General features: G+C 41.7%; 1 protein-coding gene across 6 annotated transcripts; it reads left to right on the top strand.

Annotated features, from left to right (window-relative positions):
* Positions 1-1,082: 1,082 nt before the first annotated feature.
* Positions 1,083-49,188, top strand: LOC139613398 (zinc finger protein 516-like). 6 transcript variants are annotated; one of them, XR_011686739.1, is made up of 6 exons: positions 3,442-4,249; positions 29,661-31,999; positions 35,416-36,747; positions 40,130-40,234; positions 45,216-47,338; positions 47,369-49,188. XR_011686739.1 is itself a non-coding variant. In XM_071470014.1 (6 exons), the coding sequence occupies exons 3-6, from the start codon at positions 30,238-30,240 to the stop codon at positions 45,407-45,409; spliced, it is 3,393 nt and encodes a 1,130-aa protein (XP_071326115.1). In that variant the 5' UTR covers positions 3,442-4,249; positions 11,874-12,849; positions 29,661-30,237; the 3' UTR covers positions 45,410-49,188. The 6 variants fall into 6 exon arrangements, 5 of the variants coding, with proteins under 5 accessions (XP_071326116.1, XP_071326115.1, XP_071326113.1 ...); XM_071470014.1 differs by adding an exon at positions 11,874-12,849 and having other exon boundaries at positions 45,216-49,188; XM_071470016.1 differs by adding an exon at positions 42,577-42,647 and having other exon boundaries at positions 3,496-4,249; positions 45,216-49,188.
* Positions 49,189-60,948: the final 11,760 nt, after the last annotated feature.

Here is a 60,948-nt window from a genome sequence, read left to right as displayed (position 1 = left end):
CATTCTTTTGACTGACACTTTCTTGGGTGTGTCAAAAATGAACTAATTAATCAACTAACGTTAGCATCTCTAAGCTTATTTTTTCAAAAGCAGAGGACAAGTGAAGTAATTACAGCTAAAACTAGCAGCTACATGTAGGCTATGCCTTAACAGCTCTGCAGTTTGTATTGATCGTACAATAGACTAGACTGACCTTAGATTGTTGCTGTGTTATTCTGTTTCTAGAATACGTGTTTAACAGAACTGAGAACCTGCTTGACTGAAAATAGTCCAACTAGAGTTATGCATTCCAGCAGCATTAAAGTGACAAAACAAAAAGTGAATAATAAACGAAAGTGTACATTTCAAGTGGTTTTATATTGTTAAAAATCACAAAAATAAACGAGTGAATAAAAAAGAAATTCAGGGAAATATACAATATACAATAATGCAACAATATATCTTTGTGAAAAAAGAGGAAGTAGGTTTTCCCAGCCTGTGAACCAGTGAATCAAGTTATTTTCTAAGAAAGTGGCCATTCCAGTAAGATGAGGTTTGACTGCACATCCACAGAAAACTCTTATTTCCTCGCAAACAGCTGTCTGGGTGTTGCAACTGGGTGGATCAAGGGGGACTCTTCAGCTGTCAGTATTTGACACTCGATTGGCAAAGAGTTCAGTTACATCACCATCCATGGTTTTGTCTCCTTGCTGAGCCATGACGTCATTTAAACTCTCAACATTAGTCTGAATAAGTCGGTAAGATGGACATTGTCTTTGCGCACTTTTTCTTGAATCCTTAGCACCATCAACAACTTTTCGCTGATGAGACAATAGCAGATAGTTCCATTTAATTCGGGAGGAACCATTCGGCCGCGGAATAGGGGTGTCAGGAAATTGTTTGAAAAAGCACCGAGGCACCAAGCTGACCTTTCCAAAGCAGTTATTGCGCAGCCTGATGCTGCCAGACATGTGTTTTCATAATTAAATGAAAAACAAAGCATACAGTTAATATGCGAATAATCGCGGAGAGGAATCCCCCGTTAACCCCCCCCCACGGGGCAGAATGGACTCGACCTACTCAATCATGCACTTCAGCATACACTGCAAAGAGCATGCTTTCACCTTTAGGATTGTCTGTGCTTCTTGAAGTCACCCTGGATTATTCTTTTGGATAAAGCAGGTACGGTTTCCTTCTCTTTTACGCGCATACACACAGTCTCCTGGGCCACTCCATGTGTTCAGACTGGGCTGTAGGTGGAAGGCGATTGTCTGATCTTGATTTATAAATAGGTTACATGCAGGCAAGGGTGTAGTGGATGATTTAAACAAAACATATCCTGTTCGACCTCCTGTCGGTGATCATCTCGTAGCAACAGAACCACAAGTGAGTGAAAAATTATTGAATTTTTCCATTTGTCACAGACACTAACTTCTTTGATAATACGTGTGATGATATATGAGTCCTCACACTTAAAGTCAGGATTTAAGAAACTGCCTGAAGTCAAATATTCATATGTATAATAATATATATATATTATAATATATATATACATATATATATATATATATATATATATATATATAAAAGATGTAGAAATAAAGTGAGCATGGCCGGTCTCATATCCTCCAACAACATCCTTGGGGTTAAGCAAACTTTCCACCAGCTCACCATACACACTCATCTCCTCCTCTCTTCCTTGAGTAATTTTTGGACAACACACTTCATCACCGCAGCCTCAGACAGACAGATTTGTGGCAGCAGAGAGTTAGAAGTACAGTGAACAGAGAGCACGGTGCAGAAAACAGCCAGGAGAGGAAAGAAGAGCAGTTTCCCCTTCTCTCTCTCTCTCTCTCTCTCTCTCTCTCTCTTTATTTTATAAAAGATTGTTTTATTCACACGGAGACGGACACACAGGGTGGAGGTGGACGTTGGGGGAAAGGGAGGGAGGGAGACGGGGGGGGGGGGGGGGGGGGGGGTTAGCCATATTAGGAAGTCGTGTCCTAAATAATAGACGCGGCACAACTGCCACTGAGCAAGGCACAGGTGCCAGGGGCCGGAACGGAGGCTCTTTCTTGTCATCACTATGAGGATCTGAAACCGCTGGAAGCTCTCTGCTCTGTCGTATTTCTTCTTCTTTCAGTCTCTGCGCCAGCTCCAGCTCTCCGAACTCATCTGCATGCAGTGTGTGTGTGTGTGTGTGCGCGCGCGTGTGTGCGCGCGCGTGTGTGCGCGCGCGCGTGTGCGTGCGTGTGTGTGTGTGTTTTCAGGAGGTGGGGGGGCGGAAACATGTGGCGAGGGAGGAGTAAAAGGGGTGGGGGGGGGTCGGTGTTTCGTGTGTGTGATGGGTGGGTGGGTGGGTGGGTACGGGGGGGGGGGGGCAATCTGGATTAATGACGATTTATGTTTTAACTTCCTTTTCTGACGTGTGCATACAGGTGACTGTGCCAACATGAGTGTGTGTGTGTGTGTGTGTACGTGCAAAAGTAGCCCAAGTAGCCCACAGTCAGGGCTGCCGGCCTGTGGCACCAACACGTCTTTTTACGCACGAAAGCGACTGCGCATGCATGGTGGTGGGACTGCTTGTGATCTGGGAGCAATTGTTCAGTGTCGCCTCGTCTCTTCTGCGGGCGCCTCAGACTAAACACACACAAGGACACAGCAGCTGATCCACCTGGTGGGAAGCGCTGGAGACAGGAATGAAGCAGGGACAGCGAGATGTGCGACCCCCGTGTGTGGACTGAGGTTCAGTGACAGGGACAAACACCGTGGGGACAAACTTTTTCTGCTTCTCCTTTTTTTCTCGCCCTCGATCTTGTCCTCGGTGTTTCGCGCACACACACACACACACACACACACACACACACACACACACTCACACACACACACACACACACACACACACACACACACACAGGGCTTCTTTCCATCCGTGGTGCGTTCAGGTGCTGCCATAAACTCCGACATTTCCATTACTGAATCTTACAAGTTTGATCAGAAATACCCTTATTATGTTAGATGGACAAAGCTTTGCTTGATTCTCTATTGTGACATGGGGAATGTTGGGTGATTGCATGTGTTTATCACAAGACCATCTATGTGGGACTACTCAGCACACTTCCTTTAATGGTGAGGGAACTGTAGGACATGGATGGGTCATAGGTCCGATCAGTGTCATATAAAAACAGACTTCATTATTAGGCTAAAACATGAAGTAAATTTATGCAAACCAAAGATTAGATTCAATTAGAGGTTAGATTAAACTTGATTTAGGCTACCTCTACACTTTGTTATTCACATTAATAAAACATATTGATTGGGCTTCAAACTAGCAGTTTTAATAGCCTGGATGAATTGATTTGGTCTCTAAAATGTCAGAAAATAGGGAAAATCTTCCAGGTATCAAAGTCCTCTTTAGACATCTTCAGATGTCTTGTTATATCCAACCAGCAATCCAAAAACTAAAGGATATGGACTATAATATGACAAAGAAAAGCAGCATGCCCTCACATTTGAGAGACTGGCTCCAGCAAATGTTTGGAATTTTTGCCAAATAATCAATCGATAATCAAAATAGTTGCCAATTAATGTGTTGATTAATCAACTGATCAACACTGTTACAACTCTATCAACAACATAGGCTACTGTAGTCCCACCACTACTTGAAATAACTTTCTTAAACAGCCTAAGACACTCAATATCACATAATTCATTGCCAACTCTTGGACATATTTTTCAGGACATACAGGCTAGCAATAGACTACATAATATGGATAGCCTATATATGAGTTACATGGACAGTAACAGTTATAGTACAGAACTCCCCCTTTTCTGCGGAAAGTGTATGAATGGACCTCTGGATGTCCCCGGAAGTCCCCACCATTAACTTCAAATTTACCCGGAATTCCTAAGTTGAAATCAAAAATTTTCCGACAGCATCTGAAGGCAGCACCAGTGAAACGACAAGAGACGAGAGAGAGAGAGAGGGAGGGAGAGAGAGAGAGAGAGAAACAGCGAGGGGGAGAGAGAGAGGAACCTGTACTGTTCAACAACACAAGGAGAGAGGAATTCGCCAGAGATAATAATAATTTTACGCGATTTTAGCAAAGTTGAGCCGCGGGTCGCTGTTGTCAGTCGCTGCACTGGAAGGTGGAGTGAAGGCAAGCTGCTCTTTATCTCTGCTGGATCTGGACTCTTTAGATTTGCCTTTGGAGAGCTGCACCGGTCCTTTTTTGTGTGAGAGTGTTAGAGCTGAGCGGTGTTTTAACTGGTAAGGAAGTGACTGTATATAATTATTATTGTTTGTAATTTTGAGGGTGTGTTCGTCGGGGCTGCTGCTGCAACTGCAATCTATGGCTATTACAGACTCTTTGCTCTAACCTAGTCATTTCCTTTAAGAATGTAGAGACAGGACTGATTAAGAAACGGACAGTAAAAGTACATGTGCTACAATGGAGATAAGGGTCGTTTTGAGGAATGTTTGACTGATAAGAGACTGGAACCAATGCGAAAAAAAGAGCTACAGTAATCCCTGTGATACATTCAGGATATACACTATAGAAACGACAGGCAAAATGGACATCATAAAGGTATTTTATAGTTATATTACAGACCTTATAACAATGTTATAAAGTAGCAAGACAACTATAAACTTCTGTCTGGCAGCAGGAGTCAATGAGAGAAAATTATGGCTATAACATAAGTGATAGTGGAAAAAAATCCATAAATCCAAGGACATGGTCATATGTTTAGATATTAAACAGAAAGGATACTGTTATAGGTATGTTATAGGAATATTATAGGACTGTCATAATGATTCTCCCACAGGGGCAGGCAGGAGTAGTTATCAGGGGAGATAGTTATGTAAAAGCATAGTTTGCAGTAGAGAGAGAGAGAGAGACAAAGAGAGAAAGAGAGAAGACAGCATATTCACGTGTGTCGAAACATGTTCACCTTCATGTTGTTTGTAGTTTGATGGATACAAATGATAAACGAAAAAAACAAAAACCAAAACTACACATTGTCTTATCTGGTGTTGTTTGAATTCTGACTTGGAATGGCAGCCTAAATAGGGCTCACTTTGTATTGGTAGAGTTTACACACACACACACACACACACACACACACACACACACACACACGTGCATGTACGTGCATGTGCACACCCACACAAATCTGAATAATATTCCTGTTGTCACTTGTATGTAGTAGAGTGAGTTTTTACGCTGTTGTTTTTCAACTTGTATACAATTCTCTAGTCTCCCTTATTGAAACGCATCATATTCTCTATGCTATTCCTTCAGTATTCCTGTAATAATCCCATAGTGTGCATTGGATCCTCAACTTCTTATTTTTCTCTGAACTTGACAGCATTTTTTTCCCCATCTCCTTTGATATCGACTTTCTGTGCTGTGCTATTTTCCTCTGTACTTGTTGAAAGATACAGCATTTTCTTCTCTGTGAGGTCACACACACATACACATACAGAAAGAGAAAGAGATAGCAAGAGAGGAGCGAGGGAGGGAGGGAGGGAGGGAGGAAGAGAGGCAGAGCGTTGTTTTGCAGACAGGATTACATTGTCTCCCCCATGTCAGATTTCAGACATTATGTTAAACACTTCTTCTACAGCCTGTAGCTCTCACTCTGTGGTTGCACAAGTGAAAACAACACCAGCCAACAACGCAATAACAATAAATGATCTGACTTCCCCAAACCCTACTGTTGGATAATAAATAGTCTTTAGGAGCGCCACCTGTTCTCCAACGCATGAATAACACCAGGAATAGATTTGAAAGGTAAACCCATTTAGTCAGTAAAGCTTTAGGGAAGGTGGAAAAACATACTTTTTATTTAATTCATTTCTGTGTAATGGCGGTCCTGGCAGACTTTAGGTCATTCTTGTTTTTTTAAATGTCAGTTTCAAGGGAAGCCGCAAACAAGCTTAATCCTTCCCGAGGAGTTCAGTGTGGAAATGTACTCCTTATGTCATGCAAGTGTCTAAACTCTGTCACGTCTGAGATCACTTGTTGAGCATTAGAAAGACAGGCGAAAGAGGAATGGGACCTATGTTTCAATGTGACTTGCATGTCAGTTGACAAACACAAATGTGATTCACGTTGATGGAAGCTCTTATCACGGCTGTAAAACGAAAGCCTGTACAGAAAAATGAGATTTTTTTAAAAAGCCCGTCGCAGATGCCTCATATTTCGAAGTGATCCCTCGAGAGCTCACACATGACTCGAGTGAAGCTTTTTGTATTTGATTGCCTTCCACCATTGTGTCTCCTCTCATACACTGAATAAATGCTGCATACATTTGGCTTTTGTCAATAGGATGGTTTGTCTTTTGTAAGCAGCTTGTGTGCTTGCTTTTGCACCCCCCCCCCCCCCCCCCCCATGCTTTATCATGATCAAACTTTCAACTCTACCACGACTCTTTATCTCTCCCAAAGACCTCACTTTTTTTTTTTTTTTTTTTGCAAAGTTCACCCCACCCATTGCCCCCCCCCTCCCCCCCTTTCCTGTATCTGTAGGAGTAAAATTAGCAATTTCATTTTTTTGTCTTCTCCCTTCAGAATGTGGAAGTGTTTTATTGGTGTGGCGAGAAACAATGAGGACAAGGCAGGGCTTTGTGGTGGCAGAAATGCATTTTTAACCCATGTGAATGAATGGCGCCTCACATTCCACAGCAGCAGGCCCTTTACTGAATGGCAGCACTAACTCGGCTGTTTTCATTACTCATTACTGCCTTGTGCCTTTTCACCATGGACATAGTCATTTACCTTCACCAACTGAGAGGGGGGTTCCGCACTACAAAGACTCTGTCATAGTAGATTTTTTAAGGCAAACCTTTATTATTGCTATTATTATTATATTTTGCTAATTGATAATTTACTGGTTGTGCTGCCTTTGTCTTACTCAACAGTCAATATTAAAGCTGCTATGATGAAAAAATGATATTATTAATGATCATGTGTAAAGCCAATGCCTCTAGTGATGAACCCACAGAGCGGAGCATTTATCCACTTAGAGTGAGATGTGTCCATTTGGAGTTAGCTGAGAGGACAACAGAGCTAGAGGAGACTGAGCATTGGACTTCACATGTTGTGCTGTATCTGCTAAAAAAAAGGCAATTGTTTGCTAAATGCTAGCCATGTCAACTTCACGGTGTGATAATATGTCAGTGTTTTATTTACCCCTTGTTTTCTCCACTTTGTGGCTAAAAATACTTCATAAAGTTGTACTGGGTTTATGATCTTGGTTGGCAAAATCATCTTTTATCTTGCCTTAGTGCATGAGGGCGTTTTTTACAACAAAGTTTATTCATTGTAAACATGTGCATCTCACTGGTTGTATCGCTGTCCTGTTCTGGAAAACGGCTGTAGCTTTACTGCCTAGATCTCCTCATAGAGACCTTTTCCATGATGAAATACATTTTTTATTGTAATACTGACAAATTTTAGCATGGGCTAAGGTCTCTGTGGGTGGTTTCCAGCGCCTTGTTGAATTCATGTCTGAAGAGTTCCAGTGCTAGCTAGTTGAGGTCCACATGTGCATACTTTTGTCATAAACTGAATCCATTTAGTTGTTTTTAGAGTGTAATGCCTACCCTGCTTCGACTCTGCTTCTTCATCTCTGTCCAAACTGCTCATGTTAACATTGTGCAGCTTTGAACTAGAGTGGATATGAAAAAAGTAAAGGCATCAAATCACAAGTGAGATATGTTTTCCTGCTGAGTCAGTTAGGCAGAAGTCTTATGTATCCTCTGTTTTATTTTCCTCTCAACTCTTCCTTGTGCTTTAGATTGTATCAATCCTTTCTACATGAGAGCAAAGATGTATCTGCCTTCACGGGCTTAAATAACTTTCTGTGGCATATTGAGGTTGGATTATGACGAGAGGCAGCAAACAACAAGTGCAAACCCCATTTTAACAGCTGTTCCTTTTTATTTTTTGTTGGGAAACAAAAAAGAAAGAATTGCACGTGTCTTTGCTGGTGGTCCAGACAGTCGCATCATATTAATTCAGGATCTAGTGTCTATTCTGTGTTGATGGCATTGATTCCCTGCTGCATGGTGGGGGTTTCCACTCTGAAAGGGCAATCTCTCTGTGTTAGCTTAGAAACACCAAGCTCCTGGATTAAATTATAAATGAGCCCTCCATGGGAAACGTATTGCTTACTGCCTACGATAATCAGAAGGAATTTAGATTTCCTGCAAGTGTCATCCCACACATCTGTAGTAAATGCACATGGCAATTCCTTACGTCTAAAAAATTCTTAGATACCAGTCCGTTGGTAACAGGTGTGTAGTTAATACCTTTATTTGGGTCACACCTGCATCCTCACCAAACATATGGATCAGTAGAGTCTATGCCAAACCAAGCAGCACTGTCCAGGTAGTAAACTGTGAAGCCTGATAGCTGTCCAAATTAGACCCAAAGAAAATGATGTAGTAATTGAAGGATTAAGATAGGAGAGGGGTTAGAGTTGGTGGGGGGTAGAGGAGGTGCTGGCAGGGGGATTTAGGCACAGGGCCATTTTAGCCTTCACCCATGACCGGGGGGGGCTGGGGGGGGGGGGGGGGGGGGTTGCACAGGGCTCAACTGTTGCATACACTGGTACTTAATCATTGAAGCAGCCCATAGTTGGTATTTTTTGCTTCATTTTGTTATTTTTATCTTCAAACTACTGCAATGAGAAAGATTTCAGCTTTTTCTCCAGAAATTCATCGTTGCTGTGGTGGAAAACCCCTCTGACACAGTATGGTATCATGGGAGTTGGTCACTAGAGGTCTATGTACATTTGCAAAAAAAAGTTGACATTTTTGTCACAAAGGAAATTATTTACATATAGCACAGTATCCACATTTATTTCTTCATTTACTCCAGTCTTGGTGGGGAGCATTAAGTCTAAAAAAGCAAGTAAATTGCAGTGACCAAATCTTAAAGTGACATTGACTCTAATGAAAAAAAAAAAAAGCCACACATTACATTATTATACTGCACATAATTTTTTATTTTCCTTTTATTTTATCAGGAAGTCCCATTGAGGAAAAAAAACAATATTAATATTAGCATATTAAAATATGGTATAAAACATAAAATACCAAAACATAAAATTTCAACTCAATGGCAACCACATGGCTCACTCACCACATTCTTTGTGATGACCTTGAAATTTTCAATTAAGGTGATTTAAATTGCAGAATTCAAACTTTTAGTCATTCTGACAGTTGTGTTTACTGTAATTATTTAATATAGCTATATAATGATGTTTTCACTCTGTTCCTTCACCAGACTAACTAACTGATAAGGAGATGACAGTGTTATTTATATGTGTCACAGTGACAATAGCTGAATGTGGGTGTGGAAAAAACCCACACTAATTAGTTGTTGCTACATTAATTAGTTTTAAATGTTCAATAGGTGTTACAAAAGGCTACATTTCTATCCACAGCTGTTTGACACTGACACCTTATTGCAAAACAATTCATGACAACATCAATTAAAATTTGAATCCAAGTTATTAAATAGAGTCAACATTGAATTAAATTGAATGTTGAAGTAAACAAGATGAACAGACCTGCTCTTCAGTCGCAAACTTTTTTTCTAATTGGATTTTTTTTCTCAACTGTATGCTTGAGTAGTAAAACTACTTATCCCATAAGTTACAGCCAATAAAACATAGTATTTGCAGCCATTACTGAAATGACTGTGTGGCCATTCTAAATGAGCCAGTAAAAGGAAAGCAGTTCACGACTTTTTGCATTTGTGTTTGGTCATGGTCATCTTCATCTCACACGTGTGTGTGTGTGTGTGTGTGTGTGTGTGTGCGTGCAATAATTGCTGTTTGAATCCTGCAAATAATCCAAATGAGAATAGCCTGGTCAGGCTACCAGTGGTTCTACTAAATAAATAATAATTTCAGTAGTTGTGCAAAGACAAGAACCAAATCTGAGGCGGACCACACTGAGTGGCTGTTAATCTGATAATCATGGTTGGATATCGACCCCATTTATCAGAGCAACCCTGTTTGTGTTAACTGAGGGCAGTCACAGCAGTATGGTCCTGCAGCCTTTGAGCTCCTCGCCAGTGCATAGATTTCATCAGTTGAATTGAATAGGATGTGTTGGAGTTTTACAGAAAACAGAATCTCACTTCAGTTCAAATGAAAGCACATTAACCACATTACAAGCTGCATTATCCATCACCGTCACTCACGTCGGTTTCCCATCTTGCACAATATTGATGATCCAATGAAATAACAATCACTAGCACACAGTGCTGAGCTGAATGTGCTGGATTCATTAGCAGTGCTTATCAGGTTTGAGCTGACATAGTGATCATAGTTAATAGATTTCTGCCTGTGTCTATGAACCGACGCTTGGCATTGTTGCTGTGATTGCTGCGGGATTAAAGAAGAGAAATAAGCTTAGCTGGGAGAAATAGCCCAGAGAACCACGTGGCTGTGATCAGGGATTGAGAGAGAGAGAGAGAGAGAGAGAGAGAGAGAGAGGGAAGGGGAGAACTGGCGGGGGAAGGAACAGCACTCTTTGTCCAGCCCAGATGTCACTGTAGTAGACTACCATTATTGATCCACTGCTTTGCGCACGTGCACACACACACACACACACACACACACACACCACACCACACACCACATATCCTGCACACCACAAAAACACACATGCACTCATACCTTAATTAGATCGCATTAAAATGGGAATTTAAGAGAGGGTGCTGCCAATCCTGTTACATAAACACTCCTTTACTTTTAGAAAATGAATGTCTCGGTACATATTATCCTTTTAACCAACATCATACACAGCACTCTGAATGATTGAAAGCATGTAAAATAGATCAGTTGAAGCATATTCCTTTATATCTTACACAGTGCATCTTATACTTATATCCTATACATAATCATTTGTAAAACCAGCTTTTCTTGTATCTGCATTCTTCTTGCCTCATATATCTGGTCTATTCATCTCTCTCTGTCTCTTCCTCAAATGTGATAGGTCACTAGATTATATGCAAACTTAGCATGTAGGTGTCTGTGTGTGTGTGTGTGTCTGTGTGTGTGTGTATGTGTATGTGTGTGTTTTGCAGGGGTGACAGTCGGCCATGGTAGGGAGGGGACATGGCAACCAAACTTAATCCAAACTCACAGCAGCCCAGAGGGCTGTAAGGGTGGGGTGGGGGTTGGGTGAGCTGTTTCCTAAGCAGGAGAGGCTCCTTTTTAGCATTCACCATCCTGCTCCAGATAATAAACACACTCTAAATGGGAATAAACAGAAAACATTACATTAAGTCTGTGAATAAATAAATAAATAAATAAAGAGGCCTTAATTTATACTAATAAAGATTATTCTTATGGTTCTTTCTTATGAGAAAATCCTCTAATGCACAGGAAGTCATGCTTTGTTTGCAGCTGTTTTAGAATAAAGTTAAAAATAAAGTTCATCAGATGTGCAGACACAAACCATTGGAGCATTATCTTCATAAACAGAATAATCAAAGATTTGACTTACAAGTGAATTCTGGGAAGTAGGGAGCAGAAATGACATGACATGAGGACTTCAGTTGGAAACACACAAAAAAAATTTCACTCTCATTCTCACTCTAGTTTCACTTTGATGCAAATAGACCACTACCTACTCCTCCCTTTTACACACCACACACACACACACACACACACACACATACACACAAAGTATTGTCTTATTTCCCTCAAGGAACTAGTGTTGTTGCTCCATTTGAGTATTAAAACAACTCAAAATACGACAAACTTGAATGCTCCTCTTCTGTTTTCGCTTCATTTCAACTGCCCCACATTCACTACATTGTTAGCATCGTTTATCAGTCTGTAAAAGTCTTTTTTCTCTTTTTTGTTCAGAGTCAGAGAGAATGGAGGAGAGTGGATGTAGTTAGTGCAGACTGAAAGGCAGTGATGTTGCATGTCTGACTAACTTAGGGAAACAAGCTGGAAATGTCTCCAGGCTACTGTAGCTAATCATTCAGCCCACAGAGGAACTGATCGTTAGCCGCTGATGTCAGCCTAACCTTGCCCCGATGCCTTTCAGTGAGTGGGAGAGAGGAGGTACAGGATGGATGGAAGTTTGGATGTTATCCTGTCAAAATGTTTGCTTTCACAATCGTAATAGGCCAGAAAGACGAAGACAAAGACTTGTCAATTAAGAGATTTTGATTTATAAAATCAACACCAATTAGTAGAGATTACACTGCTTTCTAAATGAGCAGCACTGACCAAACACTGCCTACATGTCACTATTGTTACATCCCTTTTCTGTGGGAAAATAACAAAGAAAGGTCAGACTCACTCATATGGAAATATAGGGGCAGTTTGACTTCTCCTTTTCTGCCAGAAACTGTTGGCTGTCTCAAAATGAGTCGCAAGAATTAAAAATAGTAACGGTGCAGTGTAAAAGCTTTATTATCAGCCAAATGGAGGAAGTGGAAAATCCAAATTTGGGCATTCCTTGTGACAGTCTGAGATCCCTGTGAATTAAAGTGCAGTGAAATTTAACCCCGCTTTGGGAACCATCACTATCCCAGTCTTACTCTCTTCATTTTTTTGTAAGGAAGGGAATAAACAGACATGAGGAAACAGGGTTTAGGAGATAGTAATGGCAGCAGCTCTGGCAGGGTCAAGCAGGCTTTAGGGTCACTGAGGACAGAGGTGAGGAGGAGGGGGAGGAGGGTCGCCCAGGGGCCAATGAGCTCACCCCAAATCCAGAGATACAGATGAACACCAAGCGCGCATGCAAGATGAATGCATGCTGGATGCAGGAGCAGGTTGCAGGCCATGTGCACTCGTCATCTATTCTGAGGGTTTCTATTCAGCAAGGAAGGTAAGAGGAATAATAAGTAAAAGCCTTCTCTTTTTTATCTCAACCTTCTCCTGTTATTCTATCTCTATTTTATGAATATGTGGGGAAAAAAAATCACAGACAGTATTAGACAAAAATAGCAGAAATCCTCATCTCTCAGCCGCTTCAGTGTTGTTATGACTGCGAGTTATGCACGTTACATTATAGGAGTATTTCAGTATAGTTGTTCAGTAGTTGCCTGCGCTTTGCTCAGGTTGGCAAAACAGATTGTAGAGATGAATTTCACTTTTCATCTAAATGGCTTTGTGTTTGACAAGATGGATGCAGTGAATAATATTAAAGGGAAAGTGCACTGATTTTACGCGTTAAGGACTGCTCATAGGTCCAGGGGAATGGCCTAGTACAGCCACGTAGAACATGTTTGTTGTGTGAAGTCTTTTGTGGCTCCAGAAGGATCTGCACAAAGTCTGATGAACTGCCTCAAGTGATGTCATCTGAGTCAGCGTCAGGTGGTGCTGAAGTGTGCCGTTTGAAGGTAGTGAGCTTTTAGCATAACACACCCAACTCTCATACCAAAGTCGAAGTCTGTGGTCTCATTGCATTGTGGGTAATATAGACAGCAAGGAGGAAGAATGTGTGGAATAAACTAGCCAGTATCTCTGGTTTTGCTGCGTCAGTGATGAAACATTTTTTTAACTGGCCATCATGAAACTGACAACGTTATAGAAGTGCAATGCTAATTACTCTTTTAAATCTCCTCTGTTTGTGCACAGTGGCTGTTTGTAAGCACATTCCTTTAACTCCCCTGTTTCCAATCAAGAGTGGAGCTCAATAACTGCATTTAAAAGTGTGCATGGCAGTCTAAACCTGCAGTGATAATAATGTTGTATCGCGTCTGTTTACCCCGTTAAAGAGTAGAAACACCAGATTTTTACCTTGTCCAGATTTGTGCTCTCTCACTGTGTTTCCTGGGCTGCTGTTTGCTACTTACCTCAGTTCCCAGCTGCTTCTCTGTCTGTCTGTTGCTTGAGGGCCTTGCAGTCAAGTACACAGGGAAGAAGAGACCAAAGACAGGGAGCTTTTTAGTACCCCTCCACCTCCCCTCTTTCCCACCACCACCACAACACACACAACCCCACTGCACCATATCCACCAGCAGCAACAGCAGCACCACCATCTATTTCCATTGGCTCTTGATGTTTTGTAAAGAATCCCCCAGCACACTAACACCCTCCCTTCAGCTATCCCTCTGGCCTCAGTGCCCTGTTCCCACATTGTATCCAGATGTGAGGAGGATAGTTGAGGGGAGGAAGGTAGGGGCCCCTGGTGGTGCCCCCTCCTCCCTCACCACCCATCTCCACCCCCAACTCCCCAACCCCAGCCTCACACGCACCACCCCAGCCAAACACCATCCTAAGACTGGAGTTTTCCAGTATAATCAGCTGAGATCCAGGAACAAATGAGTGAGACCTAAAGAGTAGATATCCCACTTCATTCACACACTTTACACTTCCATCTAAATATTCCATGATGTTTTGAGTTGTGCGCACAGACACAAACATCTATATACAGCATTGTTGCCTACTGAATCATCCCAGTAACTGCTTTTAGGTTTTTTCCCTTAAGCTAAAACCATAGAGATGAAAATCTGTCGCTCTTGAGGCTGACTGGCTGTGATCATCTAATCCCAGGCTGCAGAACTCTATTTAAAGAGCACAGCCGTTAATCCCATCAGATTATACCTGACCAACTCCACAAAATCACCTAATTAATGGTCTTAAGGATGGCCACAAAAGCCTGTCTTCCCTAAAAAACAAACCCCAATAAATCACAAAAAATCTGACCCATTTATGGTGTCTTAATCTCTTACTTCTCCAGCAGGAGGCCAGGCAGGGTTCATTTTAGCCATGGCCATAGCTTCTCATCTAGAATAAGAGCTGGGAACACCATATCTGCATTTTCATGTAAATAAAAGCAAATTTAATCTTAACTTGACTGAGAAATCCTTATTTGAAATGTACATTAAACCCAAATTGAACATGCCATAGGGGCACCATCTCTTAACGTGGTTATTTAAGGATATAGCTGGGCTCTGAGCATACTCTGATGTGACTCCTTGTTAATACTGATATCAAACCTAGGTTTGTGCCAGGAGCCCCACAAGCAGTTGGTATGCTTAGGTTTAAATACCTAGACAGCAGGCTCCACAGGCACCATTGTCCCAGATAGATCTGAGGTGGAATTTTGTGTGCTATACTAGTATGTATTAAGATTTATGAAGGCTGGTACAGCCAACACTTTAATTCCAGCATCAACTCATTTTCTGCTAAATTTCAGTATTTTTACAACTGACATTATTTTATATAAAAATCTTGAGGCGAATTCAAAATATTCGGTGTTAAATGCTTAGATAAGCATTTATATCATACAATATTAAAACAAGTTTTTGTCCACATTGTGTGGAAACAATTCAAAATACCTTGTTCAACAAGTGCAGCTCCTAATTGCTGCTGTTGATACAGTAATTACAGTGGAACTACTTTCATAATACTGTCTGGTCATCTCAAACCATCTCTTTTTAAGATGAGTTCATACCCACAGCACAATTCAATTTGCTGATCATAGATTCATGCAAATGGACACAACTTTACCAGCAGGCTGTCTCTCTCTTTTTGTGTGCGTGTATGTGTCTTTAGAAGTGAGTCGTATCCATTTTTAGTAACCCCATCCATCAGTCTTTGAGTCTGTGTTTGGCATAGTGTGTTGTGTAAAGCTGCCCACTGGTGCGATGTGGAGAGAATGACAGTGTGCGTAATCCTCTGTCGCTTATTTCTTGTGTAACAGGCCTGTTGGTTTTTAGTGGTGGCTGACTGGCTGGTTTAAATGGCTGTTTTGCTGTCTGACTGATGCAGGCAACTCCCGTTGGAAGCACCTGCTCTCTCTAAGGAAAGCTGCACAAACATGACTGCTTGATGCAACCTTTGCTTTCTCTTTTGTTACCCTCCCTTGCTCCTCTGAGGTAATAGTTGTACATTATGTGTGGTGCAGAGTGGAGCTGATACTTTGTGCTGTTTTGCACAGTTTTGAAAATGAATGTGCCAAATCACAACAGAAGTTATCTCAAGGACATTTTCATAAAGAGCAGGTATAGACCATAATTTTTATAATATTGGCTACTGAGATCCAACAGTTCCCACTATGATCACGCACTTGGCAACAGTGGCAACAACAAACTTCCTCTTAAGAGGCAGAAACCTTAAGCAGAGCTGGTATGACTTCTCCATAGACATGACATTCCTGTCTAACAAAGGTGTCTTTGATATACCACTGCTAGTATTACTACCACAGTGACAACTGCTACCAATACTTGATCTTAGTATCCCTGTTGACCTTATTTATTAGTAAGTAGTATATATAAATCCCTGGCTTAATGATAGTCTAACTCTTCAACTTCACAAAAGCTTTTTATTAGATAGAGTATATTGCTTTGAACTAAAAGCTAACATATGCATTCTAAGATGCCCTCAATGCCCACAATAACAAGATGGTGTTTAGCTGGTATCATTTTCATCGTATTCACCGTGTTAGTTCTTTGCATGCTAACATTTACTAACTAGTAGCAAACCAAAGTATTGAACAATTGAAATTTTGAGGTAATGATGATTACAACAAGAAAAATGTCATTAAAACTCTTTCTCATGTCTATATCAAATATCGTGGCAATTCATTCAAATAGATGTCAAGTGTTTCACCCAAAACCACAAATGGCAACCGAATAATGGCACTGGCTACAGTAAAAACACCTGGAAAACTGAGGTGTATTTAGCTAAAATAGCATTCTTGCTAGTTTAAAGATACTCACTTTCAAATTTGATAAGACTATGGACAGATTTCATAACTTCACTAAATATCAATCACAATATGAAATAAAATAGTTACAAACTCTGTTCTTCTATCAGTGTGGTGCTAGACAAACCACGCAGTATATTTTTTGCAATACATTTTCAAAATAAGAGCTACAATAACACCACTATATGGACAAATAGTTACACAGCCTTAAGGAAATGGCTATGAAATAAATAATAAAAAAAAATAATAAATTCTTTGAGTTCAAAGTGATTTATTCAGTATAATATGTTATTGTGTGATTGCTTTTTACCCCATGTGAAAGCCTATGGGAGACAGTTTCCTCCATTGGGAATAAAAGCTGGAATTTTTAATTGACAGCAATTTGTTACCATTAATATCCCACTGACATTATGTAGCCCATTACCAGACAGGTTGTCAGCCTGACATTCATGGCAGTGTAGGTGCTGCATGCTGCCAGATGCCAATCTGGTAAACCCACTACTGTCTAAACACAGCAACTGGTGCAGATCAGGTTGTGCCCGTGAGCTTTATTGCAAGCAGACGGGTTGAGGAATGCTGCTTGTTTATCGACAGGATGCTGTGATCTGGTTTTCTTAAGCCCACCTGCATCAGAAGGGAAAATGAACCAGAGGTATGGCTGAATCTGGTACATAGTGGAGTTTTTTTTCCCCCCTTATTTTGCTGCATTTATATCTTTCAGCACGTGATTTTCAATCATATCTTTTGGATGTAATTCACTTAGTCATCCTGCAATTCTTTTTGTATTTTGAACTTTATATGTCATCTATGTAGGTGTTGTTTTTCTTCGTTCTTTGTCATATTTTGTAAAGAAACCTGTCACACCGCAGCCGACGTCATTTTTAGTAGCTGCTTTCATGACATTGTCTTTTCTAGTCAAACCTCGGGAGACAGATGTTTTCCGTCATTACAGACATTGGAATTAGGCAGGTTTTTTTACAGGTTGCGTAGGCACACTGATTGGAAATATCTTAAGTGGAATATATTTTTGATTTGTTGCGTTTTTAAACTAAAACATCTGTCAAAACAGAGGAAAAAGTAACTCAAATTTTCTTGAGAGCTCACCATTTCCCACACACAGCCACCCACCCTCACACAAGCACACACATACATACTGTTGCACACACACCTACATTTGCACTGCACAGTGTAGCTTGATTGGAGGGTGGGGGGTTAAGATTGTAACTATACTAGCAGATTGTCTCTGTAGGACTATTGGATGAATGTTGAGAGAGTGGATCCTGGCCAGTTTCCTGTGCTGCGGTTACTCTGCAAAGAATATATGTCATAACAAGCTGTGTAGTCTGGTACTAAGTGTTTCATCATCCCTTTTTAATGAAAGTTTGAGTGACAAAACACCAGACAGAGCTAATAACCAGAGAGACACATTTGTTTTTGTAATAATCTTCTCATTAGACAGTGGTGATCATTAGTCCAAATTCCAAAGAAGTCAGAGTACTCCTGTATGATGGACATTTTCTGCAGCGTGCAGCCACAGCCTGCATTTCTCTCTCTTTCTTGCTCTATGTCTGCCTCGATCTCTCAAATCTCCCTCTCTCTCCCTCTCAGTCAGCTCTTATTATCCCAATCCATCTCCTGCCGTGACTTTACATCACTATTTACCACTTATCTTCCCTCTGCTGCCCTCCCTCTCATTATTTGCTCTGCCTTTTCTACTCTCCTTGACATGCATCTCTCTTCAGATGCTGCCTTGTTTTCCTCAGTATTAGTTTAGAGTTTTTCCACTGGGCAGGTTAACAAGCCGGCATGATTTCATCAATGTGAATCAGTCAGCCTGATAAGACGTGACCCAGATGGGATCTCCGGCTCTTTTTATACAGCCATCCATCACGACCACATAGCCTCATAAGCTCTCTCTCACGGTAATGCCTGTCAGCCTGCGTATGAAAGAAATGTGTCATGTAGCTTCAGTGCACTCTCTAGAAAAACTCTGTGTCCTGTATAAAAGACGTTTGTTATTCTCATCTAGCAGCCCCAGTTCCTGTGTGGTGTTTCTTTTTTTTATTTTATTTTTTTTATTATTTTTGGCTATGAAATCCTGGGCAGATGTTTCAGGACACACACACTGGCTCGCACACACACAAACAAAAACACTCCTAGAATATTCCTTTAGGGACTTATGATAGTCAATAATGAGTTTATGGTGACCTTAGTGAACTTTCAAATGCCCATAATAAGCCCACAGGGACTGAAAGTATGTCTGTAGAACAAAATATTACATTTATTGGGACCTCATTACAATGATCTTTTTTTATTTTATCTCTTTTGAAAGAATAGTTCGACAATTTAGGAAATACTCTATTTGATTTATTGCCAAGAATTAAATGAAAACATCAATACCATTGTCATGTTTGTACAGAAGCTAAGACCAGCACCTTATCTCCTGTTGGAACAGCTAGGCTAGCTCTGTTCAAAGGTGACAAAATCCACCGACTAAATGAGGTAAAACTCATTAATTACATGTTATATCTTGTTTGTTTCCTGGTCATGTGCCAGACTATTTCTGGCAAGCTACAATAAATTGTGAGTTCTTTTCCACATTGTTTTTATAAGAGGTAGTTTAGGCAGATTTTTTATTATTTGAAAGAGCCAGGCTAGCTGTTACCCCCTATTTCCCTTACAGTATGTCTTTGCTCTTTTTTATTATTTTAATGTAGTTTTATGGTATCATCTACCAACATTATACATTGTCTTAAAGGAGCTCTTTATAACACTCCTATTGCTATTGCTACATAGCCAGTGTTAGCATTAAGAGCTGTTTACTTACTGTTGTCTTTATAATACAAGAGGTTATAATACTCCCTCTGAGGAGCACTACTTATTCAGGGCAAACCGGACGCTACAGTGACTCAGTATCGGAAAAAGACGGGACAGTCCACCTGGTCAGGGGCTAGCTGCTTAACATGCTAACTTCAGTGCATGAAGTGATAGAAATAGAAGCAAAACAAGAGGGTTGCGTTCCACCGCTGGAGACAGCTCATGACAAGTAAAAGAACTCACAACATTTCTCCTAGGCTGGAGAGTAAACAGCTGTTAATGCTAACACTGGCTATGTGGCAATACCAAAACTTACAAATGGCTTCTTTAAGGTTTGTCCAGACAGAAACCATCATTCACCCAAATTCGACTGATGGACCATTAACCGTAAGGTTGGAAGCACCGTTTGTGTCTATGTGCCGGTTGTTTGTGTTCAGCTGACTGAACTTTGAGCTCACCATGAACTCAACTTCTTCTTGGTATTTTCTTCCTTTTCTCTGTACATTTATGACTCATGAAGCCTGAGATAGGTGCAAATTATTTGCTTCCCTACTTGTGTCTTTCCATTGATTCTTCAATTACTTCCTATTTACACATAGCCTTGTCTTGTGGTTCTCAGTAGTAAGCTGGAGTGCTTATAGCCTATGTACTATTCAAAGCAAATTGTAATGAAAAACCAACAGAAGTAGTTGATGTTCTTGTTTTGCGTGCATGTAGAGTTGTAATCCAGCATATTGTGATATAAATCAATATTGAAACAAAATATAGTTTTATTAATATTGTGATTGTGATTTCCACCACATTGCCTATATCTATGACTATGATATTACCACAATCTGTGAATGTATGTTAACAGTATGACTTTGGTGGTTTTGTTCAGTGACACACTGATGACTTATAGTGGTCATAACATCGTATATGGTAGTTTTATCTCTTATATCATCAAAATACATTTCCTGTAATGTGTCTCTCATGATCCTATAGGGATTTATTGTGTCTCTGTGGTGTCCATAAAGTAATTCATCGTGAATCTGTATAGCATTGCTTTTTATTTTCTGTGAAATCACATACAGAGAGGTTTCAATACCCAATCCAATGTATTGTACACAATAGCACTTTTTCCAGGGGCTGAAATTGGATTTTACCCACAGGTTACTTTGTTTGGAGTTGTTTTTCTTTATAGCTTAATGTGTATGTGTATTTTTTGGTGTGTGTGTGTGTTTGTACTTTAGAGCAGTGTGTGAAGCACCTCGCAACAACAACAACTGCCTGTTTGAGCCCACACAATCTTTCTGTAGTAGAGCCATCAGGAGATTTCTGTGGAAACCCTCCCATCCTGCCTGCTAGTGTGTGTGTGTGTGTGTGTGTGTGTGTGTGTGTGTGTGTGTGTTTGTGTGCAGGCAGCAAGGAAGAGTCAAAAGCAGATCTGTTGCCCTGTTATGTTCTCATATCTCCTCTTGATAACTTACAGGATGTGTTCTTCAGATTTCGCCTCAAGGCGACAGGTTTGAAAGAAAGGCACAGAGCAAGTAACAAAAGCAAGTAACCAACTAAATGAGTAGGCAATGAAAACTCAAACAGACACACTGTATTCATACACAGAGAGCCAATGCAATACTCCAATGCATGTTCCTTAATAAAGCGTGCACTGACAGTCACTTTACCTATTAGGGAAAAGACACCAAAATCCTTTTTGGTTCTCCAGTAGAAGGTTGACCTGACAGCTCCATGCTTTTACATTTTAGATAAACTGAAACTGTTGTGCTGAGTAGCAAATAAGCTGCATTCTTAAAATGATGTGGAGGTGAGTCTGGTGTCATCATTCTAGGTGGTCACTGACAAGTCAGATTCCTATAAAATGATGCCCTATAATGAGCAGCAAAGATTGAAATGCTGTTTTTTCCTTCTGGTAGCCAGCTGGTGTGCTGATGGGATACAGCCTTCTCACATAAATCCTGCTGTGTGAAATGACAACTTTCTGTGATAGATTTTATCAGCAATTAATGTTAATTCTGTGAGTCATTAATGTAATGCTGCTGTCTGGGCCACTTATACTGGACCAAAGATGTATGTATGATTAGTTTGAAATGTATGCTCTGTGTTGCTAAAAGAACATTTTAGCCACTTATACTGCACCACTGGATCAAACCCCTTCCCTGATGTAATTTGTGTGTGTGTGTGTGAGCGTGAGTGCGAGTGTGAGTAACCACTGAGCCATCTCCCCGCAACGAGCAGCAAAATAAAACGGTTATATCAGAAGGTGCGACAGTGTGAAAGACTGGTGGCCAGCTTTGAGGTCGCCGGTCTAATTACACTTCAGAGAGACTGATTTAGGTTCAGTTGCAGAGGTTGTTCGGGGCTGCAGATGGATGGAGGAGAGCACAGAGGAAGGGGGGGGGGGGGGGGGGGGGGGGGGGGGGGGGGCAGCCGGGAGAGTTGTGAGAAGAGTGGACAGTTGGGGCATGGAGTGAAAAGAGATGACGGAGAAGAGTGCCTCTTCTGCTTTTGCCGCTATTACACCAACAAGTTGCAGTTTTACCTTTGCTCCTGGTCTGTTTTTGGTCCAACCTGCTCTGGCCTACACTTCCCCTGAATGCCTTTCATTTCAGAGCAAGGGGAAGCATAGAGGGGAACTGGTTAAGTAGCTATTTGCATGGATTGGAACAGAAAACGATGAAACTTGAATTAAGTATGATTATAACTTTCTGAATGACTTGTTCATATTTGTATAGAACATGAATGTCTGAGTGTCCTTAAATGTCTCTCCTTCTCAGCAAAATGAGCAAGATCCTGTTACATAAGCACATTTTGATCATCTTTAAATCTAGTCCAAGAGTTTAGGATTAAGATTTGGATTTAGGTTTATGGCGAAATGAAGGTCTGGGCCAGGGTTTAAGTTGGGTTTAAGTGTTTGGAGATGAACGATTAAAAACGACAATCCTGTAAAAGAAGAGTTTATGCAGTGACTGTAGCTGTTGTTTGTGAACTCTAAGGCAATTAAGATCCGTGTAATGATAGTTGAGTCTGAGCTGCACAGTGACAGTAGATCTCAGTGTGTGTGCGTGTGTGTGTGTGTAAGAGGAATGCTGCTGTGCTTCAGGGGGAAGGGGGGCTCCATGGGCAGGAGCACCCAGGGGTTAACGAGCGGTGTGAGAAAAACAGGCAGAGTTTGAGAGGGAGGGGGGAGGGAAGCATGCGTGCACACACACACACACACACACACACACACACACACACACACACACACACACACACACACACACACATGCAAACACATAGAGTCCCAGAGGAACCTGAAGATGGTCGGGCCCAAGAGAGCAGACAGAGCAGGCTGAGATAAATCATAGCAGCAGGTATCATTCCATGTTGATCACTCTAGTCCTTGTTGATCAGTTTTGTGCTATTATTAAGAATAAACAATCGACAACAAACAAAAATTGATAATATATATAATTTTCTAAAATTCTAATTTGATCCTAACTCAGAGACTCAAGCTGTTGTGAAACTGGAATTTTTTTTTTTAAGTGACATAGTGCTACAGTCAAAGGGCAACTTACAGGTGCAAACCAATCATACTGAAAACCAGTCGGTCTTAAGAGGTAACTGTTTCCAGAATACTGGTGTGTAGTGTACTCTGTGGTGTACTCTACAGGGATGAGAACTGTCCCCTTCCTCTCCGGACCCTCCAGTAATCCCACTAGCATGGACTGGTCACCAAAATGTAACATGACAGTATTGACCCAAACACCTGCCACTTCCTACACACACACATAGACACAAACTCTTTTCTATCCAAAAGCCCTTCTCACGCAAATAGAGTAGGCAGGCAGGATCCCCTCTCAGCCTATTTATCGAAGGGGGGTTTGAGAAGGGACAGACAGCGTGGACCCCCTCTATTGTTCTGGCTGGGTTTAAGGGATGGAGGGGGGGTAGGGATGAAACTAGGGATAGGATGGGAATTGGAGACCCCAACAATGCCACAAGGCCCCCCACTGATCTTCCTGCTTATGAGCATGACCTGCTCTGACAGACCAGGGACAGACCCCAACAAGAGGGAAAACTATAACATAACTATAACAGCCCAAACTGAACTGAAATCAGTTGTAGACAAAACCTAAAATACTCCTAGATCAGACGTAAAGTGGAGTCAACATGGAGTCAAAGTTGAGCTGAAAGTGCAGTCAAACATGTCAAAGTAGAGACAACCTGTCAAACTATGGTCAAACTATACAGGATTTCCTTGTGACCTGGATACCTGCTATATGAACAGATATAAGCATATGCTAGCATTTGGGCCTCACTAGTTGTTTTTCATATGACAGAAGTGTGGTCAGGGATGTGCACTGTGTATATACTTAATTTCTTTTCCCAAATCAGAGTTAAACAAAAAGCACCACAAATCAGCTAAATCTAGACCAAAACAAGTCATACCAGAGCAGAACAACAACCGAAATAGATAGATATATAGATAGATAGATAGATAGATAGATAGATAGATAGATAGATAGATAGATAGATAGATAGATAGAATTTTTGACTCCCAATAGAGTTTATGATATGTTGGGTGAAGCTGAATCAACAGTATACAGAACAACATATAAAGTAGAACATTGTCAACCACAAAGTTTGCAAAAGCTTTTTTCTTTTTTGTTTCATTTCCAATTTTGTTTCACAGCTGACACGTTTATCACCTAAAAATGTGCCTGTGTGGGTGTGTGTGTGTGGGTGTGTGTGTGTGCGCGTGTGTGTGTGTGTATCCAGCTGTGCCTTACCCCTCTCTGGCTTCATCGTGGAGCTTACAGCAGACCTCTTTGTCTGCCAGTTTAGAGCAGGGTGGGAGGTGAAGAGCAGTTTGTTCATAATGGATTATTGATTGGTCTGAGAATACACTGGGTCTGCACTGTGTGTGTGTTGGGGGTGTGTGTGTGTGTTTAGGACTCCATACCATCCCCTCTGAATGTCTCCACTTTATGAGCAACTGTACAGAGGATAGCAAGGTTTTTTGTAAAGTGCTCTCTGTATGTTATGCCCCATGAAGCAGCATGTGTGTGTGTGTGTGTGTGTGTGTGTGTGTGTGTGTGTGTGTGTGTGTGTGTGTGTGAGCAGCTCTCTGTATGGGCCGTTAAGCTTTCAATGCTGCCTGTATGAAACAGTGTTAAAAGCCCACAGTGTGCTCATGTAGACTTTCAAAAGATGTGTGTGGACAACATTAAAAGCCCCTTCTGTTTTGCTTCATGATTCCTCAGTTTCCCTGCATGTATATGTGTGTGTGTGTATGTGTGTGTGTGCATTTAAACAGAAGGTCCACTCTTTATTTTTCCCCCACTGTGTATTTTTTTCTTAACCTCAAATGCTTGTCTCTGTGCTGCTGTGTGGGAGGGAAACAGATCCCATCAGGGCTGAAGGATGTCCCACACGAGGACGACCTACAGTTATTATCAGTGATAAGGTGACAGTGTGAGTGAGTCAGTGTGTTATGAAAGCCAATCTCCGCACCCTTGGGTGCAGGAGATTTGTGTCATGGCTGCCTCTGAGATGATTGCTATGATGAAGGCGCTTCCTGGCTGGATGACAGTGTTTTCTATCACAGAGGAGAAAAAGAGTGAGGCTTAGCACCTTCTGCCAAACTTTTGTGTGAGTCTCTGTTAAACTGCAAAACATTTTAAATAGTAGACTACAGTATCTCTCTTTTGTAACCAAATCTGGACACTTTTTTATACTGTTGCACAAAATGTGTTCTGCAAGTTGAACCTGTGGCCTCTAGATGGGGCAGTTGGGCAGACTGCAGTAAACACCGGCATAGAAAAAGTCACTCAGACCAGCTGTACTCCACCTAATGTGTTGAGAGGTATAGATAGCAAAGGCTGACCACTAAAATAATGTATATTAAACAGCAAAAGCTTGTAAAGAGCTGGTCTAGTTAATGGACAGCATGATATGATGATGGGATCATGCTAGTACTGAATTTTCTTTTGTAAAACCATCAAAATTCTGGCTTTGTGAGAGTACTGAAGTAAAAAAACAAACACAAAACACGAAACCTGACATCTGTAAACATGTCCCCCGCTGGCCTGCATGCTCAGTTTGACAACAGTTTGTTTCAAGATTCCCTCCAGATGTGAACCTCAGGAGTCTCAGATACAGAAATAGCTACACTGCTCTACAAAGGTTGTGTATGGATGGGAAAATAAGAGCGGATTTCCTCCTCTTGCTGGACCTCAACCGCTATGGTTCAGCGTTCAGAAAGCAGAACAGCAGAGGTTAAGCACTCATGGAAGGAGGAGGGAGAAAAAAAGAACAGTTTTCGCAGTGTTTGACACAGCAGTCATTATCAGCTGAGTGTAGGCCCCCACTCACTCCCAGTGACTCATGGAAGGGCAGCTTAAGTGTCCATTAATGGCATGTCTGATATCAGAGCAGTGATATTCCCAAGTAGCATTAAACTGTTCTAAGGAAAAAAAAAGACAACCGTTAAGTGTTTCTATCAGGATACAGCATTTAAACACACTAAACTAAAAACACTAATTTCAGTCCCAATTTCAGCTTCGCACTATCTCCTGTCTTATTAATCCTTGTGTGTGTGTCGTGTGTGTGTGAGGTTAATTAGCTGGAGGATGTCAATGACAGTCAAGGTTTACAAACTGGATTGTTCCTGCAAGCTTCAGGAAGGCATCATATCCATTTATTGTACCATGGTGAGCTTTAATAGAGCTTTGATGCCGCTTCCCTTTTTTGATGACTTCGATGATTGGTAATCTTGTCCATCTCTCCTGGACAGTTTCTCCCTCCTTAAGCCAATTTGTCAATTTTTTTGGCCTGTATGGCAAGGAGCCTGCATTGTTTCCCCTCTGTTGGCTAATCTCATTACATTTAAATTTGCACATGTGACTGTCTGGTGGATGACAGGCTTATTGTTGAATAGTCTCAACCCCCTCCCAGCCCTCCTGACCCCCAATCAGCAAGGCCATTTAACAGGGAATAAGATGATTATCCTCTGTTTTTAGCGCCAGAACTGGAAAAAATTACTAAGTTATAATGAGTAATATTAGGATGTGGAGACAGAGAGCAGATGGAACAGATGGAGGGGAAAACTACAGTGGATGGATGAGTGGAGTTGGGCGGCTTTGTTTTCCTTATTTTGCTGTTATATATATTATCACCTGATTCTCTATCATGTCAGTGTGTTGTCTGTTATTCACTCATGCTTCTTTGTTCAAAGGGATGTGTGCAGTTTCTGGCTCCTCACTTAATCTCATAGGTTCATGAAACATTTAAGGTTTTATGCATCATATATACAGTTTTTGAATGTCTTATGTAATTTAGGCACAGGCACGAGTCCTACGAGTCATACACTGTAGCTGTGTGCCTATAATGAACACTATACATAACAAAACAAATCAATATGGTGTCATGGAGTTAAAATAAGTAAAACTGAAAACTGCACATGCTGTGCTGTTTCACACACCACAAAGTTACAGTACTGTTTCTCCCACATGCAATAGGCCAACTAATACTAATACTTTTAGAGGCGCTATTTGTAAGTTTTACTATTGCTACACAGCAAGTGTTAACAACAGCTATGTACTCACAGGTCTAGGAGAAACATTTACATCTACATTTACTCATTTGGCAGATGCTTCTATCCAAAGTGACTTACGAGTGAAGTTCAGCATCAATCTTACTTCCTTTACTCAGCAAGAGCTGTTTCCAGTGGAGGACAGCAACACCAGTGACCCGTCTCATCACTTTCCAGTAACTCCTCACTGTAGCCTCCAATCTGCCCTGAAAACATAGCGCTGCTCAGAGGGCTTAATATATCCTCTTGTATTATAAAGACAGAAACTCGACAATCACCACCACCTGCTACCAGCAATAAACCATGTTTGGCAACTTTCAAATAACCCCTTTAAAAACAAGCGTTTACAGCCATGCTAGCTTACAATGACAATGCTAACATGTAGACACATTGTTTACCTCATTCTCTAGCTTATTTTTGTCAGGAGATCAGATTTGTCAGGTGGCACCAATTCTGCCTGAGTGGGACATGAATGTGTGTACCCAATTCCATGGTATGCCATCAATAGTTAACATATTTCACTAAAAACCACAAAAGTGAACCTTGTGGTGGCACTAGAGGAAAAGCTATGGGATCACCAAATCATTGTAATTCATCCTCTGAGACACATGAGTGTATGTAGAAATTCATAGAAAACCATCCAGTAGTTGTTAAGATATTTCAGTCTGGACCAAAATGATGGACTGACTGACTGTCACTGCCATCCACTGAGCCACACCCTTAGCATGGCTAAAATGTAAAAGGTTAAGCATTTTCAAAAGCAAACAGAACTAGTGAGCCCTTTTTAGCCCTTCTGGCTAGAGGAGTAGGTGTTCACTGGAAGCCATATAGCTTACTAAGCACTCCAGGAGGCTGCGCTGATTTCAATAGCATAAATCATTCTAGATAGATAGGTGGCTCTGGCGCAGGGTAGTCATTTTCAGTGCGAGAGTTTAAGACATATGATTGTTCTTGTGCTAACTTCCCTCCTCCACCACCTTATCCTCTTATGATTATGATCAATTATCCACTTATAATTAGAGGCTGGCAGTAACTCAGCTTAAGGGCTGTCGCACTTTATATAATAGCCTGTAATAATGCTGTCACTCACATTTCATATAGTGCACACTTACAGGCCCAGCATCTGCTGAAATTAATACTTCAGCTTCCCAAAGAAATTTCTTTTCATGTTTCAAAGTTTTGATCTTTATCTGAAAAGACTTTAGAAGTTGATTCCAATATTGTACATAAAATGTGTCATGTTTTTATTATTGAGATGACAGGGTAAAAAAGAAAAAAAGATGTGATTAACCTCGAGTGAAAATATTCTAGTAAGAATATTGTGACTTCACGACAAGAAATAGCAATAGGTCATAATAGTTAAATGTGGTTAAGGCTTATGACAATTTTGATATATGGATAACATAATACAATTTAGTTCATGTATATAATTACAGCAGATGCAACTGACATGAAAACTGTTAATGAAAATATGCAAATTATGGAAATATTCCACCCATTGAGGGAAATATATGCAGAATAAAATTAGTCAAAACTGTTAAAGTATCTTCTTATCACCCTGTCTCTTTCTCTTTCTGTTTGACTCTCTCCCCGACCCCATTCAACTCCTGTTTGAGAAATAGAACAAAGCAAACTGTCTGAAGAGCCACTTCCTGTTGTGTACTTAAGATCCCTGTCATGTGATAGTGTCAGTTGAAGCGGCTGCATGAGGCCAGTATGGGGAGGGAATATGGTGGCACTGCTGATCTTGCTGATGTGAACATGACCCCCCCCACTCCCCCCACCCCCACCCCCCACCCCCACCCCCACCCCCACCACCACCACCATCCTGATTGTGTAAAGTGTCAACTCAGCCAGTGTGGCGTCAGAGCCCCCAAGCCCTGCACAACTCATGCACAATCACAACACACACACACACACACACACACACACACACACACACACACGCACACACACACACACACGTGCATGGTGGTGCACAGTGCAAGCCTCAGATACATAGTAGACATGATAGTAGCCCACCTACATTCAATTTATACTGAAGTAAATCTTAATAATGTGAATACAAACTCATATAAATTACAATGGGTTTGGGAATTTACAAACAATCTGTCGATGAAATGGGGGTAAAAATAATTGTTATCACTGGTGCCATAGTTGATTTTAAATATCAAACTCACAGATAATTGTATAAAGTGAATAAACATTTTCACGTTTACTTATAAATTGCTTGTGGTTTAGTCTTATCAGTCTTATATGAAAAGCACAAATTCATGTGTCTCTAAAGGTGTCATAGATTTCATTTCTGTTGGTGGTTTGCCCTATAATGATCACCAACCTGAGGTCTTGGTTTACCTACCTTTTAATTCGCTGTTACATTACCAGACGAACATATGCAGGCCTACCTTATGACACATTCAGCCCACCTACATAGGCTACTGCAGCAAACCTAACTATGTATGTAAATGGTAACTGACTGTGGCTGAAAGTTGAAAGTGGTTTTTTTTACTAACATGTTCCTTGTGTCTTTTCTCACATTCCTCCCCTCTTGCTGTCTCCCTCCATCTCGCTCTTTCTTTTTCATTCTCAGGTGGATGATATACATGAAAGCCGTGCTATAGAGAGCTCACTGTTATCTGACCTGAAAGCTGCTGATACACATAAAAACAGAGGATGATAAGAGAAGCCAGTGAAATGAAGAACAGAAGTTTGGTGGATAAACAATGCTGACACAGAAACCTTTCAAAACTAACCATCACTGACATAATGATGACCTGAAATTGAGGGACAGCTTCACTTTATTCTGAGAAAGAAATTTCAGTTTTACATTACAGGCTAGGAATTCATTAGCCTAGGAAACACATTCTGCTACATGCATCTAAACAATTGTTAAAGCTGCAGCGCCAGTTGCACACAGAGATTCAATCATTGACTCACTGACAGTGCTGGATGAAGATGGATAGATGGTGTGGTGTCCAGTAACTGGAGAATGCTATGTGAGCTGCTGTGTTAGCAGCTGGATTTCTGGATGACTGAAGGCAGATAGTATTTTTACTGACCAACAAAGGCATGCTAGACACCTCTAGATGTGCCACTGCAGATAGCATTACTTTCAAGTTTTTTTGAGCTTGTGAAAGGCCAGATTGACAGGATAGTTAGTTCGTACCATGAATCCCAGAGACAGTGTGGAGGTGATGGAGACCCAGGCAGCAGGTCAGAAGGAGAAACTGGTTGGAGACAAAGCCAACCATGGAAATGAAATTGAGGGTGAGGATGACAAAATCCCTGGGACTTATGACTGCAATGTCTGTGGACGTAGCTTCCCATTCCTCAGTTCTTTGTCGCAGCATATGAGACGCCACACAGGTGCACGCCCTTACAAATGCCCCTACTGTGACCACAGGGCCTCTCAGAAGGGCAACCTCAAAGTTCACATCCGCAGCCATAAATTGGGCACGCTGTCTAGCCATCACTCCAACGAGGATGAAGAAGGGGGTGCCGAGGAGGAGGAGATGAGTGTTTCTGAGGGTCTTGATGGAGGTACAAGTCCAACTAAGAGCAGCTCTGCCTGTAACCGGATGATCAATGGGGATAGTAGTGAGGAGAGTCGGAGGAAAGTGCCTGCAAGGAGCATGAAAAGAGAGAAGTCTGTTACTGACCAGCGGCCTTACTGTTGCCGTCTTTGTGGCTACGAGGCTCAGCGTGAAGACCAGCTCCTCAGCCACATTGAAAAGGTCCACATCACAGCAGACGCAGAAGAGGAGACAGCTGTTAAGGAAGAGGCAGTGACAGAACCTGATGTCATCCAACCCCAGAATGATGGGACCTTCCCTTGTGAGACCTGTGGCCAGGTGTTCACCCAAGCCTGGTTTCTTAAGTCACACATGAAGAAACATGCAGGGATCCTGGATCACTGCTGTCGTATTTGTGGGCGACGGTTCCGTGAAGCTTGGTTTCTCAAATCACACATGAAAACGCACAACACCAAGTCCAGGTCACGGTCAAAAGCAGATTTAGCTGAGCATCCAGCCACCATCAACGATGTAGCCCAGGATCCTGATATTGTTACTGGCTCTGTTACATCTATTTATCAAATGTGCTGTAAATGTGGGAACCTGTTTCACAACAAAGAGAGTCTGAGAGCCCACGATAAGGTCCATAGTCTCAGCTATGGAAGGAAATCCCGGAGCCAATGCAGACCCAGCGATGCTGAGGACTCACCAGCTGCTAAGAGACGTTTTCTTGAGTGCTTAAACCTCCAGCCTATTGAGGAAAAGATGCTGGACGGAGAAGAGGAAAGTGAGAAGTTACTGGGTCAAAGAATCCCAGAGCTAGATCCAGTTTGCAGTTACCAGGCCTGGCAATTAGCCACTAAAGGAAGAGTTGTGGAGCCAGTGGAGCCTAGTTACAAGGCTTCCTATGGGGGAGGAAGTATGGGGGAGGACGCCCTTGCTGGAGCTGCTGTGGTTTTTGAGAAGGAAAGCAGTCGTTATGTCCTTCAAGGTCAAGAGAAACGCACCACAGGCAGACGTAGCAGCTCTGGGTTAGGAAGCCATGCCTCGTCGGGAGACCGAACACCAGAGAGCCTCAGCGACTCAGAGTATCGGCCTTCATCTCGCCAAGACCGACGAAGGCCATCCCAGTCACAAGCTTCGTCCAAGTCCAACGAGTGCTTTGAGTGTGGGAAGGTGTTTCGCAGTCGTCATCAGATGATCGTCCACCAGCGGGTCCACAGGAAGGATGGAGGCAGGGCATCTGTTGGAGACAAGGAAAGAACTGGAAGGGACGACCGATGGGGCTCCACCAGTGATCCAGAGTCAGGCTCCCCCAGCCGGCCTTGCACCCCAGGGTATGGAGACTCTCCACCGGCCTCCACCCTTGGTGATCAGGCCTCAGAGATGGGTACTGCAAACTCTGGAGAGCTTTCAGGTTAGTCAATAACTTTTTTTTTTCTTGTACTTTGATTCAAATTGATCATCTTTAATCAAAGGAACAATGTAAGGATGCTAAAGAACAAACCTTAAATTGGATGGTTGGAAAATGTTTATGATATTTGAATTGCAGCTTTTTTCACTGTTCCAAACATTTCGTCACACATACAGTATAAATGAAGAATATGGTCAAATGATAGTAATTGATTATGGTCTCAAGGATTGCTTTGTTATAGTCGCTGATGTGACCATCTTAAGTATCTTTGTCTTTAAGATACTGGATTAACTTTTTTAGTATTAAACAGTTGGAAAATATAACTGTCATACAAGTAAATGAATGCCATAAGCATAAGTAGATTTGTTTGATTTTACTGGCAGAAATGACTGTTGCCCTTTACAAGCCTCCCACTTGAAGCCTATGGCTCTGTCATTCTGTAGTAAACATCTGTTGATGAAATGCATGTAAGTCCAATTTCCACTCTATGGAGTGGGAACTGGAGCCACCATGTGGCAAAATATCAAAATTACATCTGAATTCACCTCCTTTATAGTATGCTGCACACAAATACTATCAAATATGGTCAATAAACTTTAACTGCTACTGAAAATGCTGTTTACAACAATGCGACCATTTTGTATGACAGAGCAGTAAAGCTAACAGTTAAGTGAAACTTTGTGCCTTTCAGTGGCATGTCAGTAGAGCAGAGGGCATTTTTGGAATGCCTATCATTTTTTCACCTCCACAACCAATAAACACTGCAAAGCAAAAAAAAGGAAACCTACCCATGCAAGGGCAAACACCCATAATCACCCCTGAAATATGCTAAAGGACGAATTCCTGTGTATGCAGCACTTCAGATCTCTGGCTTTTGTCTTTTAACTTTCAAACACCCTGAAAACACTATTTGTACAGGTTAGGATAGTGGATTGCGAAGAATTGTAGTGATTGTTTCCATTCCTCCCTGTTAGTACAGACATTCAAAAATAGCAGCAACATTTCTTCAGGCCTGATCGAGCTGTGTGCTATTTCAGGTCTTCCTGTCTCAGGAAACTCCCCTCACCCCCTTATCTGTGTGTGAATATGTGTTTTTCTCTCCTTTGTCTGTCTTTGCCATGTAAATCTGTCTGTTTGTTTATTTTTACTTTTCACTGATGTTTATTGTATAACAACTGATTATTTGACTTGAGTAGAAACATAACTACAGCAGTTTAAGGTGTGGTTAGCTTCTTTTATAGTAGTAAATGTATTGTGAAGAATTCAGTCTCTCCAAAACCACGGACATCCTGCTGTCTGATGGCAGGAATTGCATTTGAGGTTTAAGATCTTATGAGCTCAACTGTACATAACTGTACAGTTTGTATCAGATTCAAAATCCACTACATTTAAAGACATGGTGAATCTGTTATTCATTTTTGATGAAATGTATTTATATTTGTGACAAAGCCATCTTGTATAAAGAGTTATAAGAATTCAGCATTTACCAAAAGAATGTTCTTGACAAGATATAAAGGCCTCTGTCCACCCATCCATTCTTTTTCCTTTTACCTTTCTTCCCCATCCCCTCTGACTCTTTCCTAATCTCTAAGGTTACCTCCTGTGACCACTGTCACTCATCCACTCTTCTTACCAGTGAGCCAGCCAGGCTGCCTGATGTCTGAGGGATTGGTTATTTATAGAGTCACCTCCCGATGGAGAGGGATGCAGGCAATGGGGAAAGAGACACTCAGAGGACACTCTAGTCCCAAATACTCTGGTGTCCCTCACAGCCATTTAGCTACTTTTTGGGAATGCAAATGAGAAGTGGCAGTGTATTGTATACATGTCGACATTGGCGTTTTGACAAACCAGTTATAATTATTATAGATTGACATTTTCCTCTGTGGTAATCAGAGAAATTCATGATTGCCACTGAGTAAGTGTTTCAGTGACACAGATTTGTGGCCATTTTAGATTGAGTCTTTGTGTGTTTCTAAGGTACGTTGTTTTCTCCACCTCTAACATGTTTAGTATTACTGACGTGTCAGACTGAACACTATGGTATACTATGTCTCAGTGGCCTAACTCTGGTGGGTAGGGTTTGTGTTGGTACATGATATTTTGGAAGGGTAATAAGAATATCATGGCTGATATTGAATTATGTAATTCAATCTCTACAACTCTAACTGGTCAGTAATTGATTAATATAAGACCAATATCAGCCTCATGAGCAGGGTACATCAGTCTTACCACCCTGCCTGCTGAACTGCCCAGCCCCGGGGCTTCACCTTGGCAGAGTCAGAGTTGTGATTGTTGGCCAGTGTTGCCAACAGGAAGCCAAATGAAAAACAGATGGCAGGTTACTGGTGTTGTAAAAATGGGGAGGGGTAGTGGAGAGTACAACAATGTGCTACTAACAATATCTGATCTCTTGGATCATAGGAGACTGTAGTACAGTATCTGTTTGTGTATGGTATAAGGTTTCAAGACCTGGCCTAGCTCTGATATTATGGTTTTATGTTCAAAACTTCCAATTTGAGGATTTAAGGTTTTACATTACTATATGTTAAATAACATCTTGACAGCCACTGAATACAACAACAACTACTAAGATTAATAGCAGTAGTTGATACACTGTAATTCTTATTCATGTTCTTTTTTTCCTAATTCCTAAAATTGTACATTGTGGGAAATATAAACATTTTTCCAGTGACAAGAGTAAAGTTCATTATGAAAGATGGAACATACACACCCCCTTGTGGAGAGTTTATAAAGCTACATGTCAGGTATTACTAATATTGACTTTATGCAGTAAACACATGTGCAGTCCAATGCAATTCCAATACAACAGCCATACAATAAAAGAACCAATTTTTTAAGTCTTAATATTGTATTTACTTTAATATGTCAAAAAGGTAATTCTATATTAATGTTTGACTTTACAGTCTGTGATTGTTTCACATCATCTACACAATCATACATCCCAAAAATGACCACAGATAATTCATCTTAACAAACTGAATATGATGACCTTGACCTTATAAAAGTGGTGTCTATGACAAGGCCAACCTTCTCTGCCACTGAAAAAATCCTGTTGTATTCAGATATATTCTTGGAACATCCTATGATGCTGTGATGTAACAATTGTTGTCTAATTTTATGTTTATTTTTTCAGTTTATTTTTAAAGTAATAATTCCAGGATTGGCAGAAAAGGTTCTGTTCACTATAAAATGAAAAGAGAGGATATGGGAACAATGGCCAATACTGCAGCCTGGTGGCTGTTCACTAAAACTACATGAGGTTGCAACAATATGAATCTGGCACAGTGAACTATAGTAATGAGCTCTGACTTATGGCTGCTGGTAGAGAAGAGTATAATCTAGACAATTCCCTTTGCAGTCATTGACCTTTATGTTGTCACATCTCTTCCCTACAGATGAGAGGCCTTACATCTGCAGCCTGTGTGACTTTGTTGCTACAGAGTCGCAGGCTTATCTGACTCATGTTCGTGTCCAACATCCGCCTGCCCCCGAAGATCGACCTAGCCCCATCTCTAGCCCTGGCTCCAGCTCGGACAGAGGCACCCCTAGTGGTTATCCCAAGCTGAAGAAAGCTCTCCTCCAGGGGCTGAACAACTCTGCGTCACCTCCGGCTTACCTTTCAGCTCAATCATCCCCGCTCAATCCCAGCATGACCCCTGTGGATCTATGTATGAGGGCTGAAGGCATCAGGGGGATAGCCTCCTTAACTTTGGACAGGAAGAGCCTCCCCAGCCACAAGTGCTCCTTCTGCTCCCACTCCACCCGCTACCCTGAGGTGCTCTGGATGCACCAGACTGTGGCTCACCGCATCAACAGCAGTAGCTCCAATCTAGCTCCTAAATGGGCCTTTAAAAACAACTCAAAGGGCTCCAGGGACAGCTTACTATCTTCCAGGAGGCGTACCGGTCCCCCACCAGTCCTGGAGGGAAAGGAGTGTCCACCACTGCCTCCAGTGATGCGCACCCAACGTACCCGGCCCCCAACCAACTCCAGTGAGGTCCTGAAGAAAAGCAAACCAGCCAGTCATGCCGCCACACCATCATCATCATCATCGTCTACTGCCTCCTCCTCATTCTCCAGGGGTTCCTCATCCTCCTCAGGCTCCCAAGCTGGGAGAGTCCCTGTACGGCCGGGCAGCAGCACCAGCAGCAGCGTCAGACACACGGAGGACCAGAGTCATCAGTCTCGCTTCAGACCCAAAGTGGATATTTACCCTCGGGGAAGCTCGCTGTCATCCTCCAGCTCCTTAGAGAAAAGCACTGGCGCCCTCTCGCGTTCCTCAGCCCCAAGTCCCAGCTCTGCCGCTGCTTCCAGGATGGCTGACCGCTACTTGATGCCTCAAGAGGGCCTCGGCTTCATGCTGTCAAGCAAACATGGCCTCGCAGAGTACAGCCGCGCTCGGGGCTCCCCTCATCAACTGCTTCCCAACTCCCACAGCCAGAGCAGGGCTAATGCTACCAGGCCCAGCACCATCACCCATAGCTCCGCAGCAGGACACAACTATGGAGCCTCCCAGGCACACGGAGGCACTCTGCAGAGTTCCTCCTCCTCCTCCTCCTCTTCTTCTTTGCCTTCAGAGGCTCATGGAGATGTAAAGCAGGAGCCAATCGCAGAGACACCAGAGATGCCAAATGACATTCTCAGCTTCCTCAAAAACTACAGCCCCCATGAACTGGCTGCCCTCTACCACAGCTGGGGTGTAACCAATACCCTGCTGGATCCCACTGGTAAGTCATTTCTGTACAGTTACTTGGCTTATTTATATATGTATATGAGTAAATTTGGAGTAACACAGTGCAAAAATTAGTTTTTTCTTAGTTTAAGTCTTTGTTATACCATAATTTGGGAGAGTCTGGTGAAACCCCTCATCATCAGCTCACATAAGATATGCCCAGAGCATCTTGGCCTTGGTGAAAATGCCAAATGTCAAGAGTTGAAGAGACATGTTTTCCACTGAGCATCTTGTTTTTGAGCTACTATGAGTCGAACTGACAGGACTTCACAAGCTAAACTAGGAAGAGACACACACACAAAGTCACATATGTAGATCCACACGTAATGTATGGGCTATATTCAATCAGGTAGACATATTTGTCCCCTCTAACACACACGGACTCTCTCTCTCTCACACTTACTCGCCATCTGGCAGAAAGTGATTGACAGACACATACACTGCTCCATTCTGACAAGCTTTTTGAATAATGAAGGGGAGATCCATTAAATGAGCACACACATGTTTGCTTTGTATGATAAAAGGCTGTATCTAGGGCAACATGTGTGTCTGTGTATGTGTGTCTATATGTGCTCAGGTTTTTAGATGCAAAAAGAGTTGTGTATGTGTGTGCGCATGTGTGTGTGTTGTTTTTTTTTTTTTTTTTACTGTGAAAGACGTGAGAGAACCTTTGCTACTCTCAGGTCTGCGAGGCATGCCTAGTCTCCAGCTCCACTCTCCCAGAAAGCTGTCACAAACTGTTTAGGTCACGGCTCAGCCTGACGAGAGACTCACACAGATGCGAATGGAGGGAGGCAAAACAGAGAGAGAGGGAACATAAGAGGCAAAGGGAGAGATGAGACAGAATAATTACCCCACCAGCTGCTTTGGAAATGGTCATTACCGAACATCCGTATTATTTGCCCATTTTCAGTTGTGTCTCTAAGGTCAAGTGGGGCTGTATGGAGCCAGGGGTCAAAGACAACAGCCCCAGAGCAGACACATGACATCGCTGTCACCCGTCCAGGCACATATCGTCACGATCCGCCTTAGCCCTTTGAGTCACATGCTATAAAGTGACCTTTTTTGAGCAACTGAGTCTTTCTCCCTTTTCTCTCTGTAATATGTGCACCAGTGTGTGTGTGTGTGTGTCTGCTTGTGTTTTCCGTCCAGCTCTGTCTTGTCTTTCATTAGTGCATCAGTGAGAAGGGCTGGCGGCCCAGAGTAGAAGTAGAGTATCCAGAGGCCAGCAAGTCGGGCTGCCAGAGACACTCTCTGTCACCTCCTCCGCCTCCCTGTCCTCCTTGTCCTGCTGTGTCCCTCCAACACTCACCACTTTCCACACGCGCACACAGACACACACAAAACATACACACAACCACTGGGCACTGCCCAGGTATATGCCAGCCTTAATTCTTGGGGTGTTGATGTATCTAGTGCAGGTTTGAGCAGTAAGTGCGCCCCTGCACCCACAGCACCCACAGCACCCCCAACCCCCCAGGCCTGTTATCTGTCAGCAGGAGAGGTCACAGGAGTGCATATGTATGTGTGCATGAGAATGTGAGTGTGTGCGGTCACAGTGTCATCAAACGGATCCAACAACCTTGAAATGCTTTTTCCTCCTGCCGCACTGTGTTTACACACAGACACACAGGGGTTTTATTTAATACTTAAAATAAATTATAAAAATGTGAATGTCTGAAATAGAGTTTTCGTCATCATGCAACAACAGGTTTCTTTATGCTGAATGGCCCCTCAGCATTCATCCTGTCTGCTTTACCAAACACAGTTGGGCTTCATGTCCCTTAACAATTAATTTCTAGGTGGCATTTTTTCTTATACTGCCTCATTATAGCTTCAGAACTCTCATTAACTATGTTCAGCTAGAAATTGGCTGGTTTTTGCCAGGGCTTCATTTTGGCTTTTAAATTGCTCTTAAAGTAAAAATCCATGTAGCATTAAAACATCTTTAAAAAGTTTGAAATTTAATTTTGTTCACCTGCAAGTAATCCTTTATGCTCTTTACAGGAAATGTGCAATAGAATTGGAACAAGAAGTGTGAGGTGTGTTCTCAAGGTGCAAAAAAATGGGGATACAAGGAGGTTTTAAAATAATGTGACTGCATTAGTCATGATTTCTGTGAAGTGACACAAACATAAAAATACTGTGGGTTCGCCCTGTTGACGCAGAAAGTTAGACTCATCAGCCTCTTCACCACCTCCATGAAGAAAATGACTAAGACGGAACAATCCTGAGTTAGTCATGTGACAGGATTTCTGTGCTTTCAAGTCATCAAAATTCAACAAGTTGCTTCTTTTTGCCATTCAAGGCCATTAATATGTAAAGGTGACTTGTGTGTTTGTCTAAATGTAGCCAATGTGTGCCACAGCCCATGCCTCACTTGGACCAAACACACACACATATAACTCCTGAAATGCATACACATGCAGACACACACACACACACACACACCTGACATGTGACACACGGGCAGCGGAGCGGGCACATCACAGCCGGGGCGTTTTAATTGCCTGTAATTTATGCGGTGTGTGTGTGTGCTGTGTGTGTCTGGCTGTCAGCCTCTGAGATGATGCTGTGTGACAGCTGCAGTCCAGCCCCCGGAGCTAGCCGCTCATAATGACACATTAGACATACTAATGATGCTTACGCGAGTCCACTACTGACGCTACCTACCTCCACCACTCCAGCCAGGCTCTGTGCTTATGTGCACCCACTCACTCTCTGCCCATTACTGACCTTTACGTCTCCATTCAATCTCTGCAAACACTGCCATGTGAAAATGTCTTCGGCTTTGGAATAAACTGACACTGATGTCCACCTCTTCATAGAAAAAGCACATGTGCTTTAAGGGCACATTGGCTGTGAATGTGAACATCTTTTTTGTGTTTTTTTTTTTAACTTTCTTGTTGTTCTAAACTGTGAGTTCTCTGTGGTGTTGTCTGATGGAGTTTCAATCTGTGAATTGAAATTTGAAGTATAAGTTCAGGGACTGGCCTGGTCGAAAAGTCAAAGTTGCTTACAGCACAAAACACCAGGTCAGGACCGCATTTGAGGAAACACTTAAAAACAAAACATTAAGGCGTAGCATACTTGAATATTTCACAATGGATTAATATTCAAAAGGTGTTTTTAACTCAAGTCTTCGAAAAGTCAAGAGTAATGAAATCCAATATTTATAAAGAGTTGTTGACTTAAACTTAATCTACCTACAGCTCATCCCATAGTCTGAATTTACATCCTACACATGCTTTGACCATATGAAAAAATCTCAAAAATCTAATTTGAACCAATGATTCTTTGTAGATTTTACTCTTTTGTGCTTTGTTTAATTGTGTGTTCCTCTGTTTTTCTGTGTGTGTGTGTGTGTGTGTGATCAGGGATGCTGAGGTCCCTCATGCGACAAGGGCAGTATTTCTGTCACGAGTGTGGGAAGAGTTTCAGTCAGCCCAGCCACCTGCGCACTCATATGAGATCCCATACAGGTAAATACAGCCAACATCAACATTAACACACACATATAGAGGAATACAGATTACACATGTTCACATACAGTAGCTGGACAAAATATTATACAAACCAATTGGATTTCTAAATCAATACTGTTGCCGGTACTATCAGTATTTGTCAGCTCTTAACCCTTGAGTGCTGTTTAAATGAGCTTTATTTGCTCTGTGTTTTATAGGTCGCACAGATGCCCCTGTACTGTGTGTAAATAGACTTTACTACATTAACCTTGTTGATAAAACCAATGTTAAGTGTTGCCGAGCTATTAAACAAGGCACTGGGTCCAAGAAAACTTTAGGTTTAAAGAGGTCTGAGAGTCATCCTTTAATATTTACTTAATATTTGCAGTAACTAAAAGAAGTCTGGAAGAACAAATGACCATCAGTCCACAAAAGAGTAAAATTATTTAAAAGAGAAAGGTATGATAAATCTAGAGAAATGACCTCAGCAAAGAGCAACAGCAATGACCATTCAGTCAACTTTGCTGCACGTGAAACCTGTAGAACAACCTCATTAGCAACTTGTTTTTCATGTAGCATTAGATGTTCCCTTTTCCCGGCCACTCCTTCAACAGTCACTCATTCCTGTGCCACCTGTGCACACACACCGCCACCTTCACAGCTATTTATCCTCCCGGAAACACACACATGAGATATAGAGAATATATGCACAGGGATTCACGCTCTCAACAATATTTCATCGTCTGTCTCTCCATACGTCGGCCTCGTCCCTGCGTTCTCCAAAATAAATCAAAACAGATCTTTTTGTTCAGTTGAGTGTGACAGCCAGTCTGTGAGTCCTTCCCCGCCCTGGGCTGGGCAGCTGTCTCTATTTTTTAAACTGAAACATGATTTGCTCCAGATACTGACCTGTGACAAATTGTATACATTATTAATCACATGTCAATTAGAGAGATGGAATTGTGCATTCTAATGAAGCAGAACAGCATTTGTCCATGCCAGCCTTATGAATCCATTTGCATGTGTCCCGGTGCCATTCACCAAACAGCTTGATTTAGACATCCAGCCTTTTGCTCCACTTTCTCCTTTTCCCTTCCACTTTTCATTTCGTGTCCCCTTTCCTTTCCTTTCCTTTCCTTTCCTTTCCTTTCCTTTCCTTTCCTTTCCTTCGTCTCCTTTCTTATCCATCTTCTTTTTTTTATTTTTCTATATTTTCACTTTCTTTCCTTTATTTTCTCCTTACTTTTTCTCCTGTCCCATTCCTATTTCTTCTCCCCACATTTCACCTTTTCTCCTCCCCTCGTCCTCTTTCCTTTCTAGTCTTATTTCCTTTCACACCACCTTTCTCCTTTCTCATGTTTTCTTCCTCATTACTTTCCTCTCATCTCAACCTTTTACTCCTCTTCTTCCATTTTACTCTCCTTTCTTTTCCTCCTCATGTCATTTCTCCTCCTCCCTTCCTTTCCTTTCATGTTTCCTGTTGTTCCAACTATTTTCTCTCTCAATTTCTTTCATTCATTAGTCTCCTCTCCTCTACTCTACTCTACTCTACTCTACTCTCCTCTCCTCTACTCTACTCTCCTCTCCTCTCCTCTCCTCTCCTCTCCTCTCCTCTCCTCTTCTCTCCTATTCTGTCCTCTCCTTTCCTGCCTGCTTTCCTTCCTCATCACTTCTCCCATCCTCCTCCTCCTCCTCCTCCTCCTCCTCCTCTCCTCTCCTCTCCTCTCCTCTCCTCTCCTCTCCTCTCCTGTCCTGTCATGTCCATCAGCCGGGCCGGCAGTGATTACAGTAGACAGTGAGTTAAGTAGCTTCTTTATAGAGAGTGTGAATGATATGTGGCACAGCCAGTGATTCTAAGTGACAGAGGCCAAATGGTAAGTGATGCAGTGTTCAGCTTTCCCCCAAGCCCTACTGTAAACACACACACACACACACACACACACACACACACACACACACACACACATGCCCATGCATAGGCTCTGTAAACACTTGCCGAGGCTGTAATTAATGTTGTCACCAGCGGTTGTCTTCAGCATGGACGTGCACACGCAGAAAAGGCCAGCCACCCGAGGCCTCCATTAACATGCGTCATATTAAATCACTGACTTGCCTCCACCAGGTTCCATCACCATCATCACCACCATCATCACCATCATCATCACTGCCAGCTCCCCTCTATTAGCAAGGGTGCTGGTGGCAAACGCTACGCTACTGTGTGCGGATGGTGGTGGAAGAGGAAAAAAAAAAAAATGCTTGTGTGGATCTGGTAGAGCTTTTAACCGAATGCCCCCCCCCCCCCCCCTCCTCCTCCTCCTCCTTCTCCTCCTCCCATCCCCACCCTCCTTCTCCCCCCACAGTTGGGTTTGATTTTAACGGACTCCACAGAGGTACTGACGCTCACACCACCGCTTCTGAAGCTCCCAAACAAGTATGTGGCACGATGGCTAATCACTGGGCTCCCCCATCGCTTCTGCATGTTTCTTATTATTACTGTCTCACCTCCGCATGTGCGTGTCTGTGTCAATTCTGCACACCCCGCCTTGTTGTGAATGTATTTTTTTATTTTTTTTTATTTCATGTGTAACAGTCACATGTGGCACCCTCTGCACCTGGCATTAACACCTGGCATTCTCACATCCTAGTTTTTTTTTTTTTGCTGGATCACACCTGACATCGGCATGTGTATCCAGTACACGTATCACAGTTGTATCAATGAAGAGCTTCATTTTTTCTTCAGTTTTGGTGACTTTCATGTTTTAATTACACAATTAATGGTTCAGTTCTTAACTGAGAAAAAGCAACTTGACACTTGCGAACTTTACTGGATAAAGTCAGAAGCACAGACTGTAGTTTTTGTATTTGTTTAGATGCAAATTTTTCACTTTACACTGACAAAACTGAAATGAAATTTTCTTTTTGTTGTGCCAAATTGCAGATTTTTGCGATGCATGATTGCTTTACATCTTTGTATTATAAATAAGGTTTGTTTTGTCTTTGCATGCGCTGAATTATACAAAACTTATGTAAACTTATCAAAACTATCACCATGTCCAAACAAAATTTAGGGAGACTGGCTCTGTAGTGCATTTTGGATACCTTTAATCATATTTGCTTCTTCATTTAAATAATGCAACAGCATTACCAGGAGTCTGGTCAGAGCTTTTGTTGGTAAAAATCCTCCAGTTCCTGCACAAGAAGTGAGAAGTTTGCTCTTTCTGACTTATGTAGAATAGACATCAGAAGAACGGCATGCTGGGAGTTAGTAAGAGGAGTGATCATACATGCAGTCATCTGCAGCTGCAGTGCACCACAAACTATAGTCAAAGTGTCCACCTGTCTGTTGATAACAGTCATATTTGCTTCAGTTTTGGCTGCGATTCTCTTACCACCACAAACACAGGTGGAAAATAATTTTCCAAGACAGGTGACACCTTGATGTGTGGTTTCAGCTGGAGATTTCTGCGTGTAGGGTTAACAGACAGAGGAGCTTCCTCGCCAACAAAATTATGACTTTTAGGAGGTGAAGTGCAAAAACACCACAACTTTGAGCACTCAGGACTAAAGATGGAGACCAAAGCTAAAATGATACGTTGATTGATTAATTGATTAGTTGAAGGACAGAAATTAGCAGCTGTTTTTATCATTTCTTTCTTTTCTTTGTCTTGATGAGTAGATTGTCATGATAGTAGATTGAATATCTGTGGGTTGTGGATTGTTGGACGGACAAATAAAAGTCGTCTCAGTTCCTATAATGACTTTCAGAGTTTTCAGAGTCAGTGACGGAGACAAGCGTTGAGGTATAGGGAACAGAGGAGTAAATCTGTTCTGCTCTGACATTCGGAGAGAGCTGGGTTCTACACACTGCGCCTCCATCTTAATTAATCACACACAGACACACACACACACACACTCACACACCTTCACGGGCTCAAGATTTACCGCACACTATGAATGATGGGAGCAGGCGCGGCAGAGGGGTCCAATTAGATGTAGTGTTGACGCTGCTTTACGGTGACGATAACCTTTAGTATAATGTAGTGCACCGGTCCCGTCAGCGATGTTTCCTCGCAGGACGATGTCGTGGAGGTTCTCGCTTTCCTCTCACGTCTCGTCCTCGCTGTCTTTCCAGCTGTTTCCTTTTTTTTTTCTTTTTTTTGATTTTTATGTGATTAATTATATCTTTTTTCTGTTTTGTTTTTATCTCCCTCTTTCTCACCCCAGCCTCCCCCTCCCTCTCCTTTTCTCTGTTGTGTTTCTGATGATGTATGATAACAGCTATATTTCCCTTTTTCTTCTTCAGGGAAAGGGGTGCGGGAGGGGCACGGGGAGTCATTTGTTTTCCCGCTTTGATATTCCTCCATTTATCAAAATGATAATTAGGTGCAATTAAATGGCAATCTCATTTGTTTTGTTCAGGTGTTTGTTGCTTATTTTTTTATTATTTTATTTATTTATTTATTTATTTGCCAAGGTGCCTGTGCCATTGTAGGTCAGTCTAATTAGAAAAGAGTACAGGGTGTATGTAGAGTGTGCGTGTGTGTGTTGGGGAGTGGGGACTTGTTTGATTGAGAAAAATACAGAGAGAAAAGTAGGACTGCTCAGACAGGGGATGTGTGGCGCTTCTCTCCAGATGGCAGGAAACAGAGAGGAAGACTAAGTCCATCTGGGTCAGGAGAGAGATGCAAAGTTAACTTCTTAAGTGAAATTAGGTGTAAAAAATTAAATGTGAATGTTGCTCTTGACCTGCATAATGTTTCCCTACTTCTAGTTAAATGCCATCATGTGTCTTGGTTTATGTTTGTCTGTGTTTGCTTTTTTTTGTTTGCACTGCAGCGAGTCTCAGTCCATGGTTTACATTGTTGTGTCTTGTTAAATCCTCTGTATATTCACAGATACCAAATATGTCTTGTCCCCTCCAAATCCTGTGGCCTCTACCTGACCTATCAACCTTTTGTGTGTGTGTGTGTGTGTGTGTGTGTGTGTGTGTGTTCCTCAGGGGAGAGGCCATTCTGCTGCCAGCTCTGCCCATACCGAGCCTCTCAGAAAGGGAACCTAAAGACGCACGTCCAGAGTGTCCACCACATGCCTTTTGACAACAGCCAGTACCCAGACACACGGAGCTTGTCCCTGAGCCAGGAGGAGCGGGGAGCGCTGGTTGCCAAACACCCACCAACGCCACAACAACAATAACAGTAAACCCTCTGACAGACCAGGATCTGGACGGGGGACCAGGCTAGTCAGGGAATCACACAACCCAACAACACCATCACCGTCACTGTCAAATCAGAGGACCCGAGACTCATGACTGACTTTTTGAGCCTCTCCTCTCCACCATCATCCTTTAATGACCTTAGAAGAATTTTCTACAATGAAGGTTCTTGTAGTTTTTGGATTTTTTTTTTTTATTGTAAAGAAACTAGTGAAAGCTGTGCTAGGCAATTGTAAAATCACAGAATAGGGCCACAGAAGAAGAGTGTCCTTTCTCCTAATGGAAAGAATTCTGCAGCTCAAAGTTCAGGTGTCATGTGTGCACAAAGGCAGGAATTTCTCTCCACAGAAGAAGAAGAAATGAAGAGTGAATTATAAAGTGTTAGCAGGAGAGCTGCTTCTTTTGGCCATTTTTAGTGTGAAGGTTGGCAAAAAGCTAGTTGTGTGTAGTTTACATCACCTTAATTGATCCGAATATAGAGGCCCTCAGAATTTGAATAACCTCTTGCTGCCATTTTGGAGGTACCAGCAAGTAAAGTTGCTTCACGCGGCTTTACGAGAAAAGCAAAATTTTTATGAGAAGAAGAGGAAAAACTGAACTTGAATGCAACTGTGTTTTAATCACAAACTGCGGCACTGCATGGCTGATGTAGTTGGCCCCCTCTCCCGTTACTTTTTAGCTTTATCGTATGAATTTGTGCATTCCTCAGGACACCACAGGTCATCTAAGAGATGGCACGAGAGAGGAGAAGATGCTCTGCCCTTCATCAGCAGTCAACTGACATGTTGCGTGTTTGTCTCCTCTGGGCTCTAAGTCATGAAGATGAAGACTTGCATCTGTGCATGTGTGAGTGTGTCTGCGTGCACAAGTGTGTTAAACTCACTTCCCTCCACTCCAGAGTGCAGTGACCACTCTGAGGCTGTGCAGCCGATGATTAGAAGGAGAGAGAGAGAGAGAGTGTTGGAGAGAGGTAGGATTAAAAAGAGAGAGAGCAAGCGAGAGAGAGAGAGAAAGAGAGAGAGAGAATGCTAATGGGGGTGTCTGCTTTAGTGCTCATTAAAAAGAGTGTGCGTTTTTAATAGCCAATATAAATGAGCGTACCATTTTTATGGTCATTCAATTATAGTCCATTTAAGAGGAAGGGAGGGAAGTGGGGGCAGTTTTCCTCCATAACTCCATCATATTAGGGAGTGTTTCCCACACCGACACTTCTGACTTTGAATTAAACTCCAAACAGTGGGAGTGGCAGGAAGACGTTAGTGGATTGCACGGATTAAACTTCAATTTATGTACATGCAAAGGAGAATGTGGTACTGCTCATGTTAGCTAAAAAGATGCATCTCAATATTTCTCATAGCTGAAGGGCAACTCAGATTTTTTGGTCTGTCGATCTCCTAACACATAATCTTGGGAACCAAAATTAGTCTTTTTGGTAGACAGCTGTCAGCAGCACACGATACCTTAACACAATGCTTCCCAACCTAAGGGTTGGGACCCGTAACAGGGTCAAAATGTAATCTGAGGGGGTCACAAGATAGTTACTGGGTACTGAGAAAATCAAAAACCTACTTTTTCTGCACAAGATTAGGTTTATTTTTTTCAGAATTTTCTGAAAAGTAGTGGAAATCATTTAAAATGTATTCAAATTAAACAATTTGAAAAGGGAAAAATCGGAGCCATGCTTGACATTTCTCCTTGTCTCCATTCTTTGTGTTAAGCTAAGCTAATCAGCTGCTAACTGTAGCCTCATATTTAACAGGCAGCCATGAAAGTGGTATTGATCTTTGTTTTTATCTAACTCTTGGCAAGAGAGGAAATATTTCCCAAAATGTCCAATTATTGCTTTAAAATTTGCAGGTGCAAGTAAGACAGTCATAGAGCATAATTAAACATGCACGCTGTGTATTAGTGTGCACGTCCACCGGAACTAACAACCAGAGATTCACAGCTGATTTTGTCACCAAAACATTTAAGCAGAGCAATGAGTCAAACTCCTATGCCACCGGTCAAATTTCTTGAATTGTGACGTGAAGATTTTGCAGAGGACAGAGTGAGAAGGTAAGAGAGAGAGAGGGAGAGAGAGAGAGAGAGGAAAAGAGAGAGAGAGACAGAGAAAGAGAGAGAGAGCAGCCAGGGGTGAGGGGGTCAGGCTTCCAGAGAGTTCAGGGATGAATACACCAGGTGGAAATGCTTTGAAGAATATTGAACTGTAGAGCCGTCACAGCCTTAACCCAGGTGTGAGTGAGAGTGTACATTAATGCATGTGTATGTGCATTCTTTCCAAACCTCCCCACACTGTATAAGAGGTTCACTAACTTCTGTGTACTCCCTGTAGATGCTTTGTATACTAGCCTACCTCCTCTGCAATGAAAGCCTGTCTTAAGTTTGTTGGCTGGTATAAAGGTATCAACTGTTCTTTGCAAGGATGTGTGGATGTTTTTCTTTCTATGGTGTCCTGTGCTTAGTTTCTCCCCTCAGCGGTCTCCAAGACTGAATAAGCCATGCCTTGACATGCTGGGGAAAAGAAGAAGAAGAAAAGAAAGTAGCTCCAATTTAAAGAGCAAGAGTAGATTGTGTTGATTTTTTCTACACGTAAAATCAAAATTCACACCAGTTAAAGATCACGGAGCAGACAGAGTACTGTACTTCCCATCTATTTTGAGACCTCAGTAGTTTTTACACAGTGATGAAATGGTTGCTATACCAGTGGGTTGTTTAGATATGCATACAATATTGTGTGCTTGAATATGCCTAAAAATACACAAATGTGTATGATGAAGGTGTGGGTAGTGAAAATACTTGAAACGGATACTCTAGCCTTCGAGGTAGTGTAGTACTAATACCAATGTACAGAATTCCCTTTAAGATTAACTCCTCAGTTATGAATTTGTACTCCGAAGTGTGACTTAGAAAAACTATGAAGCAGGAGTGAGTGTATGTAATATAAACTGTATATCTGTAATCCACTTTTACCAAACCCTTTATATACAGCAGTAGAAACCAAATGGCATTACTAGTGCACTTAGACTAGGTTACTGCTTTAACTGTTCTCATTTTGTCCAATTCTAGCTAAGGTTTCTTTGAGAATGTCTCTTTAATGGTGCCGGCTAACACACTTCAATGTCATTTCTGTTTTTAGAGGCTTTTTTTTTTTTTTGTTAGGATGAGTCCATAGATTTTAATGACATGATTTGTTCTGTGACGACTGTGTGGCACAGCTTTTTAGCTACGTTTCCTCATGGACGGTTTGATAATACTAGGTGCAGCAGTGCTTATTTTTTCATAAGGATGTAAGAGTGTGTGTTTTTAGTCTCTCTTTGCTAAACTGTAGGATTTGTTGAGTAGCTAGTCATGGCTGCCCTCCCAGAGGGGCTGGCAGGTGTTGTTCTTTTCTCTTTGGTTGGGTTTTTATCATGCCTCTTAAGTTGTATTATTTGTGTCCGTATTGCTTTTTTTTATTTGTTATGAACTTCATGATTAATTTACCTTAGAAGACATTATTATTCCAAATGTATTTGGTTGATATCTGTATTTATTATCACTTCAAAAAGGATGAGAGGACAGAGGCAGACAGGAGCATTTGTTTTAATTTGATTTTTCTGGGTTGTTTTTGTTTTATACCATGTCGTTTTCAAGCCAGCAAGCCGATGTGAAAGCTCTACCTCGTCTGAGCCATTCTCAGTTCTGTTACACTTTTGTACATCATTTCAAAAAGATGTAATGTCATGTCCACAATAAAGACACACAAAATGGCACCTGTTGGCAGCGTTTCATCTGGTTTTGCTTGTTTTGCTGCTGTGACTGAACACGTCCAAGTATAGATGAAAAAGCTTCACAGATTCACAGTTTTCACATTTTATTTTTCCCTTTTATTAACACTACTGGTGTGAAATTTACAAAGAGCCACACAGTGCTCTGTCTGTGGATATTGACAGGATTAAAAACTGAACATATTTTTTATTCCTTTGTGTCTCTCACACACAGTTATTCTTGCCCAGGTCAATCATGGTCATCAGATATTGCTGTCAGCGCTGTGCACACAAGCTGTCCTGGTATATCAACGCTAAATATTGAACAGGGTCAGTCAGTCTCTATGTCCCCTGCCTCACTGCAGTTACCGGACAGAAAAACCCTCTAAAACTTACAGCGAGATTTTATTTTCTTACAATTTAGGACATAAACTGTTCCTGTTAGTTTAGCACTATGTAGCCATACGGTTAGCATTGTCACCTTGCAACAGAAAGGCCCTCTGTTCAAAACTCAATGGGGCCTTTAAGTGTGGAGCTTTTATGTTGTCCCCATGTTTGTGTGGGTTTCTTCTGAATGCTCCACTTAGGTCACACAGTCCAAATGCAGGTCAGGTGAACCGGAAGCTTCAGATCTGACTCAAGATTGAGGCTCCATGGTTTGGACTACAAATATTCATTACACAAAATATACAATACAAAACATTGGTACTCAGCATGAATAAGGTTCAACATTAATTTTCTTCATGAACAAAGTGAATTCACTCACAGTATAACTTTTTGGCCTGTCTCAACAAGATTGATTGAAATGTGAAACTCATCTTCCAGACTATTGACATTGCAGAGGTTGCTAATCCATATCCTTGAGTTACCTCACACAGGGATTCTGGTGTTGCTAACCTCGAAGTTACACAAAGCTTGTCTGTAATTTTGGTTTTCACACAATAAGTACTTTTCCAATTGAAACTGCTGTTTAGGTTCAGCATGAAGATCACACACTGACACACCTTTGAGCTCACTTTGCCCCATGTATGAACTGATCTCTCTCTCTGTAGAACAGTTCGTTTCAAGCAGCTGATGTTGTTACACCATTATATAGTCACTAATGCTTGCCTTCAACTTTTGGGTCTGCACCCACCTACTCATACAGCACTAGCTCTTAGTGTTCCTCGATCAAATGTTGTCCGGCATTGCCATCCTTGCACACAATCACAGTCCAGACCATACTTGTCTGTGGTTCCCTGATGATGTAACAAGCTACTGAATGCTATCAGAGCAGGGGTGTCCCTCTCTATCTTCAAAAATCTCTTGAAGACTCATCTCCTCTGAGAGCACCTCCTCTCCTAACACCTTTAAGACCCTAACATGCCTTGTTAGCACTTACTATGTACTTTTGGTGCACTTCTTTGCTTGATCTCCTTGCACTTATTAAATAGATGTAGTACCCATTACTTACTCCTATTGCACTGAAGCTGCACTGCACTGAAGCTTTAGTGATGCCCCTCTCTTGTAAGTCGCTTTGGATAAAAGCGTCTACCAAATGCCTAATGTAGTTCCTCAACCTGCAAGATGCATGGTGACAGACAGCAGATTTATACAAGTCACTAGTCATACATTATCTCATTGCGTTTCTTCCCATCTCCTCATAGATTATATATCATTTTTTTACCTGACACTTCACAACCAGGCAACATAACTGGTTAACAAACATGTGACTATCTCAGGATGTTTCACTGCCTTTAAAGACTATAGACACCAGCTAAGTTGGATGGATGAATGCTACAGTATGGTTCAGCTAACATAACTTGCTGTACCTGGAGCAGGTAGCAATGCTTGTTATTTTATCCTTCTCACTCTCCTTTATATGTGGTCAAGAAAAAAAGCCAGAAACAACTAGAGGAATGTAAATGCAAACTTTGTGTAAATTGTCCCACACATGCTCTTACGTGATTAAAACTCTACCATACTAACCTGTTTCTCGAATACAGTGCGGTGTCTCTAATAGTGCCTTCTGGCTCTGGCTGAGCGCCACACGTAATCTCCATTGCCTGCACAAGAAAGTGAGAGTGGTCATGATTTATGAAGATGTGAAAACAGATCAGACCTAAGCCATACTGCAAGCTGTTCCCTTTCATAGCATGTGACACATTTGATGGATAGTGACTTTGATGTTCGCCCGGGCCCGTTGGCACCTTGATGTCCATGTGTGGCCGTGCAGTTGAAGTCGAGCTGCCAAGCAACGGTGATGAGAAACCCTCACCCTTCAACTACGAGGGACCACCTAGGGATTCGTTGCTACTTTGCCAGTCTCTTTCATGTTCAGTGTCTACGTGCACCATCTGTCTGTCGGTTTGAGTGACAGCTGAATGACGGGTTCCCTCTGAGAACATGGCACATAACGTTAATGCCAGGCAGGCCTGCGGGCTGAGAAAAGACTGCAGCTGCCCGTCACTCTTCTCAACCTCATCAGTCACTCTGAAGGCAGACGTGACGGCCCTGAGCTCCCTGAAAAACCTGTTCGCTGACATCTCTTCTTTCTGTCACACAGCAGAGAGAAGCTGACTGACTGAATGACTGACTACGGTGGAAAATACGCCGAACGTCAGGGTGACTCAAATTTGATGGATAGGTGTGTTGGAGAACAGAGTATAATGTGATTTTTTTTATTTCCCGTCGTGAAAGAAAGCTGTTTTTCTCTTTAGAAGTCACTGCTTTTACAGAGGTGTAACCACAGGGGTATCAACAGATTACTTTTTCCTATTGCAGAGAAGGTACGAGGTCTTTCTTTTTACTTTTGCAAATGCATGCTTGTAGCTTATCTTGGATTGCATGACATTGGATTGGATTTGGTGGCTGATACATGACCATTCATATGTGAAGTGGGGAAGCCTAAAACACAATTTAGACTTTGATGAAACACTAAAGGATGTTTCAACCAACAAGTTTTCTAGTTCATCAAACAGTGTAGAAAAACCTCTTCCACCACACCTTTTAATGCCTCTGCAGTAGGACAGACCTGCCTGGGGGCATTATGTTTTTGGATTGATCATCCATCCATCTGTCCTTCCCATCCTTGTGAATGTGGTATCTCAGAAACACCTTCATCGAGTTTCTTTAAATTTGGCACAAATGTCCACTTGGACTGATTAGAATTTGGTGGTCAAAGGTCAAAGGTCAAGGTCTCTGTGACCTTGCAAAATGCATTTTTGGCAGTAACTCAAGAATTCAAGTGCTAATTATGACGAAACACACTTAATACCTTTTGTTTAATTCCTTCAAACTATGGACATGTAATGCATGTAAACCGCAATTTGCAACTGCAACTACAACTGCAACATGGTAATTATAGTCAATACTGGAGTACTGTGGGGAATATGTCTAACAATTTTTGAAACTTCACAAAACTGACAATCTGACAAGCAAGCCCATTTCATGCAACAATTAGGTGAGAAAGAAAGCAGGATTTGAACTCCCAGTTCTCTTTTTTTCCTTCCTCACACAAGTATTTTCATCACTTTAATTTCATAGCCAGTGTACCACCAAGAAGACCTTCAAGGAGTAGACTGTCCAAAAATGTGTTATCCCCATTTGAATAATTATCCTGTCTCATACATCTCTTTGACAGGCTTTTGATCCTGCCTTTGAGTTTGGCCAGAACAGAACAGAGATCAGAACTGCTATAAATCTGTCTTTAGACCTGGTTGGACAGCACTTCAAACTCTAAAAATTCAAGCACACTTTGGAATTTTTTGACATTTTTGGAAATACTCTTATTTGCTTTCTTGCTGAGAATTTGATGAGAAGATTGATACCATTGTCATATCTGCCCAGTAAATAAAAGGCTACAGTCAGGAGGTGGTTAGCTTGAGTGGAAAGGGGAAAATAGCTACCCTGTCAAAGGGTAATGAAATCCACCTCCCAGCACCTCTACGGCTCACAAATTAACATATTATATCTTGATTGTTTAATCTGTAAAAAACCAAGGTGTAAAGACCCTAGGTTGTAGTTGTATTGGGGGGTTATGAGACTATCTCGACAGGGAGCAGTTATGTCTTGTCTTCGGTTTTTAAACTAAACTAAGCCTTATATTTATTGTACACAAATTAGTGTGGTATCAATCTTTTCAGACTCTCAGCAAAAAAGTGATATCTTAGAAAATGTCGAAGCATTGCCTCAAGATGAGACATTTTTTTGATGGGTTGGTAGTTCTTCATGACTGGGTCAGGTTTTACCACGGTTTACTGTATGTTTGGAAAAATCATTACATGTTACAGTGAAAATTATTTTTTTCTCGACATTTCATTGCAAATAATTGGGTAAAACTTATTCCAATAATTGTTAAAAGATGATATGGGTAAGATTTGAATGTTTCTTACTTTGGCTCCATCCTGTGTTAGTATCAACACAGAAATGTATATGACAACACCTGCGACAAAAGACCCAACACAATTACCTCACCAGGATTCTTTCATTTCTCTACGTACAAACGCTCAAGCCATCCAACTCTACATACGGTAACTTTAATTGAGTCAGTTCTAACCCTTGTTGCAGTACTATTAGCCATGTTTCTGAGCTTGTGTTTCATCCATGTCCCTCTGGTATCTCTTGTGTTGTTGCTGCATGTAAGAATGAACTGTAGTCATCCCTCTGGAGAAGCTCCCGCTTCCTCTTTGCATGTAACCCTTTGTAGCTCTGCTGCATACAGTCCAAGTCAGAGGGCATGATCTATATCTGCCACCAGGGAGCACTATCCCTCTCTAATAGCTGCTAAACGGCCTTTCTCAGGAAGACAAGGGCCACATCACAGACCAAATGGCACTTGTATATGTACAATAGCTGCGGCAGTGTGGTCAATGGAGGGGGTAAATATACTTAAAACACACTACAGCATAAATCAGCATGGCAGCCTTGACTACAGTTACCACTAGAGAGTCCGACTCCTCCGCATTTCCCAGGCAAAAGGCCAAACGCATTTACAACACTTCAAGTGTCTGCGACACAAGAACGCCCTCTCCACTGTGAAATATGTAAATATTGCACTAATCAAAGGGTGGTGGAATCGCAAAATGCCACGGAAAGGTTATGACCTGGAGCCTGTGCTAATAGGGGAGTGAGGGAGGGGGAGGAAGAGGAGGATAGAGGAGGTGGTGGGGGGACGGCTGGGGGTTGAGTTGTGGTGGTGGGGGAGTAGAGGAGTGACAGCTACCACAGGCGTTTCTCCTGCCTGAGGAGGACCTTCACATGCTGACCTCCGCCTCCTGCACTCCAACGCTCTGACAGTAATGAATAGGAAGGGGCTGTTTATGCATATCAAATGTTATTTACTCTCCCACAGTCAACTGTAGCCACAGAGGATAGAAAGAGAGAGGAGCAAAAAAAAAAAAAAACAGGATATTCCCAAAGACCGTGGGCTGCCATTAGAACAATGTGGACAAGAATGCAGAGGCCTCTGCGGTGCACTAAGGTTAATCTATCTATCGCAATAAATTACATGACATGGTTTTTGTGGGGCTTTAGCTTGACTTGCTTTTAAAATGTTGCATTGTTCACTGCCTTGATTTTCTTCCGAGATTTGAGTGCTTGACAGATACAGAGTACCTACATGAAAACAAGCCCTTGTAAGTATATAACTGAACTTGACAATGAACTCCTCTCGATATCTAGCCACACGATTATTTACTTCAACTATCTCCTGCTCTACAAAACTAAAGTCTATATCCAGAGACAGAATCAGGGGGATGTTAACATAAATTCTAGTCATGTAGTATATTTTTAAGCAGGATTAATTCTTTTCCACATTGACATGATTGGTCTTAAATAGCGCAAACCTTAAAGCCAGAGGGAGGAAAAGCCTGAGCGGAATTATTCAAGGCAATGACGTTCGACGAGCAGCTCAAGAAAATGACCTTGAGCGCGAACAATGAAGAATCAGCCGCCAGAAAACGTTTGTGTTTTTTCCGAGCCTGCGTGTCATCGTCATCGGTTTACGGCTCGGCTTCATTTTCCATCAGCCCTTGTGAGAATTAAGTTGGATCTTAAGTATGTAAATGAGAACCTATTCTGTGCCCCCCACCCTCTCTTATATGAATCCCAGGACAGACCATGACATTTAACATCGCCTTCACTAATTTGTGCTTAATAGCCAAAAAGTGATTAGAATTAACATTAATGACATTTCATATGTCTCCCTTTCTACATTCATTACCCCTTCTCTGCCGCTGATACTTAACCAACTAATGCTGGTGGCTGATTCTTGCAGCTTAAATTTCACGTTACACTTACAGCAGAAATCTTTTTTTTTTTTTTACACTCCACTTTCTTCTGCTCCTTTGCAAGAAGACAACAAGGAAGGAGAATTAAAGAAGGGGAGGGAGGGGTGGTGTTATAAAGCCTTCAAGTTGGGAATCTATTCTATCGGTCACACCCTCTTTACCAATTGACATGAGCATCACAGTAGATTAAGAAAAAGGGGGGTCATCTCTTTTCTGGCTCAGCGCCTGTCCTATCACCTTCAGCCCTTCTTGTTGAAACAAATGCTGTCCGATACCCTTCATCTCTTCTTCTCCTTCAGCGGCTTGAACCTGACTCTGCCATAGTTTTCCCCCAACAAAACCAAATCACAAAGGATAACAGCGCCCTGAAGAAATTTTTTTTTTTTTTTCTTATATCTGTACTTGGAGCTGATTATTGTGTGAAAAATGAACACTGTTTCTATCAAACAACCGTCTCCACCAACCCTCCACCCTCCTCTCTGGTAATTAGTAACGGTCTCCAACCTTGTTCAAGGGCGCTGAGCTTTTCCCATGTGTTTCTATAGGGAGGTCACCCAATCCTACAGCAAGCATGTGACAAAGGTGGTTCAGCCTTAGCCTCACCAGTTCCACAGTTTTTACAATATGATGGTGATCTAATGGCAAAAACTGCTTTTTAGGGGGAAATGGAATAAAGGGAGGGATAGTTGAGGTTAACCATCATAAACTTATGTAACATCATGCTTACATAATTTTTTGATTCATTTTTAAATGTATAAGATATTTTGATAAAACATTGTCAAATTGAGGCAACACTTTCCAATACTCAGAAAGTTTCAGCATATAAACCACTTAATTAAAGTGAGTCAAATTAATTAAAAAAAAAAAACAACAACTGATAATTAGAGTTGCAATAACTCACAATATATACTTTTTTTTACATTTAATTTTTTTGACCAATTCAATAGGAATAAACCATTTAAAACACTGAGCTTGCATTGACATATAACAGATTTTACAAATCATCTCAGTATCAATATCGTTTCTATGGTATTTTTGCAAGTTCGATAAGTATCAAGTTCACACTGGTACGTCCTGCCTACAGGAAATAGTTATTTCTAACACAGACAAGCTTTCACCTTCTCCCACCTACTCAGCTTTTATATTTTAAAACACTGACTGTCAACCATATAAATTAAAGCTTTAAACTATTAAATAGTGTTATAGTCTGACTTGAGTACTGTGTGAGAAAGTTTAGCTTTAAGCGGCGCAGGTGGTGACTGACTGACACGTTTTCCCCTCAGGGTTTACCGTAGCTGCATGTGCTTGCTGCTCAGACTGTTCAGTACTGCCGGTACGCGTACAAACCCACTGACTGAGCTGCTGCTGATACCAGTTCTCATATATGCTCGCTGCCCTCTGCACTTCCTGTATATGCCGAACTGGAGCCTGTACACCAAAGCATACTGAAGAATTCCAAAGAGTCCATTCTGTGAGGCTCACCAGTTTCTTTTGTGTATCTGAGTCAGTCAGTACACTCATTAGCTTGCTAGCCTGTGGATATTACTCCTGATATCCTGCTACCTGCAGACTTTGGAGAGACTTGCTGCTGCAGTTTGGTAAAGATACACAACTTCACCAACTGTTGGTGTTATTAATTTTTTTACTTTAATCATGTTCAGGTCATTTCTTATATCTGCTTCTGTTATAATTCACAGGAGTTGATAGATTTTTGTTATTTTGTCATGGTAACAATAATACACATGTATTATCAACATAATCACAGTAGGTGAAGTATAAGCATTTTTTGATTTCATAAGTTATCAGCTTTGTGTAGCCTTCATATTTTTGGAGGATAATGATGCATATTGTTTAACTGCCTATGACATGAGCATGTCATGTTAGTGTGCTCTGCAGTCTTGTGGCCTGGGACAAAAATACTTAAACAGCCCAGTACTATTATATTTAAACCAAAAAATGCATTTTAGAAAGCCAATTAATTAATGCTTTACTGCAGGTTTAACAGATTTTTTTTATTAGCTCTGTTGTTTGTCTCATTAAGATCATTAACTGGAGGGCAGAGTTTAAACACCTTTTTTGTTTACCACTGCAACACGGTTGTTATACAAGGATGGAGGACAGAAGCAGCAGTAGAGAAGGAAAACACTGAGGGTTGTTGTGGACAAAGGGAGAAGAGAGGGCATTTCAGTGCAGGACTAGGGGGTTAAAAGGGTAAGAAGAGCTGGGGGTGATCATGGGTAATGGTAGGGGCCTTGCCGCTGACAGACAGGCCAATCTCCCGCCTGGACAGACTCAAGAGAGATGTGTCAGTCTCCACCAGCACCCCGGGCCAGCCGCACCACCACACCGCTAAATGTGTATTGGCAAAGTGTCGGTGCCAATGCCATTAGCCAGCAGACTTAAATTCCCCTGTAATTTTCTATGGCGCTCCTCGTTATTGGCACCTCTGATGGGTCGAGTATTTGAATCCTGGTTCACTTTTAATGGATGACTGGTGGTGGTGAGCAGTGGGGTGATTTGTTATCACTTGTACAAGACATGTCCACACATGCACACACACACACACACACACACACAAACACACACATGCACACACACACTAGTGTTATGGTCCTTCTACAGACCTCCATAGACACAGCCTCATCCTTACTAAACCCTTGTTTGCAACCTAAATGATCGCACATTTGTAATTAGTATTACATTTGAAAACATCATTCTGAACTCAAGTCTTTGTCATAAATCACCTCTTAACAAAGTAAAAACACAACAATGGTAATGACTAGAAGTCTCCTAGTAGTGGGAGCACATTAAACCAGTTACTCCCAACTTCTGTGGCTGGTGTCTCAGATGGTTGAGTTGCAGCTGTTCAAGGCCAAAGTACTGTAGCTCCAACTCCACCAGATACAACAGTAAAATGCTACTTACGCACTGATGTATTAACAGTTTAATCAATGTCTTGTAAGCATCACTCACAGGGGCAATTTCTCCACACAAGGACAAGTTTCACTTTAGACACTTTAAGTAAATTTTGCTGATAATACTTAATAACGCCAACTACTACTCACTGAAGTTTACATTGTTGTACTTCTTTACCCAAGTAAAGGATTTGAGTACTTCCATCTTCCATCACTGAAATTACCACAGTCTGCATGTCCGGCACTCACAGCCAGAAAGAACAGCAGAAGTACACACACACACACACACACACACACACACACCTTAAAACATCCCTGACACCCACATTAACACCCCTCATTACACCACAAGGACACATCTAATGAAGGAGAAAAGACAAGAGACAGAGAGTTTGGACACATTTTCTGACTTCCAGTGCTGATCTGACATAAGGCCTTTGCCAATCAAACCTCACTCATTAGCTTCATAGGGCAACAAGGACAAACTTGCATGTGGTCTGATTGTGATTAGCATTTAATTAAATTTTTAATTTTTCAGCTTAATTCTCCCTGGATAATGATACAATGAGTGCAACAAAAAATGAGACATTTTTACTTTCTCTTACCATCTGTGACCTAAAAACACATTAAAACTGCTTGAATTTTCATGAGCTAACGATTGTGAAGTTGTTTTGGACTCTTATGGGATTTGTAGCTTTGAACGTCTCTTTCACAATTTTTATGAATCTCCCTCTCGCTCCACTCTCTCCCCCTTCTAGCGACATTGCCCGTAGTGTATCGAGGGAATTGAGCCTTCATCAGGCCAAGACAAACACCCTCAAAAACACACACAGAAGTTAAATAACTATATACAGGAGCAATTTAGCTCGGCTGTAATTTGTATATAGTGTTTGACAACCTTGCTGGAGAAGTTTTCACCCCAGAAATGCTAAGTAGTCCCAGCAGGAGTCAGTCAGGAAGAGGAGAGAAGCTCTTTGCTGTTTAATGTATTCTTCAGCAGCCCAGAGGCCTCCAAAACGCTGCATGTCTTTACTATCCACTGTACACACACACACATACACACACACACACACAGACACAGACACATGTGCACACACTCACATATCTGTCGGCAGTCAGCCTCTGAAGGAACACTGCTAATGGGGCTGTTTTTAATGAGCCAGGAAGAGGAGAGTGACCCTTCGAAGGTGAATATCTCTATCTCTCTCTTTATTTTGCTGCGTGGAAGCAGATGCACGCATGCCATTCACACACGCACACACAATCACATGTAGAATATATGCACACAAGTCCTCGTGAATTTATACGAAGTTGTAATATTTATGTCTAATTGTTTTTAACTGCCATAATCACTTTCAGCTCTCAACTCATTCATCCAGTTCTCCCATCAGGAGCGAGTGTGCGAGACATCAGAAGGCAGAAAAGTGTGTTTTTACGGCTGGAGAGCCTGCATAAATTGTAAGGGTTTGAAAAAAGAGCCCTGCAGCAATAGTTCTCTGCAAAGCTGCAGGAGATCCGTCGATTTCCTCAAGTTCCACTTCACGTTGCAAGGGACATATCCATCCCCAGACAACCATTTCACTTTATTTCACTGATTTTATGATCTTTGCCTGCAAAGAAAAAAAAGGGAAAAGAGAGAGAAGAAGCAGTTCTGTGAGCAGCCAAAAGATGGCACACTATGTATGGCAGGAAGAGGAATTGTGATGAGTGTTGTGGCGGCTGTGGTGTCTGTATTTAACCTAGAACCTGGAGAGTGTCTGTGTTTCCTCTGCTGGGAATCTTCTGCTTCTAGGATTCATAGAGGAAGAGGAGGAGGGAGAAGAAAGAGCTAGGTAGGTGAACGGATGTCATGCTTCTGCTCATGTTGCTCAACAAGCCGTACTGTGGCTGCTTTTACACTAAAATGAGCCTGAGGATATATAGCTGTGGCATTTTATCAGAGAAGCCCCCACCACCCCATCTCAACGCACCCCCCCAGTTCATTTTGTGTGCAGAACACGTGGAGTTATGGTGCAATCTGAGAACGCGGCAAAAAAAAAAAGAACAAAAAAGTTATTCTGATGATTAACGTCTCATCTAGAAAATAAATGCACTAACTAACCAGGTAGGACGTTTAGTATGAGTTAATATTTTTCGTTCCCCCATCCAAAAAAATAGAAAAAAGAAAAAAAAAGGGAATGAAAAAGATCATTTCATACATCATTTTTTAAACAAATTTGTCATGAAGCATCCTCATTAATTCTGCCAAAATTGTCTTTTTATGGGTGTTGCTGATTTCATTTAATCACTCTTTCCTCACGCTTGTGCTGCGGAGGCAGTTTTATGTCTGTACTAAACAATTTCTTTTTTTCCAGACATGACTGATTGGAACGTCCCTTTTCTGGTGGGTTAATCTGGGAATCATCACATTATCATGATCACAAAAATACAACATGTGAAATCTGCCTTATGATTCATGAAGTGCCAATATTACAATTTATATTCACACATGTTAAGCATAAGCTTATATGGACGTTGGTTAAGTATCAAATATATTTTATTATATCTTTTTATTATATCTTTTTTTTAATGAATATATATCATTATA

The sequence above is a fragment of the Trachinotus anak genome, unplaced genomic scaffold (assembly GCF_046630095.1).
Source record: "Trachinotus anak isolate AG129_WGS33_773 ecotype Australia unplaced genomic scaffold, CSIRO_AGI_Tana_v1 ptg000032l, whole genome shotgun sequence".
Taxonomy (NCBI): Eukaryota; Metazoa; Chordata; class Actinopteri; order Carangiformes; family Carangidae; genus Trachinotus; species Trachinotus anak.
The sequence above is the reverse complement of the archived record's forward strand: the minus strand, read 5'-3'. Positions and strand labels throughout refer to the sequence as shown.

Bases quoted from the DNA above. Each gene is read 5' to 3' on its own strand.
- LOC139613398 (XM_071470015.1), top strand. From the start codon at position 30,238: ATGAATCCCAGAGACAGTGTGGAGGTGATGGAGACCCAGGCAGCAGGT. The intron at 32,000-35,415 runs GTTAGTCAATAA...TCTTCCCTACAG, and splicing joins AAACTCTGGAGAGCTTTCAG to ATGAGAGGCCTTACATCTGC. The intron at 40,235-45,215 runs GTAAATACAGCC...TGTGTTCCTCAG, and splicing joins TCATATGAGATCCCATACAG to GGGAGAGGCCATTCTGCTGC.